Source organism: Miscanthus floridulus, chromosome 15, assembly GCF_019320115.1.
Source record: "Miscanthus floridulus cultivar M001 chromosome 15, ASM1932011v1, whole genome shotgun sequence".
Taxonomy (NCBI): domain Eukaryota; kingdom Viridiplantae; phylum Streptophyta; class Magnoliopsida; order Poales; family Poaceae; genus Miscanthus; species Miscanthus floridulus.
Genome location: NC_089594.1, coordinates 41,947,112 through 42,019,200, shown reverse-complemented (window position 1 = coordinate 42,019,200; position 72,089 = coordinate 41,947,112). Strand labels below are relative to the sequence as shown.

At 45.3% G+C, this 72,089-nt stretch overlaps 1 protein-coding gene and 1 pseudogene across 1 annotated transcript; one reads left to right on the top strand and one right to left on the bottom strand.

Annotated features, from left to right (window-relative positions):
- Positions 1-12,495: 12,495 nt before the first annotated feature.
- On the bottom strand, positions 12,496-12,996 carry LOC136507412 (uncharacterized). Its single transcript, XM_066502143.1, has one exon. The coding sequence runs from the start codon at positions 12,994-12,996 to the stop codon at positions 12,496-12,498; it is 501 nt and encodes a 166-aa protein (XP_066358240.1).
- A 22,843-nt stretch (positions 12,997-35,839) lies between these two features.
- Positions 35,840-60,616, top strand: LOC136507411 (uncharacterized; annotated as a pseudogene).
- Positions 60,617-72,089: the final 11,473 nt, after the last annotated feature.

Genomic DNA, 72,089 nt, shown 5'->3' with positions numbered 1-72,089 from the left:
TGAGGTGCCATGCTTCTATGGTGGAGAATGTTGCCTAATAGAAAGGAATTGTGAGCTAGTCATCACAGGAACATTTAGATCTTAATTGGAACCTAAACTTTTCATTAGGTCATCTACTCGCCCCTTCATCAACCGTCGTATTTGATCGGCCTGGTCTTCCTTCAAACCATGTGGTCGCATTCTCAAGTGAGCATCATATAGTCTGAGTGAACCAAAAACACCCCTTGTGATCATGCTACCAAACATAGAAATATGTCTGTCGTCTCACACTAGACAATCCCAATAGTTGAAATGGTAATTATTCTCCTGTTCGGTCGTCTGTCCATTTGGATGGACCATTCCCCCATCACTGCTCATACAATAGACCCCACCCGTGTCGCCCCCATCCCATTGCTCGCTTGTTCTATGGTATCTACACGTTGCGCGACCCTGCTCGTGGGACGGATCCCGCGTTGTCCTGGCTCACAACGCGCACCCCCGCTGTGCTCTCCTGCTCGCGGGATGGATCTGACCCTCCCGCATGCTGCCCCCACCCATTTTTGCACCTCCTATTATAGTCGCACGCTCGATCTGCCTGCCACAGCCCCTGCCGAGTATGGTAGAACCACCCAAAATAACACGCTTTCAGAGGTGCTCGTCTTCCACTAGACACTAAGCACTCAGAAAGTTAGCAACATCAAACAGTTCCATCAAGCACACCCCAAGGGAGAACTTGAAACAATCCATGTTTTACATCTAGAATCCAATAATGAGTACAAGTTTACAATACTTAGTCTATTTCATACAACAAGAGTTCTTGGAAATTATTTATTACAATACCAGAGTTCAAAGTGCGATAATTAAACAGTGGAATTGAAATAAACGTCTAATGAAAACGATACAAGGATCCATCTGTGCCCACCAGAAGAATCCTCCACACAAGTGCTACTCCTCAAGCTGCACCTACAACGGGGGTAAATAAACCCTGAGTACATAATGTACACACAAAACTTACCCGACTAGTGGGAATAGTTTCCTGACTTCAAGCGTATGATAGACAATATGGGTTTGTTGTTTTCTTTTTGTTTGCAGAAAGCATTACTAATAGTTCATCCTTATAGTCAAGTTTTATTAGCAGTCATGATTACTTCATTAGCTAACCATTCTAGGTAAGCACCTATTCTACTTTCAAGCAAGGGTTGAGCAATTAGAACCATTTCACCATCTTTCATCTTCTAGTTCTTACTACCGTGCTAGACCATAGCCAAGTCGTACCATCTCACAGAAATGGTGATTTGTGAACCAATGTATCCTAGCTAGGTACCCCGAAACACACGCCCTATTTGTACCCCAGGCACAAACAAGACCAACCCATACCACTCATGTCACGGGGTCTAGGTCCCCATCCAAACTTGGACTCCAAGCCCCCACACTTGAGACCCAGTCTCAATATGGTGCTTAGACCTACACCTTTCCCCGCCTCCAATTAGTCGGTCCAAAAAGAGCCAGAACCCACGACAAGAGCGTAACAAGCCTTCTTGCTCCCATAAGCAAGTATGTGCTTAGGATAATAAGTCTGTGACCTAACTACCATCCACAACAACAGATGGTCCTCAATCGACACGGACAGGGAAAACAATGTAACCAAGCTAAGCCCCATGGCCATGGGACACAACTTGTTACAGCCACCAATAACCATACAATATCCCTGTCCGGTCACCATTTTTCCTTCAATCATTTTATTATGAGAATAATAGTAGTATTCACCCACTTGTGAGTAACGACAAAATCTAAGCATAGCAGCTACTTGATCCTACACTAGTAAGACTCATAAGATAGGTATATATATGCATGTGGTTTCCATAAAATCCCTTTAAAATAAATGCACATCACATATATATACGGTGATTATAAAAAATAAGGGTTATGCACAGGGGCTTGCCTTAGGAAGGTGCGGTGTCAGCTGAGTCAGTCAGCAGTGGCTCCGAGACCTCCTCCTGCACAAGAATCTTCTCCTCATACTCCTCGACAATCTCCTCAAACTCGTGCTTGCCGGTGGTCACAATCTCTGCCAACTCGTTCTCTATATGCATGCGATGATGATGACGCAACAATTTAGTATTTAGGCAACAACAACTCTTAAAATAAGGATACACATGTTAAGCTACTAAGCTAGCTCTAATGCCTAAGATACTAAGCTAACTATCATCTTCATCAAGCAAAGTATTGAGTTCAACTAATAAACACCTAGTTTCGCAAATCAATGGTATGCCTTTATTTCTATTAAAGATTTAATGTAGATTTAAACAAGGAACATTTAACTACCCTAATATTTAGTCTAGTCTAAGGCTACAAAAATTACAGTGAGCACATAATAATACAATGAAACTACTGTAAAAATTTTAGGATCAAGCTATCACCAATTTACCACAAAAATTCCTACAATAATTAACCTAACAATATTAAACACTCTCAAATGATTTAATAGCTCTCTTCATCAACACAGATATGTATGAACCAACTACACTAACAATAGACAATAATTTGTGGAACCTAACAAAATTAGTTTCATGATTTTTGTTCACCTATATGATTTTATATTAATTAAACAAAACTAGCTCACAATTAAAAATAAAAAGCTATTTCTAATTCTTTACGAAAAAGAGGAAGCAAACTGGCCCAGCACGGCCCATGCGTGAAAGCAGCCTACGGCGGGGGAGCTAGCGCACGCTGGTGTTTTTACAAAAGAGACCTCATACTTGCTCCAAAGTACATCACTGTCTTTTCACTATTTCTTTCTCTCTTTGACCTTTGCACTTAACCCCCTGGGTTTTTCTTAATTCTTCCATGCATGCCCCTGAGGTAGGGCAAGCGGTGGTGTGGCTAGCACTGGCACTGGCCATCCATCTAGGGTTCACGTGGACCTACCTAAAGGGTCGACCACCATCTACGACCAAAGCACCTACACTAAGCGGCTGTGAGGGGTAGCGGGATGCACTAGAGCGGGTGGCAGCGGTGCGCAGCTGTCCGTAGTGGCGGTGCAGTTGTTCTAGTGCACTAGGGTAGCTTACTGTGGACGTAGTCGAGGTGATGGTTCGGCCAGAGATTACCTGAGCCGGGCTAGCCACGTGCACGTAGCGAGCTCGATGACGAGCTGCGGCGACACAACCGCATTAGCGGCGCTGGGACAGTGGTAGAGGTATAGTTGATGAGTGCAGGATAAAGAGGGAGTCAAGGTGAGGCAAGTGGTGTAGCTGGTTGAGCACGAACGGCTACCTGGAAGGGTTGCCACCACGCTGGCCGAATGTGGCCTTAACGGCACGGCGTCGAGCAAACACCAAAATTGGAGCTCGGCCAAGCATGATTTAAGCGGGGTTGGGTTGATTAGCAAAGATGACTTAATGGTAGAGCCAGGGACATGATGAATCAGACGATGGTGACTCAACCATGCCGAATTTGATGGCGCATCTCGGCGGCCATGGCAGCAGAGAAGAGAAGGGGGGCAGGTCTGGCTCGGCTCGTCCTCGCCTTGGTGGGATGTGGCTGGCTACTAGTAGAATGGCACACGTGCTTGTGCTATAGGCTAATGTGGTCAGAGGGAACGTGCGCATGTGTCCCCAGCCGAGACCAAGCCAAGTGTGGCACAGTGCCATAATGGCGAGAAGATGATGTAGGGTAGCAAGGGCTAGCCCACGTGCACGGTAGCGAGATGTAGTGGTAGCAGCCACAGCATAGCAGTGCGAAGCAGGGAAGGCAGTAGCATGTAGGGCAGCAGTGGTAGCGGCAGCCTACGAGGCACCGTGGCCCACGGCTGGCTGGCAGTGGGCGCTGCGGTCGGAGCGGCCAAGCCGTAGCCAGGCCAGGTTGGCCTAGGCTAGTCAGCGTACGGCAGCGTAGGCATGCAGAGCATGGCTACATGGTGATGCAGAGCAGCCTCGCATGGAGACCGCGCGCGCAGGCCAATTAGCCAGTGACTGTGTGCATGCATGAATTTTAAAGCATCCGTAAAAACTAAACTATCTGAGTTGAAGCTAAACCACCTTCACTATGCTAATGAGAACATATCAGGCTACCCATAAAGGCTAGAACATGGTACCAAGTCTTAGCTAGATTTCTTAGAATTAATTCATGAACTTGGTGTTGTCAAACTTGTATTTAGACTTTGTAACTTCTCAAGTTTGGCTGATTTTAAATTCCAAGTTACATTTCCAAGCCATTGGAAATACTATCTAGCAATATTATTTTTCTACAAGAAGAGTTGCATTGTCATCTACAAAGTTTGTGCTTCAAACTTTATTAAGGTGTCACACACATGTTCTATAATGTTTTTGCTCAATAAAAATTGGTATTCAACCCTACTTGATACAACATGAGCTTTGAATCAATTTTCATTTAACCTTTTTATTGGTCATTTTAGGCTACAAGAAATTTATCTACATGCTCTATCACATGCATTATCACATAAACATGATGCTCATGACATGATTTGGTACTTTGTTTAGGGCGTAATATCGAGGGTGTTATAGCTCCTCTCCCCTTAAAGAAAATCTCGTCCCAAGATTTCATGTGTGTGCCTAGTATGGGAAGGGATAAGAAATAAATTTCAATCTAAATAATTACCTCGATGAGTTAGGAAGGAGATGTGGATAATGTTCTAGAATATAATTCTTCTGCTCCCAAGTTGCTTCGTCCTCCAAATGATTTTTCCATTGGACCTTATAAAATTGCACCACTTTGTTTCTAGTCACCCTTTCTTTTTCATCTAAGATTTTAATGGGATGCTCAATATAAGAAAGGTTAGGTTGGAGAGGAAGTCCTTCAATTTCCACCACCTCATTGGGAACTCACAAACACTTTTTTAGTTGGGAAACATGGAAAACATTATGGACTGTTGACAAAATATCCGAGAGCTGGATACAATAAGCAACAGAACCACACCGTTCCAAAACTTTGTAAGGCCCAACATAACGAGGAGCTAATTTTCCATGGACTCCAAACCGATGCACACCTCTCATTAGAGATACCTTGAGATACACATGGTCACCAACTTCAAACTACAAAAGCCTTCTCCTCTTGTCTGCATAAGCTTTCTAATGGTTCTGAGCTACTTTCAAATGACTCTGAATAACACTGACTTGCTCTCTTGCTTCTTTGATAAAATTAGGCCTGAAATAACCATGGTCTCCCACCTCAACCCAATTAAGAGGCGTTCTGCATTTCTTGCCATACAAAGCCTCAAAAGGTGCCATTTGAATGCTTTCTTGATAACTATTTTTATAAGAGAACTCAGCTAAAGTCAAGCATTCATCCCACTTTTCTAGAAAAAGAAATGACACAAGCTCTCAATATATCCTCAAGTACTTGGTTGACCCTTTCTGTTTGACCATCAGTTTGTGGATGATAAGTTGAACTTTTGAGAAGACGAGTACCGGACACATCTAGAGACGCTCCCAGAAGCGAGAGACAAAAACTGACCCTCTATCCGAAACAATGGTAAGAGGAACCCATGCAAGGTTATAATCTGATCAAAACACAGCTTGGCATACTTCTTGGCTAAATACCTTGTATCCACTAAAAGAAAATGAGCTGACTTGGTGAGGTAATCCATAATGACCCAAATAGAATCATACCCCTTTGTTGTGCGAGGCAAACCCACAACAAAATCCATGAAAATATCCTCCCATTTCCAAATAGGGATAGGCAAGGGCTGTAGAAAATCAGGCATACATAGATGATCTGCCTTAACCCTTCCACAAATGTCGACAGAATATCATCAGTAGTCCTCCAAGGGATATCCCACGAAGGTAGATTGATCAGCAGAGGAGCGTGAGATCAAGAACAAGAAGGCAACAGAGACACACGAGTTAGATAGGTTCAGGCCGTCAGTATGACATAATACCCTACTTGTGTGGTATGTAGGTTTGTATTAGCTATCATATGATATTGCATGAGTTTGGAGGGGGTCCCTGCCCGCCTTATATAGTCTGGGGAGCAGGGTTACAAGTCGGTTAGATCTGAGAGATAACCAAAAAGTAATAACTGATTATAGGAATCTTGGAATCATACATATCCTAACAGATCTCATAGTATCTTTAGGATATCTTCCAGATGTCTTGCGGGAGGCATTGAGAAGAGTCATGCCCCACAAGGCTTTGTCTTGTGGGCTGGGCCGCCCCTGGGGCACAGCCCATGTGGTCTGCCATGGGTATCCAGGGTCATGCCCCCCACAGCTAGTCCCCGAGCACCTTGTACCCATTGTGCAACACCATCTTGAGCTTGTCCGAGCAGGTGCGAATGAAGCCGAGCAGTCAAACTCATGGTCCAACCACTGTGATGAGTTGCCAAGTAGTTGTGAGCAGTTGCCGAGCAGCGTGTACTGTCACTGAGCAGCGCGAACCATAGCCGAGCAGCATAACCCAAGCACGGCTTGCCATAAGGGTGTAAGGAGCTCAAGTTTAGAATAAAAACTTCTTCGCAGTAGACCAAGTGTGCCCACTTAGAGTCCGACCATGAGAAAAGGAGATAGTCTTCTTCAGCTTCAAGAGGCACGGAATCTTCTAGAATAAAGCAAGCACATTCACCGCGAGGTGAAGTGTGCCCACTTAGTCCCCGAGCCTAATAGTAGATGACGTAGTCATGTGGTGCCAGGGTCCAAAGTAGAAAAATAGTAAAAGACCAGCCGAGCAGGCAGCCAGTCCCCGGGCGTAGCCTCGAAAAGAGAAAGAGCACATTCACCACAAGGTGAAGTGTGCCCACTTAGTCTCCGAGCCTACTGGAAGATAAAGAATGAATCTTGTAGCAGGGTCAAAGACAGAAAAATAGTAAAAAGACTAGCCGAGCAGGTAGCCAGTCCCCAAGCCATTTACGGAGATATCTGAAAAAACCCAACCATGGAGAAAAAACTGGAGTAATGGCTATATAGTAACTGTTACTGAGCCTCAATAAATGGCGGAGAAGTCGGCGATTATTTAGTGAGTGATAACCAACAGCGGCGATAAATGAGCGACGTGGGCTGCGGTTGCGTGAAAGCCCAGGTTACGGCCCATTAAGCCGCATCGGAGAATTGGGATGGGCGCAAATTGTGGGAACAGTTTCCCAAAAACCCTCGAATGCGAAAGGGTGGGGAAAGTGCTTTATAATTGCGCTGCCGCATCCCGTGCTCATACCTTTGCCACTTTGCCATCCCATCTTCATCCTCAGCCCTCACATTTCTAGATTCGCATCCACACACGCTCCTGATGCCAGTCCCCATCTAGATCTGAGAGATGGCACCAAGAGGAGAGCTATGAACCCGAAGAAAGCGAGCCCAAAGAAGGTAGGTGCCGGAGCCAGTCATGACGAAGAGTGGGTGCCATCACGCATGGGGGAAGCAGAGCTTGAGAGATTGGTGGAGGCAGGCATGCTTCTTGACCGTGTCACCGCTGGATGGTGGCCAGCCAGTGGTGAGCCCTTCCTGATGCCTAACACTGATGAAGCAATAGTCTTTAAGGATTATTTCTAGCGTGGGTTGGGGTTCTCTATTCATCCTTTCCTACAGGATCTGCTAGAGTTCTGGATGATTAGTCTGTGCAATCTCCACCCAACACCATATTACACATCTCGGTCTTTATTCATTTCTGTGAGATGTTTTTGGGGGTTCTGCCGCACTTCAACCTCTTTAGACACCTGTTCTGGTTGAAGAAGAAGGGTGGCGGTGGTTCCAAGATGGTCGGCGGCGTATATCTATAGCTCCGGGATGGGATGGCCAATGAGTACATTAATGTACCACTAAACACTTCTCTGAAAGGGTGGAACTCCAAGTGGTTCTACATGAAATAGAGTCACCCTGCAATCCGCTACGACGTCCACCATATCCCAGAGAACAAGAAAAGCTGGTCGGAGAAACCGAACAGTGCTGACATGGAAGAAGTAAGGGAGCTCCTCGACCTGATTAAAGGCATGGAGATTAGCAGCGAACTAGTGGCAGCGAGCTTCATAGTGTGTCGCATCCAGCCCTGTAAGGAGAGGGCCCACCCGGGCTTTGACTACAGAGGTGATGATGATGGGACCCGAGAGAGGACGGAGCGGCTGATGAAAAAATTGTCCTAGAGCGGGCCGCAGAGCTATTCGCTCACAATGCCTCATTCAGCTAGCCAGGGCAAATGAGGGCCTTCAATTGTACAAATCCACCTCCTTAGGTAACCATCTTGATTGTTTTTTCCCGATACTCTTAATCCTGAAGCATTGCCGAGTAGTGAACTGATTCACTTATGCAAAGATCCGTTCATAGGAAAGAGCGGTGTACTTCTCCAATGTGCGAAGGGGTGATTGGCCGAGGGGTGTAGATGCCTGGCCACCAGCTCAGCCTGAGGAAGATGCGGCCAGCACTTCGTCAGAGTCCAAAGGCTCCGATGCTAGTCGGACGGAGAGTTCGCCCCCGGTATCAAAAAAAGTCCAAGGAAGAGGGCAGCGACAGATGAGCTGGCCCAAAAGAAAAGGAAGATGGCTGTCGCCGGTTCCCTCAAACCGAGTAGCATATCACTTGATGGCGACCAGACCACTCAAACGTGAAGGACCATGGTGCTCGAGTTGTTGGATGACAATGAAACTTCGGTGGCTCCTCCACCGAACACTGAATCACCTCTGCGCAGCACGCGCACGAAGGAACAAGTGAAGAAAGGCGAAAAAGTCCCTGAGCAGTGGGCTAGGGGAGTCCCTGCGCAATAGGCGATGGAAGCCTCGAGCAGCAGGCGACGGGAGTCCCTGAGCAGCAGGCAGAGGAAATTCCAGAGGGGCAGGTGGAGCAGAGACCAACAGTGGAGGAGACAGGACCTCCACCCTAGAGCACGGAAGTCGACCCCATGGCCATGCCTGGGTGCTCGGGTAGGCATCACCAGTTCAAAAAATTGTACCGACAGACCAAACCGTAAGTATCCTTGCCTTGGAGTTATTTTGTTGTCATTTCTTACTTTTTTGGCGCTTGATGAACTGATCTGATGTAGTGCGAAGCATGTGGAGGGTCTGAACCCACCAGTCCAGACTACCGAACCGCTGAGGGCAGATCCCATGGTGGAGGCAATGCCGGCAGCTCCTGTCCTAGAGTCCCCGAGAGCTCGGTAGCCAGAGCAGGAGTCAACCACCGCTGCTGGTGAACTTAGCGACGACGAACGAGTGGCGTTGACAATGGATGGATTGGCGGTAGTGCCTGAGGCAACGGCGGGAAATGTTGGGTCTTCAGGAGCAAAGGCTGGAGTTGCCAACGATGCATCAGAGTCTAGGGCGGTGAAGCCGGTGTCGCCCGAGGGGCAGACGATGCTACCTGAGGTGTCGCAGGGCATGGTCGGACCCGCTGTCCAGCCATGGAGCCCCCCGATGGTGCCTCAAGCTACAACGGAAGAGGACGAGGTGGAAGAGATCGAGCGTGCTAAACCTCGACCCCAATCTGTCCAAATCCTCTACAAGCACGGTGACGAGGTGGTGGTTATCGAGGAGGAAGACACCACTAGGGAGATGAGGAGATTGAAGACCGCCCTTGCCAGAGTGATGAAACAAATCGAGGTCAGTACTGCATCTGGAGTGCTCATCTTTGACGTTGGAGATCGGAGTTCATCATTATAATTGTGCATTTGCAGGGGATAACTCAAACTGCCGAGCAGCGGCACCAGCTGATCAAGAGGATAGAAACCCTCATCGAAGAGAATGAAAAACTCAGAGAGGCGATGAACCTGATGGAGAGAAACATCCAAAGGTCCCGGCGCAAGCAAGACCTTGCTGAGTCCAACGCGCGGGACCTGGAACACCAGAAGGGGGTCCTGTCCAAGCAGTTGGCAGCTATGTCCGAGCAACTGTGGTGCAAGACCAAAGAGCTGGCGAGTACCTCCACGCAACTAGAACAGAAATCTGAGCAGCTCAGAAGTGTATCTGAGCAGAAAGCAGGTATGGTATATCAGCGAATGTGCTTTGTATTGCTGAACAGCCATATTTTTGGCGATGACTGTTGTGCTTGTAGAGCAAAACACGAAGCTCAGCCAACTATGCTAGGCCCTCGAACAACTCCGAGAGGAGAAGGCAAAGGAGACAGGGCGAGCAGACAAACTGGCTGAAGAGTTGAGCGGTGAGTACTCCCTGGTCGGAGTTAATGCTGAAGTAGTTTCCTTGCTTGATGGAACTTTGTAATGCTTGCAGACTACCATCAGAGGGTCAAGGCACAATTCGATGTGCTGGAGCAAGACGCCTAAACCTAGAGGGATAAGTTTGACGCCGTAGTTGCCGGAGTCAAACCAGTGCTCGACTACGTCGACCTAGAGGCGGCTCTTCAACCCGACGGCAGGCCACCGTGCTCGGACATCATCATCAAAAGGTGCAAGATGGCGTGGGAGAGCTTCAACCATGATGTTGTTACCAGCATTACTCATGCCCTTGCGGTGGTCCGGTCCCCTATCAATCTGTTGACCTTCAGTCGATAGGGGCCAGATTCACCGAAGGGCTGAGCGAGGCGGAGACCCAGTAGCTAGAGGATGAGGTGGAGGATGCGGTGAAAAAGCTAGCCAGCGACATCGACCTGTTTGGTGAAACGAGCGGCGATGGCAAAGCTCGGTGATCTACTCGGAGATTATCATCTATAATATCTAGACAGTGTAGTTAGAACACACGAAAGCGCAAAAAACACTTATGTATGTGATAAATGTTATAAGGTGCATGTGTATGTAGTTTGCTTGTATTTCGGTGAAAAAATCTTTGTAGTTTTAACCATAATGCAATTATGCATAGTATAAGTAGCGTCCAAGCAGGTGGTTCGCTATTGACCCCCATGGCCTCGGCTAGCCCATAGTCCATAACGTCGAGCGCGGAGCCCGTGCGCATGTAGGAGGAACAGGCATGACCAAGCAACCGCAGCCGACCACCCATAACACAGAGCGTGGAGCCCGTGGCACATGTAGGGAGAGATCGGAGACTAGGTCTTCTCTATAGAGAACAGAGCAGAACGTGTGCTGCTCAGCGTTTGTCGAAATAACTTGGATATATACGTAATATAAGTGGCATACAAGCCATTAGTTCTGTGCTGAGCTCTCGGCCTTAGCTAGCCCATAGTCCATAACGTCGAGCGCAGAGCTTGTAGACGTATAGGAGGAATAGGTGTGACCAAGGAACCGTAGCCGACCACCCATAACGCAGAGCGTGGAGCCCGTGGCACGTGAAAGGGAGGGATCGGGGACTAGGTCTTCTCTAAAGAGAACAAAAAAGAACATATGCTGCTGGTTGATCGGTGGAATATCTTGAAGATTTGGAGCAAATTGTTCGGCGATTTGGAGAAAAAAGTGTTCAGTGATTTGGAGAAAACGCGTTCGACAATTTGGAGAAAACATGTTCGGCGATTTGGAGAAAACATGTTCGGCGATATTATGGCAATTTCGTATTGGAGTTTGTTATGGAGTAGCATAGAGCTCAGCGACCGTAAGCGGAGATTAAACCACAATGGAGAAAAGTGAGACAAGTTATGGAGACCAAAACTTTATTCATCATAAAGTGGAGAGTACATATCTAGGGCATTTCAAGGATAGAAATGTATGAGGTGCTCGATGTGCTATGAGTTGGGGACATCGATTCCGTCTAAGTCACATAGGCGATAAGACCCTGATCGGGTAACCTCTTTGACGACATAAGGCTCTTCCTAGGGGGAGGAGAGCTTGTGTATCCCTTCGATTTTTTATTTTCTATGGAGAACGTGGTCGCCGACAGCAAATAAATGACCTTTGATGTTGCGGTTGTAGTACCTCCGCAAGCCTTCTAGATATTTAGCTATGCGGACACAAGTGATTAGGCGTTCTTCCTTGGCCCTGTCGATGTCCTCTGTCTGAACCACTGCGACTTGCTCTTCATCATAATTTTCCACCCTAGGTGCTCGGAAGGCAATATCCGCTAGTAGTATGGCTTCTGAGCCATAGACCAAGAAATATGAAGACACACTGGTGCTACGACTAGCTTGAGTGTGCAGTCCCCAGACTACAGCTAGTAGCTCCTTAAGCCATCTACCCGGATACTTTTCTTCTTTCAAATATAGCCTCTTTTTGAGAGCATCAAGAATCATACCGTTCGCCTGTTCAACCTAGCCATTGGCTCTAGGATGGGCAATGGAGACATACTTGACAAAGATGCATCGGTCTTCGTAGAAGTCCCAAAAGTGATGGCTATAAATGTAGATCCGAGGTCATTGATGATGCTGTTCAGGAGACCGAATTTGTGGATAATGTCTTCGAAGAGCTCAACTGCTTTCTTTGCAATAGCTGAGATGAGCGGTTTATACTCGGTCCACTTGGAGAACTTATCAATGGCGACGTATACATACCAGAAGCCACCAGGCGCTGGCTTAAAAGGGCCAATCATGTCTAGTCCCCAGCATCCAAAGGGCCAGCAAGCTGGAATGGTCTACAGCTCTTGTGCTGGCACGTGTATTTGCTTGGCGAAAAATTGGCATCCTTCACAACATCGGACGAGATCTTCTGCATCAGAGATGGCCGTGGGCTAGTAAAAACTAGCTCAGAAAGCTTTGTCAACCAGTGTTCTCGAGGCCACGTGATTGTCGTAGGAACCAGAATGAATTTTGAGAAGTAACTTCACTCTATCTTCTTGGGTGATGCATTTTTGCAACATCCCTTCCTTGACACTTTTCCTCATCAAGTTGTCGTCCACCAGCACGTAATGCTTGCTTCGATGAATTAGGCATTCATTTTTAGTCTTATCGGTGGGTACTTCGGTGCTAGAGAGGTACTTGATGAACGGTTCCCTCCAATCGGCGATCGGCAAAGGTACCATAAGTACCAGCTGCTCGACGGGGGGAACTTCCTGAATTTCTTTTTCTTCCTTAATGGATGGCACCAGAAGATCTTGAACGAAGACCCCCGGTAGAATCACGGCGTGAGAGGAGCCCAACTTGGGCAAGTGATCGGCGAGCTGATTTTCATCGCGTACCACATGATGGTACTCGATACCGTAGAACTTCCCTTCAAGCTTCCTGATTTCGGCGCAATATGCATCCATCTTCTCGTAGGAGCAAGACCAGTCTTTGTTAAGTTGGTTGATGACCAGCGCGGAGTCCCTGTATACCATGAGGCGTTTAATGCCGAGCTCAACGGCTATACAGAGTTCGTGGAGACATGCTTCATATTCGGCGGCGTTGTTGGAGGGCAAAAAGTGTATCCAGAGAACATATCGGAGTTTATCCTTGGTCGGCGTAAAAAACAGAATGCCCGTGCCAGCACCGTTGGTGTTAAGGGCATCATCGAAGTACATCACCCAGTGCTTGGGGCAGGTGGTGGCGATGGGCTCTTGGATCTCGGTCCACTCAGCAATGAAATTAGCAAGCGCCTAAGATTTGATGGTAGGCCTGCTTCTGAATTCAATGGAGTAAGTGCTGAGCTCAACCTCCCACTTGATGATGCGGCCATTGGCCTCTTTATTGTAGAGAATGTCCCCTAGAGGGAACTCGGTAACCATGGTGATCTTGTAATATTCAAAGTAGTGGCGGAGCTTGCATGATGTAATTAGGATGGCGTATAGCAACTTTTGGACCTGAGGATAATGAGTTTTGGGCTCGTTAAGGACCTTGCTGATGAAGTATACCGGACATTGCACCATATATGCATGCCTGGTCTCCTTGCGTTCGACCATGATGGCTGTGCTGACGACATGAGAAGTAGCGGCGATGTAGATCAGGAGAGTTTTGTCTGACCATGGTGCCATCATGATCAGAGGCTTTGTTAGGAACAACTTGAGTTGCTCAAAAGCTGTGTCTGCCTCCTCCGACCAGGAAAAGCACTCAAAGGCCTTAAGGAGTTTGAAGAAAGGTAGACCTTTTTCGCTGAGGCACGATATGAAGTGGCTTAAGGCAGCCATGCAGCCTATAAGCTTCTATATATCCTTGACATGTTGGTGATGGCAGAGACCTTGTCAGGATTGGGCTCAATGCCTCATGCGCTGACAATGTAGCCTAGGAGTATACCGGATGGAACTCCAAAGATGCACTTTGAAGGGTTCAGCTTCCATCAGTACCTTTTTAGGTTGGCGAACATTTCTTCGAGGTCGGCGATAAGATCATCGGTGGTCTTGGACTTGACGACCACATCGTCGATTTATGCTTCGACATTGCGGCCAATCTATTGATCGAGGCACATCTGGATAGCCCTTTGATAAGTCGCCCCGGCGTTCTTGAGTCTGAAGGACATGGTGGTGTAGCAATACGCACCGAAGGGCGTGATGAACGATGTCTTGATCTGGTCTTCTTCCTTGAGGGAGATCTGGTGATAGCCAGAATAACAGTCAAGGAAGGAGAGCAATTCGCAGCCAGCGGTGGAGTCTATAGCCTCGTCTATCCGAGGCAAACCGAAGAGGTCTTTAGGGCAGTGTTTGTTAAGATCAGTGCAATCAACGCACATTCTCCATTCTTTATTCTTTTTTCGGACGTGAACAGGGTTCGCTAACCACTCAAGATGATACACTTCTTTTATAAATCCGATAGCTAAGAGTCGCTTTATCTCTACCCTAATAGCCTCCTTCTTGTCTGGCATGAATCGGTAGAGTTATTGCTTGATCGGTTTGGTGGTCGGCGAGACATTCAAGGAGTGCTCGATCTTCTCCCATGGTACCCTCAGCATGTATGCAGGTTTCCAAGCAAACATGTCGGCGTTGGCATGTAGGAAGGAGACGAGCGCACTTTCCTATTTGGGGTCAAGGTGAGCCCCAATCTTCATGGTCTTAGAAGGGTCGTCGAGGCTGAGGCCAACCTCCTTTACTTCCTTGGACTTGGCGGACGTGCGAGGAGGCTCCAGCTCTGGGATCTCCATGTCATCGGCGGGCAACGTCTTGGCTTCGGTGACCAAGCTGACCATCTGGATGGAGAGGTCAGTGGCTTCGGCGAGGGTGAGACTCTCTGTCTTGCAGGCATAGGTGATGGAGAGGTTGGCCCACAGGGCCAGAACTCCTATAGGCAAAGGCATCTTTAGCACTAGATATGCGTAGTGCGGTATAGCCATGAATTTGGCCAGAGCTGGTCGGCCAAGTATGGCGTGGTAGGCGGTGTTGAAATCAGCGACGTAGAAGTTGATATGCTCGGCCCGATAGTTGCTTGTCGTGCCAAACTATACTGGTACGGTGATCTCTCCAAGTGGTTTGAATGCCCTACTAGGTACCACACCCCAAAAAGAGGAGTCTGAGGGTGTGAGATCTGTTATCCCGAGGCCCAACTCCTTTAGGGATCCAGCAAAGAGGAGATTCAGAGCGCTCCCACCGTCGATGAGCACTTTTTTGAAAAGCACTTTCTGGACAGTTGCATCGAGGATGAGGGGGAATCACCCTGTGTAGGGGATATCCACCCACTGGTCGGCCCTGCTAAAGGTGATGGGGACCTTAGACCATGGGCGATAGCTAGGGTTGGTGGTGGTGACTTCTGAAGTGACGGTGAGCACCCGTAGGGCAGCGAGCTTCCGTTCTCTTCTGCTCTCGGTAGAGGCAAGGCCCCTGAAGATGGTGGTGACCACCTTGTCATGGTCCTGGAAGGCATTGCCATTGCCCCTAGGTGGTCGGCGGCCTCTAGCTCCATTGTTGGCGTCGTCGTCTAGCTTCTTGTCCTGGAACTCCTTAGCCAAACTAAGGCAGTTTTTCATCTTGTGCTTGGCGTTCTTATGGAGAGGGCACGGGCTATCGAGGATCTTCTTGTACTGCTCGTTGTAGTTGTGCTTGGCGTGAGGTTCATTGATGGCAGCGACGATGTGGTCTAGCCGGCGACGGCAATTTTGACCAGTCTTGGGTCCTTCTGGCCATTCACAGCCGCTGTCACGATGGTAACTGCGGTCGTTGTGGCGGCGGTCGTCGGGGCGGTCGTCGTAGCGACATGTTGGGCGATGAGTGCTCGCATCCTCATTGAAGCGCTCCTCGGCTTCCTCGGCATCGACGTACTAGTTGGCGGTTGTGATCATCTCGCTGATCCTAGTGGGTGGCTTGCGATTGAACTTAGAGCGAAGCTCACGATGATGGAGTCCTCAGATGAAGGCGATGATGACCTTGGCTTCCATGATGTTTGGAATAGAATTCCTCATCTCAGAAAAACGTTGGATGTAGCTACAGAGGAGCTTGGATGGCTTCTGGTTGATGCGGTTGAGATCATGCTTGGTTCCCGGTCGCATACACGTAGCCATATAATTATTGGTGAAGACTTTTTTCAGCTCTTCCTAGGATCTGATGGAGTCTAGGGCAAGGCTAGTGAACCAGTTCATGACGATTGGCACTAGCATGATAGGAAGATAGTTCGCCATGACATTGGTGTCTCCTCTGGCGGTGCAAACAGCAGTGGCGTAAGCCTGTAACCACTGTGTTGGATTCATCCTCCCCTCATAGGGCTCGACCCCAGTGATTTTGAAACCATGGGGCTACTGAAGTGTTCAGAGAGCCCTTGTGAATGTCGAGGGCCCCTTGGGGTTATCAGCGCCATCATCTGTAGCGTTGCCACCGGTGAATGGCTCGAGAGCTGAGTTCGAGTTACCGTACTCTTGCTCGTACTCCCGGCGGTGGCATACTTTCTCTTCATGGTGATCAAAGCGGCGTTCGTCGCACGTCGTCGTGCATCTCAGAGATTGTTGAGGTGCACCCGGACATCCTGGTTGACCTCCTAGTCATGTTGGCGATGATGTTCGGCATGGTTGCCCCTAGCCCCACCCTAGAGGGGTTGCCTGTCGTCACGGTGCTGGTCAGTGAAGTGACTTTGGCGGTGATCGGTTCTTGTGGCGACTGATCGATGAATCGAAGTGGTGGAATATGAAGGTCTCTGATCCTGGCAAATCTCATTGACCTGGCAGTGCGCTGCTTTAAGCATGGCGGCGACCTTAGTGAGCTTGGGCGTCTACGGGAGGTGAGCGAGCTCGTTGGCGGCCACTGCCAGATTAGCGCTTGGAGTCTTGAAGACATCGTGGCCGTCAACACGGAGAAACTCTTCGTCGAGGTTGCGTTGGAGTGGTACTCCTTGTGAGTCAAGCTGCTGCTCGGCCCTCGCAAGGACATTCTCATTTGCTTGGCGTTGTGTGTGGTTGACATTCTAGTTCTCATGAGCTATGCATTCCTCCTCGGTCTCACCATTCCGAGGGGGGCTATCGATGCTGACGTTGAAGATCGCGCCACCCTGGAAAGGAGGGAGAAGGAGTTTCTCGGTGAAGGTTTCGGCGAGGGTCTCCGTAGAGCCCTGAGACTCAGAGCCTGGATTTTCCTCCGGGGTGGTTTGGAGGGATGTTCTAGGGCACCGGCCGATGTGCAGCATGTTGACGGTTGGCGGAGGCAGGACGGTGATCTAGTCGGCAAGTGGATGGGCGTCTTCCACCTGGTCGGCGAATTTGCCCCTCAGGGCATCTTGGTAGGTAGCGGCGATGTTGGTGAGCCTGAAGGGTAGAGCCGCAACTCCTGGAGTTTTCCGAGTAGCCTTTGATAGATTTGGATCGGAGGGTGGTTGGTGCTGAACCAAAGTGTCTAGAGCCGATTCGGCGATGGAGAGGCAATCGACGTGCTTTAGATTGACTCGATCGATGGATTCGATCAGATCGTCGTTGTTGATCTACCTCCTCTGGTAGCGAGGAAGCGGCCGGTGAGTTGCTAATGAAGGTGACCTCGGAGGTGGTTCCGAGATCAGATCTGTAGTCGTAGGAGCAGGGATGATCGGCACATAATCGATCTACACTGGCTCAAGGAGCTCTCCAACTCCGTCAGCGTTGATGATCCAGGAGATTGATCCGATCGTGAAGATCTGGCTAGGCTGCGGGGGGACGAAGAGCCTACAGAAAAAGCCATCTTGTTCATTAGGGAAACAACACGCAAGCCCCTACCTAGCACACCAATTGTCGACAGAATATCGTCGGCATTCCTCCGAGGGGTATCCCACGAAGGTAGATTGATCGGCAGAGGAGCGTGAGATCAAGAACAAGAAGGCAACAAAGACACACGAGTTAGACAGGTTCAGGACATCAGTATGATGTAATACCCTACCCCTATGGTTTGTTGGTTTGTATTAGCTATCGTATGATATTGCGTGAGTTTGGAGGGGGTCCCTACCTGCCTTATATAGTCTGGGGAGCAAGGTTATAAGTCAGTTAGATCTGAGAGATAACTAGAAAGTAATAACTGATTACAGGAATCTTGGAATTATACATATCCTAACAGATCTCGTAGTATCTTCAGGATATCTTCCAGATGTCTTATGAGAGGCACCGAGCAGAGTCGTGTCCTGCAAGGCTTCGTCTTATGGGCTGGGCCACCCCTGGGGGCGCAACCCATGTGGCCTACCGTGGGTATCCGGGGTCATGCCTCCCACAACAAACGTCACATTTGGAGATGTATTTAGTAATGTCCTGCTTCATATTTGGCTACCAGTACAAATGATGCAAATCATGGTACATCTTGTTGCTTCCAGGGTGAATGGACAGCTTGGAGTTGTGAGCTTCATCCAAAATTTTTCTCCTAAGCTCATCACTTGAGGGAACCACCAACCGGTTCTTGAACTTCACTACACCTTGATCATCAATGCTAAAATGAGTACCATGCCCTTCGGCAACTAACTTATTGATATGAGGAATTTCAGAAACATCTTGTCTTTGCTCCATAATAATCTACTCAAGTAAATCTAAGACTAGAGCAATGTGTGCTAAAACTTTGGAATGGGTGAAGGGCAAAGACTCTTCGTCAGTCTGACGTGACTTACGACTCAAGGCATCAGCTACCACATTAGCTTTTCTAGGATGATAATGAACTTCCAAATTGTAATCCTCGATTAACTCGAGCCATCTCCATTGCCTCATATTCAATTTGGATTGAGTAAAAATATATTTGCGGCTCTTGTGGTCCATATAGATATGCACTTTGTTTCCCAACAGATAATGTCTCTAGATTTTTAGACCATGCACAACTGCAGCCAGCTCAAAATCATGGGTGGGATAATTCAACTCGTGCTTTTTCAGCTGATGTGAAGCATAAGCGATCACATGTCTGTCTTGCATAAGCACACATCCCAGTTCAGTCCTAGAGGCATCACAATACACATCAAACGGCCTATCAATATCTGGTTGGGTAAGAACAGGAGCAGAGGTAAGAAACTTCTTTAGGTCTTGGAAAGCTTCTTCACAAGTCAAACTCCATACAAACTTGACATCCTTCTGGAGCAACTTGGTTATTGGTTGAGCTACTTTAGAAAACTTAGGGATGAAGCGCCGATAATAACCAGCAAGACCAAGGAACTGATGAATCTGATGCACTAACTTTGGAGATTTCCAATTTAACACATCCTGCACCTTGCCAGGATCCACAGAGATGCCTTCAGGTGTCAGGACATGTCCCAAAAACTGCACTCGATCCAATCAAAACTCACACTTGCTAAATTTGGCATATAGCTTGTTTTCCCGCAATTGAGTCGGGACTATGCGAAGATGTTGTGCATGCTCTTCATTGTTCTTAGAATATATCAATATGTCATCAATGAACACCACTACAAACTTGTCTAACTCTGGCATTAAGACTGAATTCATGAGATACGTGAAGAATGCAAGAGCATTGGTGAGACCAAAAGATATGACTAGGTATTCATAGAGCCCATACCTAGTAGAGAAAGTTGTCTGGTATATCTTGTGGTCGGATCTTAATTTGGTGATACCTAGGACAAAGATCAATCTTTGAAAACACTTTTGCACCAGCCAACTGATCGAACAAAGTATCAATACGAGGTAAATGATACTTGTTCTTAATGGTTACCGCTTTAAGAGGGCGATAATCCACACACATCCGAAGAGTGCTGTCCATCTTCACAAAAATAGCTAGACAACCCTATGGTGAAGAACTTGGACGCATGAATCCCTTCTCCAACAATTCCTCTAATTGTTTCTTCATCTTAGCCAATTCTTTTGGAGCCATGCGGTAAGGATGCCATGAAATAGGAGCAGTACCAGGTTCCAACTCAATGGCAAACTCCACATCCCGGTCCGGTGGTAACCCGGGTAGATCCTCAGGAAAGACATCAAGAAACTCACAGGGCAGCAAGGGCTAGCCCACGTGCGCGGTAGCGAGATGTAGTGGTAGCAGCCACAGTGTGGCAGTATGAAGCAGGGAGGGCAGCAGCGTGCAGGGTAGCAGCGGCAGCGGTAGGGCAGCGACGGCCTACAGGGCACCCTGGCCCGTGGCTGGCCGGCAGCGGGCGCTGCGATCGGAGCGGCCAAGCCACAGCGAGGCCATGTCGGCCAGTGTATGCTAGCTTGGGCGTGCAGGGCATGGCTGCACTGCGACGCAGAGCAGCCGCGCGCGCAGGCTAGTCAGCTAGTAACTGTGTGCTTGCACGAATTTTAAAGCATCCGTAAAAACTAAACTATCAGAGTTAAAGCTAAACCACCTTCACTATGCTAAAGAAGGCATGCCAGGCTACCCATAAAGGCTAGAACATGGTACTAAGTCTTAGCTAAATTGCTCAGAATTAATTCGTGAACTTGGTGTTGTCAAACTTGTATTTAGACTTAGTAACTTCTCAAGTTTGGCTGATTTTAAATTTCAAGTTCCATTTCCCAGCCATTGGAAATACTATCTAGCAATATTATTTTTCTATAGCAAGAGTTGCATTGTCATCTACAAAGTTTGTGCTTCAAACTTTAGTAAGGTGTCACACACATATTCTATAATATTTTTGCTCAATAAAAATTGGTTTTCAACCCTACTTGATACAACATGAGCTTTGAATCAATTTTCATTTATCCTTTTTATTGGTCATTTTAGGCTACAAGAAATTTATCTACACACTCTATCACATGCATTATCACATAAATATGATCCTCATGACATGATTTGGTAGTTTGTTTAGGGCATAACACCGAGGGTGTTGCACCAAGGTTCGTACCATCGCCGAACTCCACACCGACAGCCTCCGCGCCACTCCATTGTATCGAGTTCCACGCTGGCATCGAGCTTTGCGAAGACGAACCTCCATTTTTGTCCTTGTAGCTATAACAGAACCGACCAATTATACGAAATTAAGTAAGAAAATCATCCGCCAGAGCAGACGATTTAGCAAACTTAAGCCCGTATAACCTGGTAGTCCATGAAATCACGAAGGATTTCAAACCAACTCACATCCCAGCCAAGATCGTAATAAGTTTAGCGGTCACCATCACATATTACATAAAAGTTCACATCACAAATACATCAGAGTTTAAACATAGTTATTACAAATGAGTTCGAATAAAAGTAGCGGAAGCCATTTGTTCAAAACCACACACACTCACATGGAGTTCAAATACAGTGCCAGCTAATGATCATCTCCAACAAAAGCATCAGACGAGACATAAGGAATGACCATGCCCATGGTCCTAAACATCACCCATCATAGGATAAAGGTAGTTGATACAGTAGCCGTAATACATCTGCCCATCTGCAACAAGTGGGAATAAAACCCTGAGTACGAGAAGGTACTCAGCTAGACTTACCCGACATAACCGAAAATAAAGGACACCAAGGATTATGAAGGGCTTTATAGTAGTGTAGCTAACTCATTTGCAAAAAGAAGCATTTTTAGCATTTCAAGAACCTTTCCAAAAGCATTATTGTCAAGTTAATTATTATTAACCTGTCGACTAGATTTGCACCTATGCTAGAGCAAATATGTGATTAAGCAAATAATGATAACCAATGATCATTAACAACTTCCATAATGTCATATTCATTATAACTGTCCAAGGGTTCCATCAACATTACTATGATGAAGTCACTCAAGTCAAGTGCTCACTATCCAGGAGCGATGGCGATTCGAATCGATTCCTAACTAGCTGGTGATTTATTCCTTACACAAACCTCACTCACCCGCTAAAGTGAGGTATTGGTCACTGAGTCAACTATCCAGGAATCTCGAGTTTGCCAGGAACCACATGTACCCGGGGGCCGATCGACTGCACTTTGGTCTTATCATCTCACCCCTGTGTCCTACCACACCTGCTCCGGCACAGTGCGCTGCGGGCAATCTACACGGCCCGAATAATCTCCCAGCTTCGCGGTCGAAAGGTACTTTATTCGGCCAGCTAAATGTAAGGCATGCGTTCAACATGACTCGAGGCCCAACAACGGTCGGTCCTTAATCGATACAGACAGAAAGCACTACAGTCCAAAACTCTATAAGTCTCCGTCCGGTCTCAACTTCATTTAACACTTAGTTATACCATGACTACCTAGTTATCCAAGCAGATCCAGGTAACCACCTATAGCTCGCAGGTGATAGGAAATCACCCGACTTCTACCGGTCTAAGCTAGCTAAGCATTGACTCGACTGCGGATACCAGGGTAACAAGGATATAGTAGCAAAGGTAGACAAGGTATAATGCAGCAACGGTTGCAAACAACTCCTGAACGTAATGCATCAATTAAAGTAAAGAATTTAATTAATAATTGCAAACCGGGGAGAAAATGCTCCGGGGCTTGCCTCTCTCAAAGGAGCTCGAGCGGTGATCTGGGCACTCCGGAAGTTCCTCAACGTCCACCTCGTCGGCTTCGGTCACTTCCTATAGCTGCACCTCGAGCTGTTCCTCGGGCTCCTCGGGTATGACGACTGGGTTCTCGGTTTGCGATCCTGGATGATGCATGTGCGTAAGTGCTTATGCAAAAAGTGCATCGGATGAAATGAATACAATGGATATGCTTGAATGCAAGGTAGTCAACATCATCCAAGAATATGTACTACTAGAACATGTCATCTACTGCATTCTCTTCTACTACTAATATGCTAAGTCAACTTATCTCATTAAATGCTTCAAAGATACACCAAAGCTTCACTAATTTCTTAATCATACATAAAGCAACACTTGATTAAACCCTAATTAATAATAGGTTTGAATAGCAACGTCTATTTTTATTGCTTAGAAAAATCTTAGAAAATTACCATAGCACAGTACTACCCTAAGTAGTCTACCATCAGATTTTTATGGCATTTGGATAAGTGGAATAGCCTACACAAAAATGACAAGCTTGGACCTAATTATGAATATGAAAATACTTTGTATTATGAAAAGTGTCAAACAATAGAGGAAATATTTTTCCTATGTTCTACACAGCAAATAATCACTGTACAAAAATTATCACATGCATGTTTTATACAAATTTTGCTTTCTAGCAAAAATAACAAAAATCAGCCATTAAAGGCACTTGAACTACATCTCACAATTTTTCTACAGGACATGCATGGCACATATTTTTCCTAGGAAGTACATTACACAAGAAGAGTAACAAACTTGGAATCATATTTTTCTGATACATATAGGATTTATTAACCATTTTTCAAGATATCAGCAATATCTAGAATTAATTAAAGCTCTACAGAAAAGTATCTCAAAAATGACATGCAATATCTTTATCATGTAGATCTGGTGACAAGGAACCTAGTAAAATTTGTTTCAACAAATTTGGAGCCAAAATGAGTACACAAACATTTTCCAAAGTATTTAACAGAAATCTGAAAATTCATTTCTTAATTCCTTTTCAAAACCAGCCGACAAAATTGCTGGGTGCACCCGGTGCTGTGCACCTAGAACTTCAACCGGTCACTGCGGCTGGGCCCTATGGCCCCACGGGTCAGTGACCCGAGAGCAGAGGAGGAGCTCCGCCGACCGGTGCTCACCGGCAGCGAGCCCTTCCGGTGGCGCGGGCGGTGCCAGCGTGCACACCACGCCGAGCCGCACAAACTGGGAGGGTGGCGTTGGCTCGGCGGCGTGACGGACCACGCGACCATGGCAGTGCGCTCGCCGAAGAGGAAGGAGGCGGCCAAGCTCGGCCCTTACCTCGACGATGGCGGCCGTGAGCGAGCGCAGGCAAAGCAGGGACCCAAGGCGGAGCTGCTGGCGGCGGGAATCGAAGAATGAAGGAGTGGAAGGAGGGTACGTCGCCGGCGGGGCAGCGGCAGCGTTCGGTGGCGAGAGCGGGCGCGCGTTGCTGCTGTCGCGGCTTCTGAGCGAGCGGGAGTGCAAAGTGGGGAGCGCAGCGGGGGCAGCAGATGAAGGCGAGCGAGTGGAAGGCGAGGCAGGCCAGGGCTGCCGCACGGCGTGCGTTGCCGGCGCATGGCGGCCACGCGGTGAGCGCGTCCTGATGCAGTCGGACGCGGCGCGCGGGAACGGCGCGGCGCAGCGCTGAGGTAGGCCAGGCGAGCAGGCCAGCGCGGAGGCAGGCCAGGCACGCGAGTTGGGCTGGGCCGCGGCGAAGGCGCTACGCGGGACGGCGTGGAGCGTGGGCCGGCTTCGGCTGGCGGCCTGCGAAAGGAGAGAACCCTTTTTCAAATTCTATTTTCAAGAAATTTTCAAATACCAGTTTTCAATTATCATTTTGAGCAAGAAAATGACATCTTTTGAAAATGACCCAAAAATAAAAGTTGCTTAGAATTTAATCCTCTACAACTTTGCTTTAGGGGCCAACTAAAAATTTTGCATAGATTTTGAATTGGGAAGCAAAAGCTAAATAGGGAGAATTTTTTACCATTTTCAATACAGATTTCAAATGCATATTTTGTCAAAAGCTTGAATACAAACTTTGCTCCAAAAACTGTGCTAAATAATTCTAGATGATTTATAATTATAGCCAAACATGTTTTACTAACCTAGCAAGCATAATTAGGGCAAAAACAATTCTAAACAAGTGTATGCAACATTCATGTTTCACGAGCATGTTTCATATGTTTCGAAGCATGGTTTTAGTTATTATGTACATAATTAGGCATGGATACTTAGGATGCTTGATGATGCACAATATGCATGATTTGCAGTGCCTAAATGCTGGCATAACACCGGGGTGTTACAGCCTTCCCCCCTTATAAAAATCTCATCCCGAGATTTGGGTTACGAACCATTTGTTATAAAAATCTTCATAAGCTTTTTGTAGATATTCTCCCGTTTCCTAAGTTGCATCTCCCTCATCATGATGATTCCACCGTATCTTGTATGTTTTCACCACACTATTCTGAGTAGCACGTTCTTTAGTGTCTAACACACGGACCGGTTGCTCACGATACACCAAATCTGATTTGAGTTGGATGCCTCGAGGTTCTATTCTTTCCTCCGGAATACGCAAACATTTCTTGAGATGTGATACATGGAAAACTGGGAAGACGGTACTCATTGTCTCAGGTAACTCTAACTTATAAGCTACTGGACCTCTTCTTTCCAAGATCTTGTATGGTCCTACGAATCTAGCGGCAAGCTTTCTTCGGACTCCAAACCTTTTCTTCTTCATTGGCGTGACCTTCAGATAAACATAGTCACCAACTTCAAACACAAGGGGTCTCCTTCTTCTGTCTGCATAACTTTTCTGACGCGATTGGGCCACCTTCATATTTTGTTGAATAATATGAACTTTCTTCTCGGCCTCTTCTACAAAGTCAATGCCACAATACCTTCTATCTCCTGGCTCGACCCAATTCAATGGTGTTCTACATTTTCTACCATACAAAGCTTCGAATGGAGCCATCTTGATGCTTTCTTGATAACTATTATTGTAAGCAAACTCAGCTAATGGTAACCATGACTCCCATGATCCCCTAGAAGACAACACATAGGCTCTTAACATATCCTCCAAAACAGCATTCACTCGTTCAGTCTGACCATATGTATGAGGATGATAAGCGGTACTACGAATCAAACTAGTTCCTAAGCCTTTGTGTAAATGTTCCCAAAAGTGAGCCGTGAACTGTGGCCCTCTATCAGATACTATAGTCTTTGGTATACCATGCAACCTCACAATTTCTGTAATATACTTCTCGGCATATTGAGGTGGTCGATATGTTGTCTTGACAGGTAGGAAATGAGCGGTCTTGGTAAGATGATCCATAATCACCCAAATCGAATCATGTCCCTTTTGAGTAGTGGGCAAACCTGAGATAAAATCCATACTTATATCATCCCACTTCCAACTAGGTATGGACAACGGTTGCAACAAACCGGCAGGTTTCATATGAATAGCTTTCACTCTACAACACGTGTCACATCTGGCAACATATGCTGTAACTTCTTTCTTCATTTTGGTCCACCAATAACGAGGTCTTAGTTCTTGATACATCTTACTACTTCCTGGATGGATAGATAGCTTAGAAAGGTGAGCTTCATCCATGAGTTTATTCCTAAGCTCTCGATCTTTGGGAACCACAAGACGGTCATCAAACCACAACACGCCCTGTTCATCCACTCTAAAGTGCTTAGACGGCTTTTCTTTTATTTTCTCTTCGATGTGGAATATTCCCTTGTCTGTTTTCTGGCCTTCTATTATCTTACTCTCCAAAGAGCAACTAATTTGAATACTATGTAACACAGTAGGATGCATCAGATCGAACCCATCTTCAAGTAATGGCTGCACATTCAAGCAATGCGACTTTCTACTCAAAGCATCTGCCACTACATTGCCCTTTCCAGGATGATATTGCACATTCAAGTTGTAATCTTTGATTAATTCCAACCATCTGTGCTGTCTCATGTTCAGCTCGGGTTGGGTAAAGATGTACTTGAGACTCTTGTGATCTGTGAAAATGTTGCACACATTACCAAGTAGATAATGTCTCCAAATTTTTAGGGCATGCACGACTGCAGCAAGTTCAAGATCATGTGTCGGATAGTTGACCTTGTGCTTTCTCAATTGACGTGAGGCATAAGCAATGACTCTTCCTTCTTGCATAAGAACACAGCCCAATCCAGTTTTTGATGCGTCGCAAAACACATCAAATGGTTTCTCGATATTTGGTTGTGCTAGAATAGGAGCAGTGGTCAACAGCTTCCGCAAGGTGTGGAAAGCTGCTTCGCACTCCTCTGTCCACACAAACTTGTGATCCTTTTGTAGTAGACTTGTCATAGGCTTGGCAATCTTCGAGAAGTCTGGTATAAAATGACGGTAGTAACCGGCTAATCCTAAGAAACTTCTAATCTCAGGAACTGTGGTCAGTGCCTTCCAATCCATAACCTCTTGCACCTTACTTGGATCAACTGAAACTCCATTTTCTAACAGAATGTGACCAAGGAAAGGAACTTTCTTCAACCAGAATTCGCATTTGCTAAACTTAGCATATAGCTTATGATCTCTAATTCTGGTCAAGACAATTCTCAGATGCTCTTCATGATCCTTCTCGTTCTCGGAGTACACCAGAATGTCATCGATGAACACAACCACGAACTTATCCAATTCTGGCATGAAAACTGTATTCATCAAAAACATAAAGTATGTAGGAGCATTTGTCAAGCCAAAGGACATGACAAGATACTCATACAACCCATATCTGGTGGAAAATGCAGTTTTCGGTATATCTTGTGGCCTAATCTTGATCTGATGATAACCGGATCTCAAATCTATCTTTGAGAACACCTTAGCCTTGGGTAACTAGTCAAACAGAACATCAATATGAGGCAAGGGATACTTATTCTTGATGGTTACAGCGTTAAGTGGCCTGTAATCTACGCACATTCTCAACGTGCCCTCTTTCTTCTTCACAAACAAAGCGGGACATCCCCATTCAGACTTGCTTGGCCGAACAAACCCCTTTTTCGATAACTCTTCTAGTTGCTTCTTCAGCTCAACTAATTCATCTAGAGGCATCCGATAGGTTCTCCTTGAAATCGGAGCTGTTCCGGGGATTAACTCAATTCCAAACTCAACATCCCTATCCGGCGGAAGACCAAGTAGCTCATCCGGGAATACATCCGGAAACTCACACACTCCTGGAATCTGATGAATAGGAATGACTTCTGTAGCGCATGTCACACTTATAAGGTCTGTTCTCCGAGGCAATGGTACTTGGAAAGTACCCTCACCCAGGGGATCCTTAAGGGTAAGTACCCGACTTCCGGTATCTATAACTACTCCCCAATCCTTCATCCAATTCATCCCTATAATGACATCCAAAACTAGTCCAGGCATAACTATCAAGTTCACTCGAAACTTCCTGCTACCTAATTCAACGGTTGCCCCTCGAACCATCCGGTTGGTCAAAACATCAGCCCCTGCTGAACTTATACGGTAACCATAACCCAATTCTATGCATAGTTGTTCATGTTTCTGTGCAAATGCTTGACTCATAAAAGAATGCGATGATCCAGAATCAAATAGAACAACTGCAGGGTTTTTGTTGACAGGAAACTTACCAGCGGTTACGGGCTCTTCCTCAGGAATTTCATCCACAGTCATACTATGCACCCTAGCATTATAAGTCTATTGCTTCTTCTTGGGCGGATAGGGACAAAACCTCAAGAAGTGGCCGGGTTGGTCACAATTGTAGCAGGGTCCCCTCACTGTACCAGCAGATCCCACAGCTCCCTTGGAGCTGCCCTGTACCGTAGTTGCGGCTGCCTTGTTAGACTGTACTGCCATCTTGTAAGGCTTCTGTGGTCCCCTAAAATTTTGGCCTCTCTGCTGAGGTGGCCTAAACCTAGCACCAGGTGCTGATGGACGATAGGGAGGATGACCTCCCGCAGGTGCTCGTGCTTGGGAAGGACCACCTTCTAGGGCTCTCTTGCGAGTCTTAGCTACGGTGCTGGCGTTGTTGTTCTTTTCCTGCTTCAGGCAATCACTGATGAAGTCATTAAATCTAGCGTGGGTGTTGGTACCCACATGCTTCATCATCTTTGGATTGAGTCCTCTCTTGAAACTGGCGATTCTTTTAGCATCGGTGTTAACCATGTCAAGAGCATAACGACACAAGTTATTGAAAGCATGCAAATATTGCGTCACAGTCTTGGTGCCCTGATTCAACGCCAAGAACTCTCCCAACTTCATCTCGGTCAGCCCAGGTGGAATATAAACTCCACGGAAGGCCTCAGCAAACTCTCTCCATGAAATCTGAGCATTTGGAGGGAAGGTGGTGCGATGGTGCTTCCACCACATTCCCGTTGGTCCTTACAACTGATGTGCAGCATACTCAGTTTTCAATACCTCAGTCATCCTCAACACACGAAATTTATCATCCATAGTGTTGATCCATTCCTCAGCATCGAGTGGTTCTGTTGCTTCCTTGAATATTGGCGGCCTGGTGTCCATAAAATCTTTGAAGCTGCTGTATTAATTCACCCCAATGCCACCACCCTAATTGTTACCGCGCTGAACATTATTGGCGATAGTACGCAGAAAATCCTCCATGTTCTTCTGGCACTATTCCGTGTTGCGCTGACTCTCGAGCAACTGTGCGAGGAACACCTCTGGGGTAAACGGGGGAGGAGGTGGCAAATGCGGTTCATGGGGAGGCTCATTGTTGTTGCCGTGGTTTCCACCACCACCACCGATCCCCGCACCGTTAGCACCGGTCTCAGCGGCCTCATACGTGGTACGACGAGTATTTGTCATCTGCATATTTCAGCAACAAGTAATGATTGAGTGAAGCTGTAATAATTGTGAGTGAATGAAAAATTATGCCAAACTGAATTTACTGGAGAGAATAAATTCATACAATAAAACAGAGGCACAATAATCACATCCCAATTAAAACAACATGACTAATTAAATTACTTCAAAAGCAAACATCGCGTCCATACAACCAAATTGTCAGCATACATACACTGGACTTTTATGCGTTCAGATATCGCATTACTAGCTAAGTTCCAATCACATGCCAAGTCTCATAAGTTCGAAGCAAGATACATTAGGTTACATGCCAACAAAAGAAAGGTCATCATGACAGGACCTAACACTAGCGCAAGGCAACTAGCCTACTCCTCAGGGCCGTCGTCGGGGTCAGAGACGTCACCATCGCCCCCAGGTGAAACTATAGGCTTGTCCTCATTGTCGTCGTCGATGTCCATGCCAGCGGTGTCTAGAGGAGCATATGGGCCAACCCCATTGTAGAGCACGTGAAACTCTTCGTGCAGGTTGACGTTGTACTCCTCTATCTCATCGACCCTCTACAGCAGAAGGTCCCTCTCGTCCCAGGCTTCATTCCTCTCCTGAACCAACTGTCCAATCATGCGGTCTGCATTGTTGTTGTCTTGAGTCAACATATGCACCCGCTGCATAGCTCTATCACCTCTCTCAACCGCCTGGTTTCGCTGTAAGTTCATATCAGCCAATTGCTCCTGCAAACTAGCTATAGCACGTGCCTGCTTCTTCTTCTGCTTTCCTACCTTGAGCTTATCATGACTATGCAAGCCAGTCAAAATCCAGTAGATACTCTCAAGACCCTCATACGCTCTGATGGCGGCGAACATAGCACTCATAGCATGGTTGTCGCTAGCCTGTCCCTCAGCTGGACCTCTGACCAAAGCGCTTCCCTGAGGTTGAACCCAAATAGCATCATGAGGATCATCCCTAGGAAAGGTGCTAGCTAGAGCTGCTGCAAGCTCACTGGGAAATCTGCTCATGATATCCCTGATGACACGGAAAGCTGCTCCCTCTGCACCCTCAGCAGGAGTGCGACCCTCAAACTCTAAGTGCCAACCATCCCAATCTAGAGCACCACCAAGGGCAGGAATCGTGATCTCTACCACTACAAGTCCATCCTCTACTAACTGGCTCTCATTCCAAGAGTACACCGGCTCTTGACCCTCTGGGTACCCCACATCATGGAGCACTCTCCAAAGCAAGGTCGGCATGCCAAACTCGCTCAAGAAGGTATCCATGGTGCGGTGCTCCCTCAGGGCCAACGGACATCGAGGTGCTCTTCCTCCGGTGGACTTACGGGCGGTCTGCTTCGTGCGGGCCATCTGTAGCAAAAGTTCTTTTATTACCCCGTGGAAACATATTTTAGGTGATACAACTTTTATCAAAATGAGATAATCAATTTATAAGGGGAGGAATGCATGACATGAATGAAATGCACAAGTAATATGATGTATGTACATGCCGTACGTTCTCACAAACTTATGAAATAAATAATTTCTAGCGACGAATTCGGTGGCATACAAACAATCTCTTAAATACGTAGCTAATACGTTCTACACGATAACGTTGTTATGTACCTGCAGAAGATTTATTTCAGCCCAATTCCCGATGAATGCACAAAAGCAGTAAATTTTATCTACACGCTCTACACGAATCCCTAGATACGTGTACAACGGTAGTAACTACCCGAACCATCGTCCTATTGACGGCATCGCCTCAACAGACGGAATACCCACACATGAGATACCTTTGTAAAACATGCGTAGAACATGTAATTACTCCAACATCATATAAGCATTCACCCTAGATCGGTGGTGTATCCGATCATGCTCTCACAACTCACACTTACCGAGGCGTAGAGGCAATTGATCCAAACACTACCACTCAAACAAGTGGCACTTATACAATAGCACGCCGTATGAGCGACGAAAGAGAAATATGATGCAAGAACCCCAAGTCAGTACTTAATTAAGCCACCTAGAGTCCTTAACTGGGCATGAAGGATATGACCACTGGCACACTTTTTAGTTTGAAAGTCACATTTTTCAAATGCCTTTTTGTTTTAAATACACTTGTGAACAGTAACACGCTAAACCATGCTCTGATGCCAGCTGTAACAGAACTGACCAATTATACGAAATTAAGTAAGAAAATCATCCACCAGAGCAGACGATTTAGCAAACTTAAGCCCGTATAACCCGGTAGTCCATGAAATCACGAAGGATTTCAAACCAACTCACATCCCAGCCAAGATCGTAATAAGTTTAGCGGTCACCATCACATATTATATAAAAGTTCACATCACAAATACATCAGAGTTTAAACATAGTTATTACAAACGAGTTCGAATAAAAGTAGCGGAAGCCATTTGTTCAAAACCACACACACTCACACGGAGTTCAAATACAGTGCCAGCTAATGATCATCTCCAACAAAAGCATCAGACAAGACGTAAGGAATGACCATGCCCATGGTCCTAAACATCACCCATCGTAGGATAAAGGCAGTTGATACAGTAGCCGTAATACATCTGCCCATCTACAACAAGTGAGAATAAAACCCTGAGTACGAGAAGGTACTCAGCTAGACTTACCCGACATAACCAAAAATAAAGGACACCAAGGATTATGAAGGGCTTTATAGTAGTGTAGCTGACTCATTTGCAAAAAGAAGCATTTTTAGCATTTCAAGAACCTTTCCAAAAGCATTATTGTCAAGTTAATTATTATTAACCTATCGACTAGATTTGCACCTATGCTAGAGCAAATATGTGATTAAGCAAATAATGATAACCAATGATCATTAACAACTTCCATAATGTCATATTCATTATAACTGTCCGAGGGTTCCATCAACATTACTACGATGAAGTCACTCAAGTCAAGTGCTCACTATCCAGGAGCGATGGCGATTCGAATCGATTCCTAACCAGCTGGTGATTTATTCCTTACACAAACCTCACTCACTCGCTAAAGTGAGGTATTGGTCACCGAGTCAACTATCCAGGAATCTCGAGTTTGCCAGGAACCACATGTACCTAGGGGCCGACCGACTGCACTTTGGTCTTATCATCTCACCCCCGTGTCCTACCACACCTGCTCTGGCACAGTGCGCTGCGGGCAATCTACTCGGCCCAAATAATCTCCCAGCTTCATGGTCCAAAGGTACTTTATTTGGCTAGCTAAATGTAAGGCATGCGTTCAACATGACTCGAGGCCCAACAACGGTCGGTGCTTAATCGACACAGACAGAAAGCACTACAGTCCAAAACTCTGTAAGTCTCCGTCCGGTCTCAACTTCATTTAACACTTAGTTATACCATGACTACCTAGTTATCCAAGCAGATCCAGGTTACCACCTATAGCTCGCAGGTGATAGGAAATCACCCGACTTCTACCGGTCTAAGCTAGCTAAGCATTGACTCGACTGCGGATACCAGGGTAATAAGGATATAGTAGCAAAGGGAGACAAGGTATAAGGCAGCAATGGTTGCAAACAACTCCTGAACGTAATGCATCAATTAAAGTAATGCATTTAATTAATAATTGCAAACCAGGGAGAAAATGCTCCGGGGCTTGCCTCTCTCGAAGGAGCTCGGGCGGTGATCTGGGCACTCCGGAAGTTCCTCAACGTCCTCCTCGTCGGCTTCGGTCACTTCCTGTGGCTACACCTCGAGCTGTTCCTCGGGCTCCTCGGGTATGATGACTGGGTTCTCGGTTTGCGATCCTATATGATGCATGTGCGTAAGTGCTTATGCAAAAAGTGCATCGGATGAAATGAATACAATGGATATGCTTGAATGCAAGGTAGTCAACATCATCCAAGAATATGTACTACTAGAACATATCATCTACTGCATTCTCTTCTACTACTAATATGCTAAGTCAACTTATCTCATTAAATGCTTCAAAGATACACCAAAGCTTCACTAATTTCCTAATCATACATAAAGCAACACTTGATTAAACCCTAATTAATAATAGGTTTGAATAGCAACATCTATTTTTATTGCTTAGAAAAATCTTAGAAAATTATCATAGCACAGTACTACCCTAAGTAGTCTACCATCAGATTTTTATGGCATTTGGATACGTGGAATAGCCTACACAAAAATGACAAGCTTGGACCTAATTATGAACATGAAAATACTTTGTATTATGAAAAGTGTCAAACAATAGAGGAAATATGTTTCCTATGTTCTACATAGCAAATAATCACTGTACAAAAATTATCACATGCATGTTTTATACAAATTTTGCTTTCTAGCAAAAATAACAAAAATCAGCCATTAAAGGCACTTGAACTACATCTCACAATTTTTCTACAGGACATGCATGGCACATATTTTTCCTAGGAAGTACATTACACAAGAAGAGTAACAAACTTGGAATCATATTTTTCTGATACATATAGGATTTATTAACCATTTTCAAGATATCAGCAATATTAAGAATTAATTAAAGCTCTACAGAAAAGTATCTCAAAAATGACATGCAATATTTTTATCATGTAGATCTGGTGACAAGGAACCTAGCAAAATTTGTTTCAACAAATTTGGAGCCAAAATGAGTACACAAACATTTTCCAAAGTATTTAACATAAATCTAAAAATTCATTTCTTAATTCCTTTTCAAAACCAGCCGACAAAATTGCTGGGTGCACCCGGTGCTGTGCACCCGGAACTTCCACCGGTCACTGCGGCTAGGCCCTGCGGCCCCACGGGTCAGTGACCCGAGAGCAGGGGAGGAGCTCCGCCGATCGGTGCTCACCGGCAGCGAGCCCTTCCGGTGGCGCGGGCGGTGCCAGCATGCACACCACACCGAGCCGCACCGACTGGGTAGGTGGCGTTGGCCCAGCGGCATGACGGACCACGCGACCACGGCAGCGCGCTCGCCGGAGAGGAAGGAGGCGGCCAAGCTCGGCCCTTACCTCGACGACGGCGGCCGCGAGCGAGCGCAGGCAAAGCAGGGACCCAAGGCGGAGCTGCTGGAGGCGGGAATCAAAGAATGAAGGTGTGGAAGGAGGGTACGTCGCCGGCGGGGCAGCGGCGGCGTTCGGTGGTGAGAGCGGGCGCGCGCTGCTGCTGTCGCGGCTTTTGAGCGAGCGGGAGTGCGAAGTGGGGAGCGTAGCGGGGGCAGCAGATGAAGGCGAGCACGTGGAGGGCGAGGTAGGCCAGGGCTGCCGCGCGGCGTGTGTCGCCGGCGCATGGCGGCCACGCGGCGAGTGCGTCCTGACGCGGTCGGACGCGGCGCGCGGGAACGGCGCGGTGCAGCGCTGAGGCAGGCTGGGCCGCGACGAAGGCGCTGCATGGGACGGCGTGGAGCGTGGGCCGGCTTTGGCTGGTGGGCCAGAAAGGAGGCGGCGGCCCGCGAAAGGAGAGAACCCTTTTTCAAATTCTATTTTCAAGAAATTTTCAAATACCAGTTTTCAATTATCATTTTGAGCAAGAAAATGACATTTTTTGAAAATGTCCCAAAAATAAAAGTTGCTTAGAATTTAATCCTCTACAACTTTGCTTTAGGGACCAACTAAAAATTTTGCATAGATTTTGAATTGGGAAGCAAAAGCTAAATAGGGAGAATTTTTGACCATTTTCAATACAGATTTCAAATGCATATTTTGTCAAAAGCTTGAATACAAACTTTGCTCCAAAAACTGTGCTAAATAATTCTAGATGATTTACAATTATAGCCAAACATGTTTTACTAACCTAGCAAGCATAATTAGGGCAAAAACAACTCTAAACAAGTGTATGCAACATTCATGTTTCACGAGCATGTTTCATATGTTTCGAAGCATGGTTTTAGTTATTATGTACATAATTAGGCATGGATACTTAGGATGCTTGATGATGCACAATATGCATGATTTGCAGTACCTAAATGCTGGCATAACACCGGGGTGTTACAGCAGCAAGTAGATGTTGCGCTTGAAAGCGTATGTTGCAAGCGTCTGTTTTAATTATTTCATATCTTTCAGAGATAAGTGTTCTATATGGATGTTATAAAAGTAGATCGAGATGTTGCATATGTTGCAATGGTTATACTGTATGTTGCAAACTTTTGCTACCAATGTTTCATTTGTTTTTCAGACGTATGTTGCAAGTGTGTTTATTTGGATGTTGCATATGTTTCTCATATATGTTTGCATGTGTTTTATGTGGATATTGCGTATGTTTTTTAAATGATTTCAAGTGTTTTTCAGGTGTTTTTGCAAGTATTTCAGATGCATGTTTCAAGTGTTTCATCTGTCTTTAGACGTATATTGCAAGTGTTGCATCTAAATATTTTAAAAGTAGATCGGATGTTGCAGCTCCCTCCTCGCTTTCTGCTATCTCGCCTCAGTGTCTCCTTTTCCTCTCGGCGCCAGGTTAGGCATCCGCCGCCTCCTCCCTCTCTTCTCGATGCTGGTGACGTTTAGGGTGGCGTAGGCCCCACATGGGTGCGTGAAAACGGCGCGGAAAAATGATTGTAGGAGCGGCTATCCGGACGCCCTGTCCATGGACATCCGGGCACCAGCAAACCCACATTTGACACGGTAAATATACTTTTTTTTTTCATTTCTTGATGACACGTGGACCAAGTTTGGGCTACGATACAAACTGATTTTTACCAATTCACCCTATGAGAAATGGGCCATTAAACCCAAAGCAACGCCACTCTAGTGGGCCCTGGCCCGCCCGTCTAGTAAGCGGCCGCCGCCCTTGCGTCAGAAATTCTAGCCAACGCGAGTACGCGACGCGGCGGTCGGCGGCGACCGACAAGGAGAGAGAGAGAGAGGCAGGCGGGGGTGTGCACATGGAGGAGTCTCCAAGGCGGCTCCGGCACCAAGCTTGCTTTCGCTGTGCCTGGACGCGGTCGCTGCTCGTCTCATCAGCGACAACGCTGGCGCAGGCGGAGGCGTGGGCCGAACTGGTTGTGCAGGAGGGTGCAGCGGCGGCGGCGGTCTCGGCGGGTTCTCGGAAGATGACGGAGGGGAGGCAGACGAGGACCGCCTGCAACCGGAGGAGGTGGCGGAGGGGCTTCCCTGGGAGCTTCTCCATCGGCTGGCGTCCCGGTTCCCGCCTGTCGCACTCGAGTCACTCCATCACGCCGCCCATGCCCGGTACCCTTCCCCTCTCCCTTTCTCTACCAATTCGTAAACATCAAAAGAACGCCCATTCCTGTGCCCGTTTACCTTCTATTGCTATTCCAATTTCCACATCATCTGTTGTTTCCTCTGAGAAAATCGTGCATCTTCATAAAGGAAGAGCTAGATGTTATGCTCATAATTTCTCGTTCCAGGTGCTGCTCTTCTGCTAAAACTACTTCTGGACTTGGAGTGCAAGATGGAGACAGACGTGGGGTGAAACGTTCAAGGTTTTGCAAGCATTTATTTATGCAAAGAAAAACATGTTTTTGGCGTACTGTGTTAACAGTACTGCAATGCAATGGGCTGAAGACAATAATCGGCAGCACCAGCATTTGTTTCAATACCTGACCTGACATATATGATACTGCTCTCAGGTGTGAAGATTTCAACACCACTTGGCAATTATTGTTCAAACTTCGCTGGCCCCTTGGTGGTAACGCTGGACATAATAACTTGGTCACTGTGGACTGGCAGCAAAAGTATTGGGAAAAGCATTTACAGGAGTACGCAATCAGTGGTTTGTGATTGAGTTTTATGAATGAAATGCTTTAACCCCTTAAACACAAATTAGCAATCCTTTTTTTTTCCCTCCACAGGTGCTTGGATGAAGCTGCAGAGTGTGCCTTTCTTCCTGCTTTTTGTGGGGGTATTGGTGAGCTGAGTATATCAGGTTAGTATCCTGTATTCCTTCATGACATGTCTACCATATTGTCATTCATTTGTTACCAACTTCATTGCTTGGTTAACTGAGTAATTGCCCTCTTAGTTTTAGAAAGTAAACTGAATTATTTTAAAAATATCTTTAGCTAATACCCATTTACTGTTGAAATGAATACTGTTTTTAGTTTCGTTTAGTATTGGTAGAACTGACATTAGTTACTAGATATTATCTTTACCTAAAAAAATGTGATAGCCCATTTACTGCTGCAATGACCTTTCTGTCTTTGTTCATGATTGAGCAGCTAAAATCGCAAATTCCATCTACCAGAGCAAGGACACATCTCAACAGCATTCAAGATTAGCATATCAATGCAGCAAATTTGGTTGCTACGTGAGGTGCTAGCATACGACGATTATTTTACATATGCATTTCTTTTTTGACTGAACACTTTTTATCTTTTCATACAACACTTGCAATTATGAATCTTCAATTAATTAAAAAGACACGTGACATGATTGAGGACTCTCTGATATATGATAATATGGTTATGCAATTTTATATGTCCTACAGTGTTGATGTAACAATGAATTTATGTTGGAGTTTCTTTGTTGGTTGTATTGTTATCTGTGATGCTCGGATACGTTGATATGGATACTAGCACGCGTGTGATGAGCCTTGCTAGGGGTGGTGGTGGTGGAGGTGTAAGGACAGGGGGAGGGAGAGGTGGCGGCGGCTAGGACAGGGGAGGGGGGCGGCACAGGGAGAGGGAGAGGGAGGCGCAGGGAGAGAGGGAGAGGGATATAGGGGAGAGCAATTGCTCTATTCTTGCTTAAGATCCAAACGGTTACATGACCCTTATATTTATAGTCCCTAGAGAACTTGACTCCCAAGCAAATTAGAGGTAGAGTCCTTATAAATTTGGACACTCCTTTCCTAAACAAACCAATCCTTATTTCCTAAACAAACTCTATTTCTTTTTATTCTCAACCTTATCTAAATCTATCTCTATTTTCCATTTATTCCGGACTCCTTTGAGTGGGAGGGGTCCGGTGGCACCGCGGAGGTCGCCTCCCCCTGGTCGCACGCGCCCCAGGCGACGCTGTGGGCCAGGGCATGACCGGCCAGGGCCCTCCTCTGGGTCTCACTTGGCCCGGCTCGGGGGCCCATATTTAGGTCCGTGACATCGTGATACAGCGATACTCTGGTATGCCATTTCTCCAAAAAGACAGATACGGGGATACACTAATACATAAGAAATACATATAAAATTTAAAGGCGCCAAAGTTTACGCAGACTGTTAGAATAGGCACCCTAATGGGCTGGCCTTGGGCCTAGCGCCTAGCCTGTTAGGTGTCGTAGAACCGACCAATTTATAAGAGTACAAGTACAAAGGCAGCCTGTAAGCGGTCGCATTGTCATACTTGAACCCATATAAACCCGGTAGTCCGTCGAGTACCACGACGGGTCTCGATAAGCGATTTACAACAACCAAGATCGTACATGATTCAACATACATGTCACATATTACATAAAGTTTACAGATACATTTCCATCATCAGAGTATGAAACAAAGTTATTACAAACTAAGTTTAATGGATAAAAACGGAAGCAAATTAAGTTTGAAAGTAGCATTTGTCAACGTAGTTTGATACAGTACCAACATACGATCACAGTCCACAAAAGCATGTAGAGGGAGTAATAAAGAAGCCTACCCAAGGCTTACTCCGCATCCACAGCGGGATAGAAGCAACTCTTGCAATAACCATGATACACAGTGCCATCTGCAACAATGGGAAATAAAACCCTGAGTATGAGAAGGTACTCAGCTAGACTTACCCATCATAAACCATAAATAAACTGACTCCAAGGATCATGCAACGCTGTATAAGTGGATGTAGCTCGACAACATTTTGCATCAAAAGCAATTAACTAAATTATACAATTATAATTCTGTTATCAAGTAAATTATGACTATCCATCTCTAAATTAGCAACTATCCTGTGCCAAACATGTGGTATATCATTTTAATAGCATACAATAGTAACCATAGCAGTTATTGTAATTCCATGTTCATTCGAACCATCATGTTCCATAATACAGTTACTACGATGCTAGAGCTAGCCAAGTTTCTCACTATCCGGGAGAGACGGTGATTCGAATCGATTTCAATCAGCTAGGAATTTATTCCTAACACAAACCCAGGCAGACCCAATCAACGGTCACCTTAGGTCACCATTGGTACAACTCAGGTCCACATTTCGCGGGTTCGTACCATGCCGCACAATCGGGGGACACCAAATGCTAGGACGTTCAGGCCTAGCCTGCCCTTGGGCTCAGTCTGTTTCCCTACAAGGAGCGCACAATAGAACAGGACCCGGCCTGAGTTGAGCTACTCGGCTTCGTGGTCGGAACGAGTTATCCGGCCACCTAAGTAATAGGCATGCGTTCAATCTTGTTAGAAGTTCCAACAACGGTACGGTCCTTTATTGGCACAGATGGAATGACATGATTCAACCTACACATAGACTCCGTCCGGCCTCGATTTATATTACCCCATGGTTCTTTTCCACGATAGCAAATATAGTCAACCGTGCTTCGGTATCCATCTATATCTCGTAGGTGATAGGAAATCACCCGACTTCTACTGATCTAAGCATGGCTAAGCATATATTCGATCCTAGACCTACATAGGGTTAAAGGTGTATATATCTAGACAAGGAATTTATATGCATCAAGTGGTTCCAATCAACTCTTATAACCTAATGCATCAATCATAAGGACTTGAATAATATTTTGTAAAATACTGGGAGACTTAGAATGCTCCGGGGCTTACCTTTCAGAAAGGAAGTGGGGCGGTGATCAGGGCACTCCGGAAGCTCTTCTAGGTTCTACTCCTCTTCTTTGGGAGCTGCGGCTTGAGGAATCTCCTGATGACCCCCTTCCTCTCCTTCGTCGAACTCCAGCAACGTTATCTCTTTCATCGATCCTAGATGCATGAGTGTGACATGAGATAGTGCGAATGTATACATGCCGACAAGTATAGTATGACGCTATATGAAGAATGCATTCTTGTAAATATTCTTAATAGCATGTTGTTAAAGTAATAACAAGTGTTTCACATTTACTGAGTATGTGCATATCTTTTCTTAATTACTAAATCAAACACTTCAACAATTCATTTACTACACTACAAAACAGCAGCTACTCGTTTTACTCATAACTAGAGTTCTACTTGTCCAAATGCTGTGATCTTGGACTTTCTGGAAAGCTTATAAAATTTTCTACAGCTCTTATTTAATCACCAAAAGCTAATTCACAATTTAACTTAACCAAAACAGACAATCAATCCAGTTCTATCCAGAATTTCCAAAGAGCAAGCATTTTGGAATACTAACTTTAAACAGCTGTAACTCCTAAACTATTTGGTCTATTGCTCTAAAATTTTAACACAAGATACATGAAGAAGTTATCTACAATTTTGTTATTAACAAGTTTTACAGTAGAGACCATTATCTATATGAAATCATCTATGCAATCAAAACTACACATGCAGTCTTGTATTCGAATGATAAAGCGATAATTAGTCATTTGTATACAATCAATGGCTTCTAAATTTTTACCACTGACATCAACAGTTACTATGCATCATAAGAAGCATAGAAAATATCATGCTTAATCACAATCTAATTATTTCAATGCCTTTGATATTTTAATTAAGGAATTAGGGTAAATAATAAACATATACCAAATGTGCATCATAAATTCTCAAAAAAATATAGTGCCTTACTAATTCTACCAATAGACTACGGTAAACGTTTCATGCCATTTTACCAAGTAAAACAACCTATGCAAAAATGACAAGGCAAAAAGGCTTATAATAGCATAAATAGAAAACCCTAGTGAAAAGTGTCAAGTAATAGATTTTATATTTTTCTTAGCATTTATATGTTACTAGGACAACCTCCAAAAAATTTCATGAATATTGGATTCATAAATAATTTATTAAAATTCATATAAGGATTACCTAATTATAAAAGGAAAATCTATAACTACAAATCCATACACGCACTGACCATCAAATTTTTACCAGGGCTTATACTTGTCAAGAATAGCTCACCACATAAATTTCATAATTTTTGGAGCACAGAAACTCTAGATATAAAATAAACAAGTTTACATACATTTAAAAACACATTTCAAGTTTCATTTTAAATCCTCCAAAAATTCTACTACAAGTATCAATATTATATTTTTCCTAAATACTACACTTCCTAAGGAACACTACAAAATTTAGTTCACAATTTTTGAATCTACACAGCTCAACTTATTTATTTTCAAAGATGCGCATAAAAACATGAATAAATGGACTAGCTTCTATGCTACTGTCACTGACAACGGTGGCCCACTGGTCAGTCGGCCCACTAGTCAGTGAGACAAAACAGAGTAGGCGGCGCTGCTCGACACTGGTTGGCCACGGTTCATCGTCGGCAAGCTTTCTGGCGAAGCCAAGGGCACCAACACGATCTACTAAGCAAACCGCATCGGATGGTCTAGGTGGTGGCCGTGCAGGTGTGGCGGAGCGGGCTCGTCGCCGGCCATGGTGGCACGGCGGCGCTGCTCTACGGTGTGCCATCCATCTCCGGCCATGGCGAAGCCAGGCGAAGTGCTCTATAGAACCACGACGACCCTACGACTATGACTAAGCGACCTAGGCGGCTGGAGGTGCTCCGACAAAGCACGGCCACGGCAGCGGCCATGGCGGCACTCCGGTGAGGGCGTACCCGTGACAGCGCAAAGCAAAAAGCGGCTCACCTAGGGCACAAATGAGGGCGCTGCAAGGTGGAAACGGTGGAGAAGGGTGAGGCGGAGCTGCGAGCGTGGCCGATTGGAGAATGGGGCGGCGGTAAGCGCTGGCGAGCTCGGCGGAGCAGCTGCGATGGCAGTGGCGACGGTGGTTGCTGCAGTGGCTGCGCCGAGGCGAAGGAGGAGACCAAAAACGAAATGGAGAGTGCGGGGCAGTGTGAGCGAGCACGGGGCTTGATGTAGTGCTCTCTGGCCCATCGTGGCCGCGCTGGGTAGGGCGTCGACGACGCGCGGACATCCCCGCGTCCATGCGGCGCGTAAGCTCTACGACTGTCGGCCACTGATGCTGATGGATTCAGTTCATCAGTGTTCGCAATGGTAAGCCTGACAGCGTGGTTAGGTGACGCTCGTTCTCCTAAACCACGAAGCAAAATCGAAAACAATCTAAATCAAACTTGTAGCTCTATATACCAGCTTCAATTATTCTTAAAGGATTATGCTCTAACTCTCTACCGAGACCGAGTAAAATCATCCCCAAAGTCAGTTCGTCAGACTGTCCAAGCATCCAGACTTAGAAATATTTGCTAAGTGTTGGAAACAGTGCATTGTTGATTTTTGTGAGCTCCAAAAGACTAAGCTATGCACCTTATCACCTCATGACCCAAAAATAAAAGTTGTTCCCCATCTCAAATACTACAACTTTGCTTTAGTGATTACCTACATGCAAGGTCTCTAGCATATGATTCAAATTTGGTCAAACATGCTTCATTCAAAAGATGACTTGTACTTGAACTATGACCTAGTGACCCATTTAGCCCTAGCCATGAATACCAAAGTTGTTCATCATGATCTTCTAAACATGTTTAAGCTATTTGTAAGGTCACACACTCATTTCATGCATTGGTCACACATAGGGCTATCTAGGTCAACACATATAACATCACTTAAGTACTTGATCATGAAAGGTGACCTTCATGAACAATGTTCCATTTATTAACCTTAGTGTAGCTAATGTGTTTTAGTGACTCACATAAACCATTTACATGTATTCACTCATGATCATATGCATATACACATGGGAACATGAAATAACAAGCAATGTTGCAAATGTTTCAAACACATGTTTCAATTGTAAAAGCTTAAATATGAATGTTTGATGCTCATGCTTATGCAATGCAAGTCAATTTATGCAAGGCTAACACCTAGGGTGTTACAGCCCCTCCCCCTTATAAAAATATCGTCCCGAGATTTGCAAGACCTACCATTCTTGGAAAAAGGCGAGATAAACCTCTCATAAATAATCCTCTCGTTCCCACGTAGCATCTTGCTCATTGTGATTGTTCCAGACCACCTTATATAACTTAATGATCTTACTCCGTGTTACTCTTTCCATCTCTTCTAATACTCGGACTGGCTTTTCTTCATAAGTCAAATCCGATTGAAGCTTCATGTTGGTGGGTGCAATAGCTTCTTCCGGTACATGAAGACATTTCTTCAACTGAGAAACATGGAAGACATCAAATATTGCACTCATCTCTGGTGGAAGTTGTAACTTATAAGCAACATTTCCTTTCCGTTCTATAATCTGGTATGGCCCTACATATCTAGGCGCAAGCTTCTTTTTCATTCCAAATCTCTTCACCCCTTTCATGGGTGATACTTTCAAGTATACATAGTCACCTACTTCAAAAGTCAGTGGTCTTCTTTTATCAGCATAACTCTTTTGTCTCGATTGAGCTGCCTTCATATGCTGTTGGATAATACACACTTGCTCTTCAGCTTCATTGACAAAGTCAATACCAAAGTATCTCCTTTCACCGGGCTCAATCCAATTCAACGGAGTTCTACATTTTCTGCCCTACAAGGCATCAAACGGAGTCATTTGATGCTTGCTTGATAACTGTTGTTGTAGGAGAACTTAGCTAAAGGTAACCATTTCTCCCACGAACCCTTGGAAGATATAATGCAAGCTCTTAGCAAATCTTCTAAGATTTGGTTCACTCGCTCTGTCTGTCCGGAAGTCTATGGATGGTATGCCAAACTTCTGATTAGCTTAGTTCCTAAAGCCTGGCATAAGTGTTCCTAGAAACGAGCTATAAACTGTGGTCCTTGATCTGAGATTATGGTCCTGGGTACTCCATTATAACTCAGTGTACTTCTCCACGTGATATGTTGTGTGAACCGGTATAAAATGTGCTGACTTGGTGAGACGATCTACAATAACCCATATTGAATCGTGACCTTGCGGTGTCATTGGAAGGCCTATGATAAAGTCCATACTAATTTCTTCCCATTTCCAACCTGGAACAGGCAATGGCTGGAGTAATCCGGTAGATTTCATATGAACAGCTTTTACTCTGCTGCAGTTGTCGCACCTAGCGACATAGGCTGCGATCTCTTTCTTCATCTTAGTCCACCAAAAATGGGTTTTTAAATCTTGGTACATTTTGCTACTACCCGGATGGATAGACAATTTGGACGAATGAGCTTCATCTAAAATTTGGTTTCTAAGCTCACGGTCTTTTGGTACCACAAGTCGGTCCTCAAACCATAGTACACCCTTTTCGTCTAATCTGAAATGCTTGGTTTCTTGCTCTTGCATTTTTCTTTTGATGTGACTTATACCTACATCTGTCTGTTGCAGTTCTATGATTTTGCTCTCAAGTGAACAACTGATCGTGATATTGTGTAGTACAACAGGATGTAACAAATTGAAGCCATCTTCTAACAATGCTTCCACAGAGTTACAATGAGATTTTCGATTGAGTGCATCGGCTACAACATTGGCTTTCCTAGGATGGTAATGCACTTTCAAATTATAGTCCTTAATCAGTTCTAGCCATCTTCGTTGTCTCATGTTCAGCTCTGGTTGGGTAAAGATATACTTGAGACTTTTGTGGTCAGTATATATATGACATACATTGCCCAACAAGTAATGTCTCCATATCTTTAATGCATGAACAATTGCTGTAAGTTCCAAATCATGTGTAGGGTAGTTGACTTCATGTTTTCTCAACTACCGAGAAGCATATGCAATAACTCTTCCTTCTTGCATAAGCACACACCCCAAACATATTCCTGATGCATCACAAAATACATCGAAAGGCTTCTCAATGTCGGGTTGTGCTAAGACAGGCGCTATAGTTAACAGAGTTATGAGGGTGTGAAAAGCTGCTTCACATTCTAGTGTCCATTTGTACTTCTCATCTTTCTAAAGTAGTCTGGTCATGGGCTTAGCTATCTTTAAGAAATCTGGAATGAAACGACGATAATATCCTGCTAACCCTAGAAAACTCTGAACTTCATGAACCGAAGTCGGGGCCTTCCAATCCATGACCTCCTATACTTTTGATGGGTCTACAGAGATTCCATCTCTTGATAAGATATGACCTAAGAAAGGTACTTTGCTCAACCAAAATTTACACTTGCTAAATTTTGCATATAGCTTATGCTCCCTCAATCTGGATAGAACAATCCTCAGATGTTCTATAGGATCTGACTCATTCTCCGAACAAATCAATATATCATCGATAAACACGACCACGAACTTGTCGAGCTCGGGCATGAATACCGAATTCATCAGGTACATGAAGTACGTAGGAGCATTTGTTAGTCCAAAAGACATAACCAAATACTCATATAAGCCGTACCGAGTGGAGAATGCGGTTTTAGGTATGTCCTCTAGCCTAATCTTTATCTGATAATAGCCTGATCTCAAGTCAATCTTGGATAATACCTTTGCCTTTGTCAACTGATTGAACAAGATGTTGATGCGAGGCAATGGGTATTTGTTTTTAATAGTCACAGCATTGAGTGGTCTGTAATCTACACACATTCTCAGTGACTTGTCCTTCTTTTTCACAAACAATGCTGGACATCCCCAGGGAGATGAACTAGGTTGAATTAGACCTTTGTCTAATAGATCCTGTAACTGGATTTTAAGTTCTGCTAACTTATTTGGTGGCATTCTATACGGCCTTCCTGAGATAGGTGCCGTACCTGGCACTAACTCAATCTTAAATTCCACATCCCTATCAGGTGGTAAACCTGGTAACTCCTCTAGAAATACATCTGAAAACTCACAAACCACGGGGATATCACAAAGGGTAGTGGTTTGGATAACACAAGCTAAATGTTGGAGTTCAAAATTTTGGGAGAGTGATACTAGAAAAGCATCCCCTCCCTTGGGTTCTCTCAACATAACAGTACGAGTGCTAGTGTCAATGAGAGCATCATGATCCTTCATCCAATTCATGCCTAAGATTACACTTATTGATAACCCGGGCAATATTATCAAATCCGTTATGTACTCCCTCCCTTGTATAGAGATGAGCACATTTTTTACTATCTTATTTGTAGAAATAGTAGCCCCCGCTGAACTTATATTATAACCACCCTTGCTTACTTCAATTATTTTCTAATCATGTCTAGATGCAAATGCTTGACTCATAAATGAATGAGAAGCTCCTGAATCAAATAAAACAATAGTGGGATGCTTGTTGACAAGAAACATACCAGTCGTGACAACTTCTCCTACGGGCACTTCCTCAATAGCAGTATAGTGCACGTATCCCGGACGTGCCCTTGTGTTCGCCTGCCTCTGATTGTTCTGATTCTAATTGCCATTCTTCTTTGGGTGGGGGCATTATTTGGCCCAATGCCCCACTTGATTGCAGTTGAAACAGGGTTGATTACTCCTAAGTCCTGTGGAGCTTCCCTGACCGCCATTTCCTTTGGGTAAGGCAATAGTGAATGTCTTACGGAACGCTTTCTGAGGCCTGCTGTTCTAAGCTTTTGGTGGTGGAGGCCTAAACTTGGGTGCAGGTGGATGGAACTGTGGCCTAGCTGTTATAGAAGCTCTAGACTATGAAGATCCGGAGGCACCTGCCTCGAATGCCCTTTTACGACCCTTAGCTACCACATGCATGTTATTGTGGTTTTTCTGGGTCAAAGCATCACTAATAAACTCGTTGTAAGTGGTGCACTTGGAAGTGGCCATGGTCTTCATCAGTTTTGTGTCCAGACCCCGCTTGAAGCTCTCTATCTTCTTCTCGGTATCCACAAAACATGGAGCATACCTAGACAGGTTGTTGAATGCATGCATATATTCTGTGAGGGTCTTTGTCCCCTGTGTGAGCCTCATAAATTCAGTCGCCTTCATGCACATTAGGCCTAGGGGAATGTGATGTCCCCGAAAAGTCAACTTGAACTGCTCCCATGTTACTCGCGTATTAGCAGGTAGAGAGGACAAGAAATGTGTCCACCAAATCCCTGCCGGTCCCTGCAACTAATGGGACGCATACTCAGTCTTCAGGTGCTCGGTGACTCTTAGCAGACGAAACTTCTGCTCAATGGTGTTGATCCACTCATCCGCCTATAGTGGTTCCTCTGCCACCTTGAAGATAGGAGGCTTTGTATCCAGAAATTCCTTAAATGTACTGTGCTGATTTGGCTCGGACCCTTGTTGCTGTGGGTGGCCACGAGCGGTGTTCTACGCGATGAGGCGCAGAGCTTCCTCCATTGTCCTTTGACTTCCTATGAATTGGGCAAAGAACTCCTAAGCAGACGGCGGTGGCGGTGGTGGTAAGTCATCGTCATTGCCATCATGGCTGCTACTAGCTCCTACACGGGTGTGCGTCATCTGTGAGGTTACAACAATAAGTGATTATTGGACAATGTCAAGAGATTGCAGATGAATTTATAATCATGCCAAACTGAAATTACTGGAGACAATCTCAAATTCATACAATAAAATAGAGGCATAATAATTCATTCTCGCAACATGACACCACCAATTTGATCACTTATTGGACTCATAGCACGTTAATATTCACATCATGATCTCTAATAAATCAATTGGCATTTGCATTAGCGTTTAACCAAATATGCGATAGTCATGCAAATAACAATATTACATGATAGTTCAATCCCCAACACCAAATTCAAACTACAGGTCCATTACATAACCAACGATGATACATTAAGCACTTCTACTAAGTACTAAGCAATTTAATCCTCATCATGATCACTATCGAGGTCAGAGATAGGATCATCTCCTTCCTCAGGCTCCACTTCTTCCTCTTCCTTGTCTTCCTCCATATTTGGACCATCTTCTTCCCCATCAAGGATTGGGTTCAGCTGGTTGTTCAAATAGTGCACTTCATGCTAAAGGTTCATCACTTGAAGTTGAGCCTGTGCAAGCTGCTGACGTAAGCCCCTTTCAGCACGGTCCTGCGCGTTACTCATGTCGCGGTGCCGATCCCTTTCTATCCTTATTGCAGCGGCACGGTTTTCTGCTGCATCTCGCTGGTGTCTAGCTATGGACACCTCAGCACGGGTGGCCTCCAACTGCTCCCGTAGTCCTGCAAGTAACGCTTGATCATTAGCACTTGCTTCTTGGGCTGCTGCTCTCTGCTGATCCACTTGCTCTATTTGGGCATGGAGAGTGCCCAAAGCTGCATAGGCTTGGTCAGATTCCCATCGGGCTTTACTTGCGGCTTTCTTTTGCTTGCGCACACACTTCTTAAGCTTGCGTTGTGCGGCTTTAGCTCTCATGAGCTTGTCCATGCAAGTGGTGTATGATTCCTGCCAGAAATCCCTGGTGTCCTGGCATGCACAAAACATCTTCATCACCGCAAACATGGCACTCATAGCGGGGTTAGAGTTGTTTGCCCGCTCATCCCGATCTCAGATCAATGCATTTTGGTTGCGTTGTTCCCATATTGTGGTGGATGGATCTACCCAAGGAAACATACTCGATGCACTACCGGTAAGTGCATCCCCATGCTGCTAGCAGATTTGACTCAAAACCTCAAAGGCCACTACTTGGGCAGCCTCCCAAGGAGTTTCCCTTCCGATTCTGCCTTCCACTCTTGCCAGAAGGGTGCTTGGGTGTGGGCTGGTATAGTTAGCCGCACCTCGTACCATGGCTGTCCTTCCAAGTACTCTTCATTCCAATGATAAAGGGGCGGTTCATGGTACCCCGCAAAGTGCATAACTCTCCACAGTAGTGTAGGTGTTCCAAAAACCATCAGGAAATTCTCACATCCAGTTGGTGCTGCCATCTGTACCATCAACATGTACAATTTTGTGTGAGATAAGGCCATAATGGATAAGAGTTACATAACCGAGTAAGAAGTTTATAAGGGGAGGAACAATGTAATTATTTGAATAATAATTATCATAATGCATGCTCGTTCCGTACGTCCTCACAAGCTTAGGGAAAAATTATCTCTCACAACATATACGGTGGCATACATATGTTCTCTCATATATAGCGTAACTAGTCGAGCTACACGTTTCGTTGTTAGTGTACCTGCATAAAAGTTTCATTTCAGCCCATCCCGTAATTAAATATGCAGAATGTAAATCTAAATACTTCCATATATGTATAGCCATACATATACTTCCGTATCAAAGCTACCCGATAACAGTTTATACCCATAATTAAATACGCACCATATACACATGCAAGCATGCATACATAGCCGTACCAAAGTTAACTCTCCCCGACCGCGTGCTCACATCTTGCGGTCATACCACTCATCAACTTACCTTGGCGTAGAGGCATTTGATCCATACATTACCATTCAAATGAATGGCATCCATACAATAGCACGTCGTATGGACGACGAAAGTAAAACCCTCTATGTTAGTACTTAAATAGCCACCTAATAGTCCTTAATTTGGGCATGAGGAAAGTGATCACTGGTACACTTTAGATTTCAAATACCTATTTATATAGCTATCAGTTGCTAGAAAGGGTTTTGGAAAACAAAAACTTTTGTTTTAAATACACATATGACAATTAACGTTGAATCTTGCTCTAATGCCAGCTGTCGCAGAACCGACCAATTTATAAGAGTACAAGTACAATGGCAGCCCGCAAGCGGTCGCACTGTCATACTTGAACCCATATAAACCCGGTAGTCCGTCGAGTACCACGACGGGTCTCGATAAATGATTTACAACAATCAAGATCGTACATGATTCAACATACATGTCACATATTACATAAAGTTCCCAGATACATTTCCATCATCAGAGTATGAAACAAAGTTATTACAAACCAAGTTTAATGGATAAAAACGGAAGCAAATTAAGTTTAAAAGTAGCATTTGCCAACGTAGTTTGATACAGTGCCAACATACGATCACAGTCCACAAAAGCATGTAGAGGGATTAATAAAGAAGCCTGCCCAAGGCTTACTCCTCATCCATAGCGGGATAGAAGCAACTCTTGCAATAACCATGATACACAGTGCCATCTGTAACAATGGGAAATAAAACCCTGAGTACGAGAAGGTACTCAGCTAGACTTACCCGTCATAAACCATAAATAAACTGACTCCAAGGATCATGCAAGGCTGTATAAGTGGATATAGCTTGACAACATTTTGCATAAAAAAACAATTAACTAAATTATATAATTATAATTCTGTTATCAAGTTAATTATGACTATCCATCTCTAAATTAGCAACTATCATGTGCTAAACATGTGGTATATCATTTTAATAGCATACAATAGTAACCATAGTAGGTATTGTAATTCTATGTTCATTCGAACCATCATGTTCCATAATACAGTTACTATGATGCTGGAGCTAGCCAAGTTTCTCACTTTCCGGGAGAGACGGCGATTCGAATCGATTTCAACCAGCTAGGAATTTATTCCAAACACAAACTCTGGCAGACCCGATCAACGGTCACCTTAGGTCACCTTTGGTACAACTCAGGTCCACATTTCATGGGTTCGTACCGCGCCGCACAATCGGGGACACCAAATGCTAGGACGTTCAGGCCTAGCCTGCCCTTGGTCTCAGTCTGGCTCCTTGCAAGGAGAGCACAACAGAACGGGGCCTGGCCTAAGTTGAGCTACTCGGCTTCGCGGTCGGAATGAGTTATCCGGCCAGCTAAGTGATAGGCATGCGTTCAATCTTGTCAGAAGTTCCAACAACGGTACGGTCCTTGATCGGCATAGACAGAATCACATGAGTCAACCTACACATAGACTTCGCCCGGCCTCGATTTATATTACCCCATGGTTCTTTTCCACGATAGCAAATATAGCCATTCGTGCTTCCGTATCCACCTATATCTCGTAGGTGACAGAAAATCACCCGACTTCTACCGGTCTAAGCATGGCTAAGCATATATTCGATCCTAGACCTACATAGGGTTAAAGGTGTATATATCTGGACAAGGAATTTATATGCATCAAGCGGTTCCAATCAACTCTTATAACCTAATGCATCAATCATAAGGACTTGAGTAATATTTTGTAAAATACTGGAAGACTTAGAATGCTCCGGGGCTTGCCTTTCAGAAAGGAAGTGGGGCGGTGATCAGGGCACTCCAGAAGCTCTTCTAGGTTCTAATCCTCTTCTTTGGGAGCTGCAGCTTGAGAAATCTCCTGCCGGTCCCCTTCCTCTCCTTCGTCGAACTCCAGCAACGTTATCTCTTTCGTCGATCCTAGATGCATGAGTGTGACATGAGATAGTGCGAATGTATACATGCCGACAAGTATAATATGATGCTATATGAAGAATGCATTCTTGTAAATATTCTTAACAGCATGTTGTTAAAGTAATAACAAGTATTTCACATTTTACTGAGTATGTGCATATCTTTTCTTAATTACTAAATCAAACACTTCAACAATTCATTTACTACACTACAAAACAGCAGGTACTCGTTTTACTCATAACTTGAGTTCTACTTGTCCAAATACTGTGATCTTGGACTTTCTGGAAAGCTTATAAAATTGTCTACAGCTCCTATTTAATCACCAAAAGTTAATTCACACTTTAACTTAACCAAAACAGACAATCAATCCAGTGCTGTCCAGAATTTCCAGAGAGCAAGCATTTTGGAATACTAACTTTAAACAGCTCTAAAATTTTAACACAAGATACATGAAGAAGTTATCTATAATTTTGTTATTAACAAGTTTTACAGTAGAGACCATTATCTATATGAAATCATCTATGCGATCAAAACTACACATGCAATCTTGTATTCGAATGATAAAGCGATAATTAGTCATTTGTATACAATCAATGGCTTCTAAATTTTTACCACTAACATCAACAGTTACTATGCATCATAAGAAGCATAGAAAACATCATGCTTAATCACAATCTAATTATTTCAATGCCTTTGATATTTTAATTAAGGAATTAGGGTAAATAATAAACATATATCAAATGTGCATCACAAATTCTCAAAAAATTACAGTGCCTTACTAATGCTACCAATAGACTACTGTAAACGTTTCATGCCATTTTACCAAGTAAAACATCCTATGCAAAAATGATAAGGCAAAAAGGCTTATAATAGCATAAATAGAAAACCCTAATGAAAATGTCAAGGAACAGATTTTATATTTTTCTTAGCATCTATATGTTACTAGGACAACCTCCAACAAATTTCATGAATATTGGATTCATAAATAATTTATCAAAATTCATACAATGATTACCTAATTATAAAAGGAAAATCTATAACTACAAATCCATACATGCACTGACCCTCAAATTTTTACCAGGGCTTATACTTGTCAAGAATAGCTCACCACATAAATTTCATAATTTTTGGAGCAAAGAAACTCTAGATATAAAATAAACAAGTTTACATACATTTAAAAACACATTTCAAGTTTTATTTTAAATCCTCCAAAAATTCTACTACAAGTGTCAATATTTTATTTTTCCTAAACACTACACTTCCTAAGGAACACTACAAAATTTAGTTCACAATTTTTGAATCTACACAGCTCAACTTATCTATTTTAAAAATGCACATAAAAACATGAATAAATGGATTTGCTTCTGTGCTACTGTCACTAACAACGGGGGTCCACTGGTCAGTCGGCCCACCAGTCAGTGAGACAAAGCAGAGCAGGCGGCGCTGCTCAACGCTGGTTGGCCACGGTTCATCGCCGGCGAGCTTTCCGGCGAAGCCAAGGGCACCAACACGATCTACTAAGCAAACCGCGTCGAATGGTCTAGGTGGTGGCCATGCAGGTGTGGTGGAGCGGGCTCGTTGCCGGCCATGGCGGCACGGTGGCGTTGCTCTACGATGTGCCGGCCGTCTCCGGCCATGGCGAAGCCAGGCGAAGTGTTCTATAGAACCACGGCGACCCTACGACTGTGACTATGCGACCTATGCGGATGCAGGTGCTCCGACGAAGCACGGCCACGGCAGCGGCCATGGCGGCACTCCAGCGAGGGCGTACCCACGACGACGCAAAGAGAAAAGCGGCTCACCTAGGGCACAAATGAGGGCGCTGCAAGGTGGAAACGGTGGAGAAGGGTGAAGCGGAGCTGCGAGCGTGGCCAATTGGAGAATGGGGCGGCGGTGAGCGCTGGCGAGCTCAGCGGAGCAGCTGCGACGGCAGTGGCGACGGCGACTGCTGCGGTGGCTGCGCTGAGGCGAAGGAGGAGACCGAAAATGAAATGGAGAGCGCGGGGTAGTGCGGGCGAGCGCGGGGCTTGATATAGTGCTCTCTGGCCTGTCGTGGCCACGCTGGGTAGGGCGCCGGCGACGCGTGGCGATCCCCGCGTCCACGCGGCGCGCAAGCTCTGCGACTGTCGGACACTGACGCCGGTGGATTCAGTTTGTCAGTGTTTGCAATGCTAAGCCTGACAACGTGGTTAGGTGACGCTCGTTCTCCTAAACCGTGAAGCAAAATCGAAAACAATCTAAATCAAACTTGTAGCTCTATGTACCAGCTTCAATTGTTCTTAAAGGATTATGCTCCAACTCTCAACCGAGACCGAGTTAAATCATCCCCAAAGTCAGCTCGTCAGACTGTCCAAGCATCCAGACTTAGAAATATTTGTTAAGTGTTGAAAATAGTGCATTGTTGATTTTTGTGAGCTCCAAAAGACTAAGCTATGAACCTTATCACCTCATGACCCAAAAATAAAAGTTGTTCCCCATCTCAAAAACTACAACTTTGCTTTAGTGATTACCTACATGCAAGGTCTCTAGCATATGATTCAAACTTGGTCAAACATGCTTCATTCAAAAGATGACTTGTACTTGAACTATGACCTAGTGACCCATTTAGCCCTAGCCATGAATACCAAAGTTGTTCATCATGATCTTCTAAACATGTTTAAGCTATTTGTAAGGTCACACACTCATTTCATGCATTGGTCACACATAGGGCTATCTAGGTCAACACATATAACATCACTTAAGTACTTGATCATGAAAGGTGACCTTCATGAACAATGTTCCATTTGTTAACCTAAGTGTAGCTAATGTGTTTTAGTGACTCACATAAACCATTTACATGTATTCACTCATGATCATATGCATATACACATGGGAACATAAAATAACAAGCAATGTTGCAAATGTTTCAAACACATGTTTCAATTGTAAAAGCTTAAATATGAATGCTTGATGCTCATGCTCATGCAATGCAAGTCAATTTATGCAAGGCTAACACCTAGGGTGTGACATTAGGCTGGCTGCCTTAGGGGTTAAGATAGATAGATTACATTGATAAGGCAAGGATCACCGTTGATTGGGTGTTTCTATAAACCCTATTGATCCTTGCCTATATATTGTACCCTGTACTGCTGCTAATCTATCAATCAATTCCTGAGACCTATTCGCTCTCATGGTATCAGCCACCTAGGTTTAGGTCTCCTCTTCCGCTACCCACTCCACGCGCGCCGGCCCCTCACCCCTTCGCGCGCCAGTACCCACCGTGCTGCGCCACCATGCCCTGCACCCCTCCAGCAACCCCCAGGGCTAGGGACGATATGGCCGCCTCCTCTGCCACCATCCAGGCAGACGCCGTCGCCCAATGCCTCGCCGTGGAGAAGACCAACGAGGCTACCGCCACTGCTCAGCGTCTCGAGCGTGAGTGTCAGGCTGTGCATGATGCTGCCCTAGCATGCGCCCTACAGGCCGAGCAGGAGGCCATAGCCACGCTAAGGATCGCAACGCCGCCGCCCAGCACGCTAGCGAGGCACTGGCACGCGCTGCCAAGGAGCGGGCGGCTGCTGCTACCGCCGTTGCTCCGGAACCCTCTGGCGCCACACCTGGAGGCACTTCAGCGCCGCCACCTGATCTTTGGGCTACCATGCTGCATCACGAGGCCGTTGCCCTTTTGCAGCTCCATGCTCAGGCTGTTGCGGTCAGCAACATCTGGAACCACGTCACTACCATCCTCGTCTCGATTCCAGTAACTTCAACCGCTGGCGCGATCAGTTCCTTCTCATCCTCGGCAAGTTCTCCCTCCAGGATCATGTTCGAGAGGAACCTCCAGCCCCAATTCCTCCTGATTGGGCCCAGATAGACTGCGTCGTCAAGTCCTGGATCATCGCCACGCTCACCAACGATCTTGGCGAGATCATCTCCGCCCAGGGCTCCACCGCTCGGCATGCCTGGCTCACCGTCGAGTCGTAGTTCCTTGGCAACCGCGAGGCTCGCTCCATCCACCTCGAGACGCGGTTTTGCAACTTCGTCCAGGGCGACCTCTCCGTCACCGACTACTGCCGCAAGCTGAAAAAGATGGCCGATGATCTCACGGCCCTTGGCGAGGTCGTCACCGACCGCACGCTCGTCCTCAACGTGATCCGCGGCCTCAACGAGCGCTTCAGCCACGTTGGGATGCTCCTTCGTCGCGCTCGACCATTCCCCACCTTCCTGGAGGCTCATGACGACCTCATCCTCGAGGAACTCACCACGGAGACCCGCAAGGACGCACCTGCCACTGCGCTCGCCGCCTCCACCACTCCCAGTCCTGCCCCTGCGTCCTCCGGCACGAGCGCTGGTGGGAACTCCAAGCCGCCTAACAACCGTCGCAGCAAGCGCGGCGGTGGCGGCAAAGGCAATAGCGGCGGTGGCCCTCCTGGACAGGGGTCACGCCCCACTGGTTGGCATCTTTCATGAAATATAATCCTTAAAGTCTTGGATATTCATTCATGCCTTGTATGGATACCTATGTATTCACGTCAATCCATGTGTTGGAGTGGTTTGGTGGGCATCCAAACAAGCCCTTAGTGTTGACATTGGACCATGTTCTGTTACAACCAAGAAATTTCAAGAGCCACCTTTGAGCATCAAACCATCCATCTCCTACAATACTCACACCTTTAGAGCTCCAAGTTGCCTTGATGCGCTGCAGCATTCTCTCAACATGTGTGTTTTCTTGCACAAGGAGAGTTGTCCTCAGCTTGCTGCAGCTTGGAGGGACATCCTCCAGTTGGACGATTTGTAGCAAACATTCTAGGTATTAGTTCACCAAGCTGGCTAGGACTTCTACATCGAAGCTAGATTCAATAGCTGAAACACTACCTCTTCCTCAACTTCTCATTGGCCTCTGTTGGAAGTGGAGTATCTCTAGGAACAGTCCTACCAGCAACAACATTGGGATGGAAAATTTTGAATTAGTGCACAAGGAGACTGAGAAGGAGAAGGTAAGGACCAAAGTGAGAAAAGGAGATGACTCACCGTAGATGGGGAAGGAGGCAAGGAGCAGCCATCGCTGGTAGCGTGGAGACAGAAGTGGCGACATGGTCCATAGGGAAGAGGCACATGCAGGAAATTGGAGGTAGCCGGGTAGAGGTAGAGGTGGTGGCTGTGGACACAGCTACACAGATCTATGGTGAGCGTCAAGGTAGCATGACTGTGCGTACGAGGTGGCTGCATCTGTGCTGGCGGCTGCAGAGGCAGCTGCATCTGTGGTGCAGATGGGAATCAGAGGGCGACAGAGCTGCACGGAGGGTTTTGTACGAAGGGAACAAGTGGTAATAAGGTTGATGGAATCACCAAAGTATCGGTCGGGTGTCCTAGGAGTATTGGGTCTTTTTGTACGATTTCAAAATTGATTTAATTTCCGATACGTCTAGGATATGTATCTGGCCATATCCGTGGAGTATCAGTATCGGATACGGTATTGATATCTGTACGTGAGTTTTGCAAAGTATCCGCACTTCATAGTTTGTTATTCGCTTGTAGTTCTTCAGATCAATGTTGCCCCTTATTTTTCAGGTGCTTGAGACTGCAAGGTGTTCTTTGCACTGCAGAAACTTATGTAAGTGCTAAACTACTGATGCACTGTATAGTAGCTTAGAGCTCTTTGCATTTATACTCTATTTTATTTTATATAGCTGATGTTGTGAGTTTGTTGTGTTGTGCTCTGGTCTATGCATCCATGTTCTCATTTTGCCAAATGGAAGTATCTATATCATCTGTGCAACTATCTTTACACATGGTTCCTGAATACGTTTATTATCCATGCATTACATATCTATTGCAGTACAATGAATCCTTTTTATGATGTTCATATGATTGTACGTTGACTGCTGGGTATGCTGTCTCTCAGGACTTGTTGCAACAATGCAAGCTGGAAAGGTTAATGTTCATAAGAATTATATCAGACCCAGAGGTAATCTTAAGCCTGTGATAGTACCTTTAATTTTGCATACCATAGCTTCTGAACAATATGATGATCATATTCTGGAATTAGCTGAAAGCATAGAGATGCTCACCATTTCAGTTTTGCATGTGCACAATAGTTCTCATAAACTCTATGAACAACTAATAATTTTCCAGGTGTATTTTTGCATGTGCTGTCTAAGTTTGAAAACTAAAACAAGCTCATATTGTTAGTCATTAACTTGTGTCGGTAAAAGTATACAACCATTCTGAATGATCTTCAGTTGTCCATGTGTTGTACTGCTGTTTTTAGTGGCTTGATAGTCAGCAATGGTTCATTGGGGTTTTAAGTTTCTTCTGAATTTTCATTGACAGGTTAATGGTGCATGTTTGCTTCTGAGCTGGCATGCAGAGACATTGCTTTCTCTTGAATTCATCCACTGTCAGCTTTATCCTACTGTCATGGATAAGATTTGCAGGTGTGTGCCAGAAGGGATCTCAAAGTGATGGAATCCAACGATTTAGTATTAAATCGTCACAAATCTGTGAAACCAAGCCTCTGACCATCTCTTCTGGTCTATTAAACTTTTTGTCATCTGGCAAGTAAGCTGCATGCCATTTGATATTCATACAACAACAACAACAAAGCCTTTAAGTCCCAAACAAGTTGGGGTAGGCTAGAGTTGAAACCCAGCAGAAGCAATCAACTGAACCGTATTTTTAGTTTATTTATTCTATAGCAGCTTCCCATTAGTATTAATCCTGGGGCATTGACCATTTATGTGTTTCGGAGTTGTTTTCCTTAGAGTGAAATGCACCGTGGGTCATTAAACTTTTCTTGCATTCTCATTTGGGTCCATGGACTCTCAAAGTGATCATCTGAGTCATTCAACTTTTCAAGTGGTTTATTATAAGTTCACTCTAGGTCCAATCGTGGACCTGAATTCACACTTTGAATGAACTACATGAAAAGTTGAAATACCCAGATTATCACTTTAAGAATTCGTGGACCCATACGAGAATGTGGAAAAAGTTTAGTGACCCCATGGTGAATTTCACTCTTTTACTTATCTGCATTTGGTATATCAATACTTGATAGTCAATTGCAATGTGAGACATTTAACACCGTTCAAACCTTACAATTGTTCAGGTCGTTGCACCTGCTGTCACTTAATGATACTAAGATGCAGTCATCATTTGCTCAGATGATTATTCACACTCTCCTTGAGTCATCATGTGGTTTACACACTCTTGAGATATTAGAAAACAATGTGGGTTGACATGAAAAAAAAATTGTTCTTTATATCCTTTTACATGAAGGGCGGGCTTGGTGCAAGCGGTAGAGTCTGATTGCCTGTGACCGGAAGGTCCCGGGTTCGAGTCACGGTCTCCTCGCATTGCACAAGCAAGGGTAAGGCTTGCCACTGACATCCTTCCCCAGACCCCGCATAGAGCGGGAGCTCTCTGCCCTGGGTACGCCCTTTATATCCTTTTACATATTTTCTACCTGTTAAATTGGTTGTTTCTTCTAGATCGCAGGCTGGCTTTCAAATGTGAACAAAAGTTCTACAAACTCATTAGCGCTGAAATCAGATATTTTTATGAACTCCCTGTCCACTCTTAACCTGAGGTATTAATTTGTATGTACACCTAGCTTTTCAAGAAACTTCTGTAGCAGGTTATTTTCAGAATTTCTGATGGCCTAATTGTGTGCTTCACATTTCTTGTTTCTCATAATTCCAGGGAAAATAATTTGCAAAAGGATGATGTTGTAGATCTTCACAAAATTCTAATAAAATTTCCTAACTTAAGAGATTTAGATATAAGTGGCAATCCAATCATGGATGAAGGTATCAGGTACTGGCTAATATAACAGAATATCCATCTGTATTCTGTAACGATCAATACAGGGCGAGAATTGTTTTTTCATGTCTTTGTTCAGTTGCCTCTAGCTCGATTGCACAAGCACAGTACTTCTAAATATTTGTGATAAACTGTTGCCTCAGTCAAGCTGTGTATTGTTGATTTACTGAAGCACTCATCAGTTGCAGTTAACTTGCAGATCATTGATCCCTTTCATTTTGTGGTCTATTCAGAATGAAGATCCACTTTTGAGATTAACAGTCGAGAACTGTGAGTTGTCTAGTATTGGTGTGATTTTACTTCTGGAGTGCCTAACAACTGTCAAGCAACCCCTTGATGTGCTATCTATAGCTGACAATCATTTAGGGAGGCGAGTTGTATCTCTTTTCATGCATTTTGTCCTGTTTTATTAACTTGTGTCAACATATTAATTGAAATGCGCTTGCTTGCATTTGCAGTTCCGTGGCAGCTGCATTGGCCAAATTCTTGGGTTCACATGCAAGGGCGTTAAATGCTGCAGATATTGGCTTAGGAACATTAGGTTTCCAAATACTTGAGGAAGCATTACCAATGGAGGTAGCTCTTTCCCACATCAACATCAGGTAGAACCAAGCACTGCTACTTACCATAGATATCAGTTTCCTCACTAGCTTTATTTATATTTTGCAGTAAGAATCCCGGCAGGATCAGAGCAGCATATTTTATTTCCAGATTAATATGGCGAGCGCCAAACCTTGTCTCAGTCAATGCAGCAGCGAACCTTTTACCAGCTGAATCATTGGAAGTCATCTGTAACTCCTTGAAGCAAAGGACTTGTAAGAAATAAATGCTATACCGAATTCACCTTTACTTAACTGCATTAGGCAAATCCATATATATAGGGATGAAGACGGATAGGATAAAAATGGACATGTACGGATACAAATATGGGTAGTTGTTTTTTCTCAGATTCGGAGTTGGATAAGGACTCGAATTCAGGATTGGATACAAGATAGTGTTGGGTGCGTCAGATATTGATACCCATTCCATATATGTGTTGATATCCAACATTAAGTATTCGAATTCGAACATGGTATGGGTTTGGAAGGTTCGGATTTAATGATTTAAATATGGGTTATCCATTTAGTATTTGAACCCCTTTCGGACGGACGCCGTCCTGTTTTATTTTTTATTTTTTGAGGGGAGCATTCCGTCCCGTTTTCAATCCTACATACAGGCACCAGATGATAGAGATTGGCTGATAACTTCGGGTCTTTCCTTGTTTCAGGTAATGTGGAGCGAGTGGACCTGACTGGCAACATGCATTTGTCAAGCAATATTTTTCCTGCTTTCCTAGAATTCAAGAAGCATGGAAAGCCAATTTTGGTAGTCCCATCAAACTTGAGCACTTGTGCTCCATACGATGATGACCCGTGACTATTATGTACCAGACACTCCGTAGTGCTGCTCATATCACTTCAGATGTTAGTGATGTATTTGTTGTGTCATCTGGGCAGACTGTAGTCAGTGGGTCATGCTTTGTTGGAATGAATTGTCAGTCTGCTGGTTGGGTCCGTTTGGTCTGGCGGTGGTGTTGCTCCAAGTTTAACAGAAAGTGGCCACTTTTTTAAAAGGTAAATGATTCCATTCGTTATAACCGAGTTACAGAGATTGGGCAGATAATAATCCGCTAACTGAAGTTTTCTGGCTCATTTTTTAGATTACAATGCGGGAGATGTCCCTACCGACTCACAAGAGTACAAGCAAGAATTAGGGATTTGAGCCTGTCTAGCTAACTTTGCAAGCTTGTCTGCTGTCTTGTTTGTGTCTCTCTTGATTTTGATGACCGAATATTACCTTTGCGTAGTGATTTCTTCGATTCAAGCAAGGGTCAATCTTAGAGACCAATGACCAGGATTGTGACGAGACGAACTAGCTTGTACTGTGGAAGCAAGGATCTGGTTGTCAGTCAGTAAATTAGCAACCTGTAAGTAGAGTGCCTGAACCAATTTGGCACCAAGTAACATAGCCTGTTCCTCAGCCTCCAATGGGTCCATGGTTCTAGGGATTACGGGCCTGTTTGGGATTGCTCCGCTCTATTAACTCCACTAGAAGCAGCTCCACCATGAACTCCACTATGAAACAGCTCCACTGTGGAGTTGCTCGAGTAGGTGTACCTGGCATAGTTTTGCTCTAGCTCTAGTAATTGGAGGTTTTGATGAGAATCACCATTTATGTCCTTAGGATGTTGTATGTTATATTTAGCTTTTGTAAGTGATTCTTATTATTCTACAAATTGTTTGCAACCTTTGGTATAACATAAGTGAAAAAAGCATATATTTGCATACTTCTCCGTGATTATTTTTGCCTTCTTTTACCCATCCATACTGCTCCGTAATTATTTCTTGGCAGAGGCATTCGGTCAAACAGGTTGCAGGTTGCATGCTTCAGGAAATCTCTAAACAATCAATCAAACACCCATGCGATGCGAGCCCCGGCCAGCTTGCCACCCTTGATGAATCAGTCCGCATCTAGGGCCTCCCGGTCAGCTCCAGTGTCTGGCAAGGCAATTAACAGCGGTGTGGACGGGCCTGTGAGGGGTGAGGTCCGCTAGCAGCGAGGTCGGTGTGTTAGAATGATCTCTCGGGCCTTGGTCACGCGCCCTGATCGGGGGCGTTTAACCCTACATGGTTGGTGGACCCCATCGCACTGCGTTATATAAAGTGGTGGGGCCGGCGGCTTATAGTACGAGGTTCACCGTGAGCCACTTTGCCCCACCAACAAACCCTAAGTCCGATCTCGCAAGGGTGCGCAGCCAGCGACGAGAAGACGCCACCGTCATCACCATCGGCCTGACTACACCGCTACTGCATCGCCGGACTTCACCAACTCTTTCCCGACCATCGCTGCTCGTGCGCAGAGCTTCACCGACCAAAGAGATGACCGGATCCTCCTCGACAGGGCCCTCCGATGGTCTGTACACTCCCATCCACTCTCCTCTCTCTATCACTCTATAGTGCGGTTCATTAGGATTTCTACTTGTTCGTCCCAAATACAAAGAACCACCCGACTAGATGCTACTCTAGGTGATCTTTGGATCTAACAATGGTATCAGACGCCTGTCTAGTTCATAGATCTAGATCGGGGATAGGAAAAGAAAAGAGAACGTTTGACTGATCTGGATCTGGATCGGGGAAAGAAAAGAAACAAATCGAACCCTAACCCTAGCAGTTCGCCAGCCTAGGGTGTAGATCTAGGGTTTTCCGAATCCAAAGCAAAGAAGAACGAATAAAAATTGTATTCGATTCGTATACAATAGAACCCAACCCTAACCCTAAAGATAGGGAGCCTACCTGGGCTTTCCTCACCGCCGGCGGCATCGCCACCGCGCGGAAAGGAGACCGCGGTGTCGCTCCCGAACGGCGCGCGGGACAGAGCAACGAGCCGCACTGCACCTCGCACGCGCGGTCACGGCAACAGGGCACCACTGTTACAGAACCGACCAATTTATAAGAGCACAAGTACAAAAACAATCGCCGAAACGATCAAATTCTCGAACTTGAGCCCATATAAACTCGGTAGTCAACTGAAATCTCGAAGGATTTCAAACCAACTTGCATACAACCAAGATCACAGTAATTCAACATAACATATCGTACGTTACAACATTTTGCAGACGTTGCAAATAGATTACATCATCACAGAGTCATCGTTATTACAAAACAAATCTTGTAAAACATGCGGAAGCAAATAGTTTAACTTACACACCCGAGTTCAAATACACATACTGGTTTGCTGATCACAACCTGCAAAAGCATTCAGATAAGAGAATAGAGATCATGCCCATGAACTAGTCTTCATCACCCGCCGGGTGGAGACAATACTTACAGAATCCCTGATATAGAAGGTCATCTGCAACAAGAGGGAATAAACCTTGAGTACGGGAATATACTCAGCTAGACTTATCCGTCGAAAACCAAACAAATGACACCAAGGATTATGCATAGCTTAATGTAGTGGATCTGGCTGACACTTTCTTTTACGGAAAAGCATAAGTAATAATGGCCAACTCTTAACCTGAACTAGCAGTGACTTTTTAGCCATTAACCTGTCATCTATATTAGCACCTGTACTAAGCAATCATTTTATTAGGGCGCAAACATTAATAACCATATCAGGTATTCATTGTGGCAACCTTATCATCATCATCCATTTAACCATATCGTTAAATTAATTGAATCTACGTTGCCGCTGCTTAGTCAAGTTCTCACTATCCGGGAGAGACGGCGATTCGAATCGATTCCTATCTAGCTGGAGGGGTATTCCTAACACAAACCCTGCTTCCCCCGTCAGGGTCGCAAACAAGTCACCGTTGGTACAATTCAGAAGTCGCGAGTCCGAACAGTGCCGCAAAATCAGAGAACCACTCTGGCATGAGTGCTCGGTGACTTAACCCGCCCTTGGGCTTACGCCAATGGTTCCCTGCACATCCTTACTTCCATCCAGATTGCGGACCCCTGCTCGCGTCCCCGGCCTGAACCGAGCTACTAGGCTTCGCGGTCGGAACGACTTATCCAGCCAGCTAAGTGGTAGGCTGCGTTCAACATGACATAAGGACGTACAGCGTATCGGTCCTTAAACGACTCAGACAGAGTCACTATGTCCAAACCTACACAAGACTCCACCCCAGTCTTAATTCATTATTAACATGGTTCTTTTCCACGATAGCAAATATAGCCAACCATGATCCACCTCATCCTAAAGCTCGCAGGTGACAGGAAATCACCTGACTTCTACCGCACTAAGCATGGCTAAGCATTTAACCTGTTCCTAAACTTAAATAGGATTCCAGTGCGATATCTGGACAAGGAGGGATATATAATGCAGCAATTGGTTCCAACCAATTCCTATACTTAATGCATCATCAATGAATAAAAGATACTCAATGTATTTGTAAAAATATGGGAGGCTTAATATGCTCCGGGGCTTGCCTTTCAGGAACGAGGAAGGCTGGTGGTCAGGGCACTCGGGCAACTCCTCCGCGACGGCTGCTTCGTCGGCTTCCTGCACCTCGGGCTTCTCCTCCTAGTTGGCTCCCTCGAACTCCAGCAACGTCACTCCCTCCGGCACACCTATTGCATAAATGCGCAAGATAAATATCATGGACGCACATGAACGAATGTCAGGGATGCTCGGGGAATGCACATGTTCGCTGTAGTCTGCATATTCCAACTTAAGCCCTATTCAAATCACTTTACTTACCAAGTTTATACAACCTAATGTATAATTGCTCATCTTCAGTTAATGACCTAGCACCTGCAGCTAAGCATATTCTCAAGTTAGGCTAACCCCTAAACAATCAACGAGAACATTGCATCAAGCATACCCTCAAGCATTTCTATTTCAGCAAAATGAAGACTATATAGCGGTACAGTAAACTAGCCATAACTGGAGATTTATAAATCCAAATGACATGCAACAAGACAATTTGAAAAGCTTATGAAATTGTATACAATTCATTTTCAGACCTCAAAGCATGATTCAACACTTTACCAGGTCGAATTCTTTAATCAACAGAAATCTATCCACACAAGACAGAGAGTAGGTAAAACTGGAACCTAAATTTAAACAGCTGTAGTTCCCAAACTACCAGGCCAAATGCCCTCAAATTTTGACAGGAGCTAGATACATAAATTATCCACAACTTTTGTATTCATCACATTCATAGCAAACCAAAATATCATGGGGAACTTTATAAAGTCCCCAGATCTGTCCAGAGGAACCTCATGCCAACAAATAATTATTAACTTGTGATGCAGCCACATAATTGGACCAAACTAACTTTACTCACTTATTACATATATCACAAGAACACCATAAAGTAGGGTGTTAATCACCAAAACATTTCTTTTAATACCTTTCTTATTTTATTTAATTAATTAGAGGAAATGGTAAACATATATGAAAACTATATCATTAAATCTACAAAAATTACAGTAGATACTACATGATCTAAGTAGACTCCCATAAAAATTTCACACCATTTGAGTAAGTATAACAGCCTACACAAAAATGATAAGGCATAATGGCTTAAAATGGCATAATTAGGAAACCTTAGTGAAAAGTGTCAAGCAACAGATTTCATATTTTTCCTAGCATCCTTAAGGTACTAAGATACTACCCACCAAGTTTCATGGTCATAGGATTCTTAGATAATTTACAAAAATTCACACAAGTATCAATCAATGATAAAAGAAAAATCTATAACTCCAAAACCCTACATGCAATGACTCTCAAATTTTAACCAGAGCTTCTACTAAGCAAGACTAGCTTACCCACAAAATTTCATAATTTTTGGATCACATAAGCTCAAGATATAATTCAAACAAGTTTGCATGCATTTGAAAACACATTTCAAGTTCCTATTTAATTCATCCAAAATTTCTACATCATGTGCTCATATCATATTTTTCTTAAATACTAGACCTCACTGTGAGTCTAACAAAATTTGAATCACACCATTTGGATCTACACATTTGGAGTTACAAAATTCACAAAACAACATTCAAAACTTGAAAGTTGAACTATCCTTTTGAACAAATAGTCACTGACGCGTGGGGCCCGCGTATCAGCCGGACCCGCTTGTCAGTGAGACGAAAACAGGGGAGGACGCTCGCGACGGCGACTTCTCCGGCGACGAGGAGGGTACCTCCGTGACCGTCATGACCTCCCACATCGATTGACCTACTCATCCTAAGCTCTATTGACCTCTAGGTACGTCGGCCATGGCGCACGGCGGCTCGGCCATGGCGCACGGCGGCGCTCCGGCGAACCCCGGCGCTAGGTACCTGGACGCTGTGCGCATCAGATTCCAGTGACCAAGGCGGACCTGCCTATGCTACTGCTAATGGTTGCGGTGAAGTGCTCGAGTGTAGCCATGTGATGTCACCGGCGGCGACCATGGCGCGACGGTGCGCGGCCATGTTCCGGCTCGGCCGGACTGGCTTCGTCGGTAGCATCATCACTAGAGCAACTACACGTGCTAGAGAAGACGAAACGAAGGCTAGGGAAGAAGGAGCGGTGCGGTGATGCGCTAGCCACGACGAACCACAACTCCAGCGAGGTATGGCCATGGCTACGGCGTCGGAAAACTGGCCAAGGGTCCTCACCTACAGCACGATTGGCTCAGCTAGAAGGTCGACGAGGTACAGGAGGACACAACGGAGCTATTGTGGAGCTGGCGGTCGCGTTTTTGCGGCGGCGCGTGAGCTAGGCGACGGCAGAGCTCCTTGGCAGCAATGGTGGAGCGGCTACGCTTCGGCCGCTGCTGCTGTGAGTGGAGGAAGCGAAGGAGGGGGCAGAGCACGTGCGGAGGGCAGCAGGGCATCCTCCACTTCAAGCCGGCCAGCGCGCGGCGCAGTCAGGCCAAGCCAGGCATGTGGCGGCCACGCAGCGGCCATCTTCTGACCTCGGTCGGCCATGACCGGTCTGAACCTCGCGTTTCAGAGTTCATCGATCCCGACTGACAGGCGAAGTTTGACACTGATTCACTCCTAATCCGTGATGATATAGCTCAAGGTGTAATTGACAAAGTTGAACATCTACATGTGAACTACAACTTTTACAATTGGAGCTCGAGCTGGTTTGGCTTTGTTTGGGAGATACACTGCGCTAAACATCAGTACATGGAACTGAAACATGCTTTGTGACTTAGAAAATTTTTAGAGTTACAAAATAGATCTCAAAACTGACTTGTGCATCCTTTTTGAATATGTTGTGCACAGTTTCATGACTTGGCTTCTAAACAAAGTTTGTTCCTTATAAAATTTTCTACAACTTTGCTTTAGGTTGCTCAAACATGCAAACACTCTAAGCTACACTTTTTAAACAGTCAAACAAAAGGGTTTAGGGGTCAAAACAAGTCAAACCACTTTTTGAAATCCTATCTAGGCAACATGATCAATATGAACAATGTTCCAAATGACATTCTAGGTGACACTAAGTTGTTTAAAAGAATTATTAGCCACACCATACCTTGGTCACACAAGAATCAAGCATTGTATGTACTGAAACAATGAAAAACACATGAAATGTTACAATTGTTTCATAGTCATGTTTCACATGTTTCATGATCTTGTTGCATAGTATTAACTAACCATATTTCACTAAAGTAAGTTGCACATGTTGCACTTAAGTGTTGCACACTTTTTATTTCATACAAGAAACAACACACATGAAATATGCAACATGTTGCCATGTTTCAAAATCATGTTTCATGTGATATAAGCTTATGAATGAATGAATGATGCTCATGTTCATGAAATGCAAGTGCAAATGTGGAAGCCAAACACCTGGGGTGCTACAACCTTCCCCCCTTTTAAAAATCTCGTCCTGAGATTTGAAAAGCGTACCATTGTTGATAGAATTCCTTATAACCATCCCTCAAATAATCTTCCCTTTCCCACGTTGCATCGCGTTCACTACCCTGATTACTCCACATGACTTTGTAAAACTTGACCACCTGACTCCGAGTCACTCGCTCATGAGTGTCAATCACTCGGATCGGCTTTTCTTCAAAGGTCAAATCTGACTTTAACTCGATATCCCCCAATGGAACTCTCTCTTCAGGGATGCGAAGACATTTCTTCAATTGGGATACATGAAAGACATTGAAGATAGCACTCATCTCAGGAGGTAATTGAATCTTGTACGCCACCTTACCACTTTGTCCAATGATTTCAAATGGACCAACATATCTCGGCGCAAGCTTTCGCTTCACACCAAAGCGTTGGACACTCTTCATGGGTGAGACTTTCAGATAAACAAAGTCTCCAACTTCAAACTCAATCGGTTTTCTACGTCGATCAGCATAACTTTTCTTCCTAGCTTGAGCTGTGGCCATGTGGGTTTGGATAGTACGGACTTGTTCTTCGGCTTCTTGAACAAAATCAATTCCATAATATCTCCTTTCATCGGCTTCTACCCAATTCAACGGGGTTCTACACTTCCGACCATACAAAGCTTCGAACGGTACCATCTTGATGCTCTCTTGATAACTATTATTGTACGAGAATTCAGCTAGGGGCAACCATTTTTCCCATGAGCCCTTAGCCAAGATGACACATGCTCTCAACATATCTTCTAAGATTTGATTCACTCGTTCAGTTTGCCCGTTGGTTTGAGGATGATAGGCAGAACTTCTTACTAGCTTAGTTCCTAATAATCCGTGTAAGTGCTCCCAAAAGCGAGCAGTGAACTGTGGTCCTCTATCCGAGACAATAGTACGAGGGATCCCATGAAGTCGGACTATCTGATTAAAGTACAACTCCGCATAGTCGGTTGGACAGAAATCTATGCGGATAGGAATAAAGTGTGCAGACTTGGTCAGTCGGTCTACAATCACCCAAATGGAGTTAAAATTCCTTTGCGTAGTAGGGAGTCCAACAATAAAATCCATACTGATCTCCTCCCATTTCCAACCTAGAATAGAGAGTGGCTGAAGTAATCCAGCTTTCATGTGCACAGCCTTGACTCGATAACAAGTGTCACACCTAGCCACATAAGCGGCTATCTCTTTCTTCATTTTGGTCCACCAAAAGCAAGGCTTCAAATCATGATACATTTTGCTACTACCAGGATGAATAGATAATTTAGAGGAATGGGCTTCGGATATGATTTGATTTCTAAGCTCTCTATCCTTAGGAACCACCAACCTATCCTTGAACCACACTACTACACAAACGATTAACCGCGACACCCCCCCGATGGCCTCCGAGGCGGGCATCCATTTTAGCCCGCCACGGTTAATCCCGTGATTTACCGAGGCGGGCATTTTTTATTTACCGTGACAGGCTCTTTTGCCCGCTTATTTACCGTGGCGGCCGTCTTAAGATGCACGCCACGAAAAATACCCTATTAACCATGGCGGGCGTCTTAAGATGCCCGCCACGGTAAATCAATTTACCGTGGCGGGCATATTATAAAGCCCGCTTTAAAAAATAAGGCCCAAACTCTCAGCCCAGAAGAAGCCCATCTCAGCTTTTCTACTGGGCTCGTATATAAGTGGCACTTCACTTGTGAACCCTAGCCTCAGTCCACATCCCCAGCCGCCTCCCTCTCTCATCCCGACTCACGCGACCGCGCGCCTCCTCCTCTCTTCCCTTCGTCGTGCGCCACCCCGCGACGGTGGCTCCCGGGTGCTCGCACAGCGGCGGCCCTCCGAGCTCGCATGCGGCAGTGACCCTCGGAGCTCAGGCGCTCCCTCCCTCTCTTCCTCTCTCCCTCCCTTGTCGGCGGGGGAGGCCCCCACGACGTAGATCCACGATGGGGGAAATGCAAGGAGGCGGTCATGGCATGGTTCCATGGCTGTGCAAGGAGGTGGTGCTAGCCCGGATCCACGGCGGACCCCTCCCTTCCCCGTCGGCGGTGGCGGTCCCTCCCTTCCCCGTCGGTGGCCTCCTCCAAGGGCGCGCGAGGCCTCCAGACGGTGGATCGAGGGCGCACGGGGCGACGGCGCGCGCGGGACAACAGCGACGGCTGCACCCTCCTCCTCTCCCACGAATCCTCCATGAACGACGACGGCGCGGGGCTAGGGTTTCAAATCTAGTGAGTTCATCTCCCTCTTCCTCTCCATCTCCCTCTCCCTCTCTCCATCTCCCTCACTCCTCCCTCTTCCTCTCTCCAGATCCGACGACGGCGACCTCTTCCTCCACGGATCCGGCGGCGGCGACCTCCTCCCCCACGGCGTGGCGGGATCCGCGAGGAGGCACGGGGATCCACGAGGAGGCATCGGCGTGGACCCCTGCGAGCGACTGGCGAGGTGGTGGCGGCCGTGGGAAGCCCGGATCCGTCGCCGGTGGGCTCGCCAGTGGGCTTGAGAACGGGCTCACTGGCGGGCTCCTGGTTTTTTTGTTTTTTAAAAAATGATTAACTGCAGCGGGCATCCTAACGTGCCCGCCGTGGTAAAAGTATATTTACCACGGCGGGCACGTTACACCGCCCGCCGTGGTAAATCGATTAACCGCGGCGGGCAACGCTGCCTGCCGCGGTTAAGCCACGATTTACCGTGGCCTCTAGGCCGCGGTGGACGGCTTTGCCCACCATGGAAAACTGAAAACGCCCGCCTCCAGTAAAGTTTATGTAGTAGTGCCATAACACGCCATCCTCATCTACTCGAAAATGTTTGGTTTCTTGTTCTTTCATCTTGCGCTTGATGTGGAACACACCTGGATCTGTCTTCTGTAGCTCGATAATTCGACTTTGTAGAGTACAACTGACAGTGATGTTGTAAAGGACTACAGGATGAAGGAGCTTTGACAAATGGACATCACTTTCAATCAAAGAGTGGCAATGAGATTTCCTGCTTAAGGCATCGGCTACGACGTTTGCCTTGCCAGGGTGATAGTGCACTTAGAGGTTATAATCCTTGATCAACTCGAGCCATCTTCTCTGACACATATTCAACTCTGGTTGAGTGAATATGTACTTGAGACTTTTATGATCAGTGTAGATGTTGCACACATTGTCAAGTAAATAATGTCTCCAGGCCTTCAAAGCATGAACAACAGCAACGAGTTCCAAGTCATGCGTTGGATAATTCACTTCATGCTTCCAAAGTTGGCGAGAGGTATAAGCAATGACTCTACCCTCTTGCATAAGAACACCTCCTAACCCAATACCTGATGCATCGCAGAACACATCAAAAGGTTTCTCGATACCCGGTTGTGCCAAAACCAGAGCCGACATTAGAAGAGTTCGCAGGGTATGGAAAGTCGCATCACACTCGGGAGTCTAGACAAACTTCATGTCTTTTTGCAGCAACCGAGTCATAGGCTTGGCTATTTTAGAGAAATCTAGGATGAAGCGACGATAATAGCCAGCCAACCCCAGAAAACTCTGAACCTCGTGCACCGAGATTGGAGCCTTCCAGTTCAACACTTCTTGCACCTTGGTGGGATCAACCATAATTCCACCATCGGACAACACGTGTCCAAGAAAAGGTACCTCACGAAGCCACAATTCACATTTGCTGAACTTTGCATACAGCTGGTGTTCCTGTAATCTAGTGAGAACCACCCGCAAATGTTCAACATGATCTTCTTCATTCTTAGAATAGACCAAGAGATCATCTATAAATACCACCATAAATTTGTCCAACTCGGGCATAAACACCGAATTCATCAGATACATAAAATGTGCAGAGGCATTGGTCAATCCAAAGGACATAACCAGGTACTCATACAGACCATATCTTGTAGAGAATGCAGTTTTTGGGACATCCTCAGGGCGAATTTTGATTTGATGATACCCAGATCTCAAATCAATCTTGGAAAAAACTTTTGCTTTAGACAACTGATCAAATAAGATATCTATGCGTGGTAGAGGGTACTTATTCTTGATTGTAACTGTATTCAAGGGTCTATAATCTACACACATGTGTAGGGATTGATCCTTCTTCTTCACAAAGATAGCTGGGCACCCCCACAGAGATGAACTAGGACAGATAAGGCCTTTCTTTAGAAGTTCATTCAACTGGGTCTTAAGTTCGGCTAGTTCATTGGGAGGCATTCTATATGACCTTCTAGAGATGGGCGTTGTACTAGGAAGCAACTCTATCTTGAACTCCACTTCTCGATCCGGGGGCAATCTAGGCAAATCATCGGGAAAAACATCCGGAAAGTCACACATGACAGGGATATCCGCCAGAGACATTGCTTGCACCGCATTGGTCGTGCAAGAAAGATTGATGTCTCAGTGTAACTGTACTAGAAAACCCTCCTGATTACCCAGATCTCTGAGCATGACTACCCTAGTCGATGTATCAATAAGCACTCCATGACGGCTCATCCAATTCATTCCCAATATCACATCGATACCTAGCCCCGGTAAAACTACCAGATCAACCTGATAA

What these genes read in the sequence shown, in the direction of transcription:
- LOC136507412 (XM_066502143.1), bottom strand. Translation starts at nt 12,996, where the DNA reads ATGGATGCATATTGCGCCGAAATCAGGAAGCTTGAAGGGAAGTTCTAC.